This window comes from Coffea eugenioides, chromosome 11 (assembly GCF_003713205.1).
Source record: "Coffea eugenioides isolate CCC68of chromosome 11, Ceug_1.0, whole genome shotgun sequence".
In the NCBI taxonomy this organism is placed as follows: Eukaryota; Viridiplantae; Streptophyta; class Magnoliopsida; order Gentianales; family Rubiaceae; genus Coffea; species Coffea eugenioides.
In genome coordinates this window covers 33,087,139-33,159,227 of record NC_040045.1, presented here as the reverse complement: position 1 = coordinate 33,159,227, position 72,089 = coordinate 33,087,139, and the positions used below count along the sequence as shown (strand labels likewise).

Here is a 72,089-nt window from a genome sequence, read left to right as displayed (position 1 = left end):
TTGTGAAGCTTTGCACAATTAGTCCAGTGCAAACCAACATCCTATGAAGAAGAATGGAATTGCATTTGGCTAGACAATCAAAATTGGCGGGGATCACGTATGGATTGATTTAGAAAGTTTGTCCTGCTTTTGGAAGATATATTCATTGGCCATGATGGACATGTGATAATTGGATGTAACTTTCCAATTTCTTCCTACGTAGCTAGTCCCTTAAGAGACTAGTGCTCCATAAAATAAGAAGGCACTAGATTAGTGGGCCCATGGAAAAAAAGCTATGGAGACTAAATGCTTGCATTATTTTTAGACTAGTTTTCTCTCCGAGGGGAGAATTAGACTAGTGCTTCATAGGACATTAGGGGAGTTTTTCTCTCTACGTGTGAGAATAGAAAAGTTCTTCCTTTCCTTGTTTGTAGTGTGCAGCTTTGGTTCAAAGAGTCTACGGAGACTCAAGTTTCTTTCTAAATTCTTAGTTACTTATTTATGTTTTTGATTCCAACTAAATTACGTGGGAATTTTCTTATGAGGCATGCTAATTTTTTCCCTAGTCAGATCAACGCCGAAGACGCAGTCCGAAATATTTGAGATCGTAATAGTTTTTAAGTGTTCCTTAATTTTGTTTAATATTGATGTTTTCTATTTGAATTTCTTTGGAATTATTTTTAATTGGATATCAAGGGCCCATGTGCAATTTGACTTTTTAATCTCTTATCAAATTAATCAATTAAATCCGTAATTATTTAATTGGTTAATATTAGTGGCAACTAGTGTTTTCTTACACTAGGAGAACATGCAATCTAATTTAAATAATCCTCGTAGCGTGTTATTAATTTGGGATTAGGCTTTTCTAGTTTTTAAGGCAATTAGGAAATTAATTCCTACGGTCGTACCTAGGAGTATTTCCTGGTTAGGGGTAATCAACGGTCGTACCTTGGTTATCAATAAATTAAGGAAAAACTAATCGTTAGAGTTTATCGGTGACTATAACTAACCTGTTAATAAAATTAAGTGAACCTTCTTTGCATCAATGATCGGATTAATGGACTGTGTCTGCGTAGTTGTATCCTTGGTTAGAATTTATTTATTATTTATTTAATTGATATTTACATTCGTATTAATTAATTGATTATTTTTGGTTAAATTGTTTAATTATTTCTAGTTTATTTCTGATAAAAATCTCCCGTGTCCCGAACTTGAAAAGAATCAAATTTTTTCCAATCCCTGTGGATTCGACCCTGCTCACTACTATACACAGAAAATTTATTTTTCTCGAGTAAATATTTATTATTACACAGGTTCGACACCTGTCATATGCACTTATCTTGCATGTCAAACTCTGGCATGGTGGGAGTGGTATGCTGATCTGGCCCAATCTTTTTCTTAAGTAGGGACACATGAAATATTGGATGTATCCTGGCTCCTTCTGGTAACTTGAGTCTGTAAGAAACCTGTCCCACCTTCTCCAGAACTTCAAAGGGGCCATAATACTTGGCTACTAGTTTGAGACTTTTCCTGATAGCTAAGGACTGTTGTATGTAGGGTTGCAACTTAAGAAACACATAATCTCCAACTGCTAAAGTCCTTTCAGTTCTGTGCTGGTTGGCAAAATAGGTCATCATTTGCTGTGCCTTGTCCAGTTGTTCCCGAATGGACTGAGAGATTCTAATTCTTTCCTGTACCAAATCCTTTGCTCCTGGTATGATAGTGTCCTGGTAAGACCCCAATGGTACGTGTGTTGGCTTGTAACCATAGAGGGCTTCAAAAGGTGTGGCTTGTAATCCTAAGTGGAACGTAGTGTTGTACCATAGCTCTGCCAATGACAACCATTTATGCCAGTGAGTGGGATGTTCACTAGTCATACACCTCAAGAAGTTCTCCAGGCATTGATTAAGCCTCTTAGACTGCCCGTTTGTCTGGGGATGGTAGGAAGAGCTCAGATGTAATTCCACCCCTGTCGCGCCCCACTTTTCGGTAAAAAATAAAATCATTAGTCTTTTGTTGAATTTTATTGGTTTGGGAAAAATGATTTTTGTTGATAAAAACAAAAATGGGTCTAAATGGGACTTTTGAAAATGCGACGATTTGACCCAAGAAAAATAGTTCAAAAAGGGTTTTTATATGAAAAATGGAGTCGCCACTTGGTATAGAGTTAGGGTGTACCAAGTCACCCAAAAAATTGAATTGTTTAAAGTAAAATAGGAAAAAGTAAGAAACCCTTTTTTAAACGACTCCTAGTCCACGTAAAACAAAGAAAAAGGTTCGGGGGTCACATTTGTCGAAGGGGAAGGCAAGGATAAAAATCCAAGGCACCCCTTCGACCTAGCCAAGGCTAGTTGCGTGATTTAACCCTTATTTTCCTATATTTTCTACCCAAAGTATGTATTGCAAATTGGATATGACTAATGGATGAGAAATGCAATCTTAAGTCTAGAAATGTCTCTGATGAGGCTTTTGATCCCATTCACATTAATTGTGAAGGTCAATAAGGAAAGACCTCATAGAAAATCATGACTGATGCAAATGAGGACTCAAATGAGAGTGTAAGTGTGCAAAGTGTAGAAAAAAGGTGCATGTGCGCAATTTGAAAGTGTTTGTGTGCAAATGCATAAAAATATAAGTGCTCGTGTGCAAGTGAATGAAAATAATAAATATATAAGTAAAATAATTGCAATGTGTGAAGTGAAAAGTAAAGAAAGGGAATAAGTGTGGATTTAAAATATATAATTAGTGAGGAAAATAGTGAGAAAATGATATGAAAATGCATGAACTTAGAGGAATGCATCAGGTCGGGTACGGGAATGACCTCTAATTTTTGTGATTTTAATTTCCCCTTTGATTAGAAGGAAAAACTAGCGTGCTAAGGCTATTTTTGAAGCCACACTCGCTCGTTTCCCTTACCCAAGGGGGTACTCAAGCAAAATGAACCCTATAGCTAGCATGAAATGCAAAAATCCTAAAATGGAGGGAAAAGGGGGTCGAGGGGCATGCAAAATGATAAAACTAAAAGAATGCATGACATGAAATGAACATGCAAACATGTACTAACGAGGGGAAATCCCTAAGGGTCTAGCGTTGGACTAGCCCATTCTATGAATTCCGACTAGCGTTGGACTAGCGGAAACGTACATTCACCCATCACATTCATTCATGGCTACGGAAAGCGAGTAGACATGCCAAATACTCATAAACACATAGCACATAACATCTAGCATGCTCGACTAGATGCAAGGCCCTAACAAAGCAAATTAACACGTAGCAACTAAGCATGCAAGACACATAATACAATTAAAGCCTTAACTATTACATTTGCTAGCTAGGCACATGACTTCGATAGGTCTTCATTGAATGCCCCTCCAAGCCCTATCTATTACAAGCCAAGAGGTGTACACATACCCCATAATGAATAATTTAAATAAAAGTAAAAGTAAATGAAATAAATGCAAGGAATTAAGAAAGCAAAGTAGACATGCATATTCACGTAACACGTAGGAGCACGTAAGAGAGAAGTAAAGAAGATAAAAGAAAGTTATACCTTCCCCTAATGGTAAGCAAATGAAGGAAAATGGCTTCAAAACAATAAAGGGGTCAAAGCATCAATTTAAAAGTAAAGTATAAGCAAAAACATCAAAAACCACCTAATTGCAACTTGAATGAGCTCAAAAAATGCTTAAAGACCAAGAAAACGGAATAACCCGTTCAATTTCCAAATATAGCATCTACTAAAGACCCAAAACAAGCATTACTCAAACATTCAAGTCCAAATAGATCGTTTAAGCACTTCAAAGATCTTAAAAATAAAGGAAAAGTCAAACAATGATCGAAGTTGCAATGATTTTAGGACTTAATTACAAGATACTAGAACATGCTTGGGCTCTTGTGGAACAAAAAGAAACTTAGAAGGATCAAATTGATTAAATGTTCCAATTACTTGGGCCCTAGTGAAATGAGAAGGGACTTGGGGGGACAAAGTGCTAAATTTTTGAAAACCTTTTTCCATGCAAATCTCATGCAATCACCGAAAATACTCTCTGCAACAAAACCAGTATTGAAGAAAGCTTTTGGCCATTAATCACCTTTCAACAATGAGTTTTACATAACACTCTTTGAATTAAATCCAGCCAAGCATTGATTATCATTCCTTAACAATGCAATTTATGGAGAAATTTCATGCCAATAACAAGCACAAAACCAGTTTCTGCAATCGAAAATGAAACCTGTTGTGCGAAAAAGCTTTGCTAAAAAAAAAATTCATGTTTCAGATACAAACACATGGCTTTGCTCGAAACTTTTCCCAACCCAAATCATGATTTCTAACTAGACAATAAGACACATGATTCCGCCATCCAAATAAAACAGAAACATAGAAGAAACTGATACAGAAATTCTGGACAGAAATGTTCATGTGAGCAATTGCAGGAAGAAAAAGAAAAACAGCAAAAGCGTGAGGATGAAGTGCAGCTTTTGGACAAAATATGCAGCCTGGCTCGAAGATTTTTCAGATAAAATCATAGTTTGAAGCCATACAACAAGACACATCACTTCAACATCCAAACAAGCAACAACGTAGAGGGGACTGATGCAAAATTCTGGAAGCATACTCACACAAAAAAAATGGTTTGGCAATCTGAAATGCATTTTCCAGCAAGTGCTTGGGCATGAATCCGAATTTAACTCGGTTGAATAATTATGTTAAGAGCTTTCTATTTTCATTTCATTTTCTGGTTTGGACATGCTTATAAACTCTTAAATTCCTTATGCACGTATCAAGCTAGCATATGAATATTTCCAGCTCAGAAATCAAGTTCAAATAATATCCATAATCATCAAAAATCCAGAAATTTTCTGTTTGGTCCGGATGATCTTGCCTTAAGGCAGATTGCACTTTTGAATTTTTATTCCCCTGTTTTAAAACTTACTAGTCAACTACATGCAGGCCTAATTAACTTGTCATTACTAATTAATCAAGATTAAGGCTCCAAAACAGAAAAACTAAACCGAATGAGGCTACATTAGCAAGATAACCTCTCGGCAGTCACTTTCCATCAAAACAAAATTTCCTTAGCTTTTTATTTCTTCATCCGGCTTCATGAAATGATCATGCAAGGCCTTAATCCTAATAATCATCCAAAATCCAGTTAGTCCAGCTCCATTTCATGCTCAGATTATCACAGGGAATCAGAAATAAAATTGCATTTTCATCTCAGCTCTCGGCTGGAACATCAACATCCAAAACAGAAATTTCTAATGGCTTAATATCATCATCCGACTGCCTAACCTCACATGCATATTACTAGATGACTTAAACTTCTTGGTTTTGATTAGTTAGACACTTAATCCAACTCAGATTGTCGCATAAAGTCAGAAATAAAAACTACAATTCCAAGCAAGCTCCTCGGCAGAAATGTTTTTAACCAAAACAGAAATTTTCCACAGCTTTGGTTTCATCATCTAATTACCCAAATTAACACATGCAAGGTCACGGCTGGCTTAAACTACCTCTGATTATCCATTTTTAGTCCAGAAAATTTACCTCAAAGCAAGCTAAGACCACACACGAAAATCTGAAAAATTTCTGCTCCCTTTCGGCTCTCACGCACGCGACAGGTTTGCTGGTTCTGGTTTGGTGTAGCGGCTTCAACTGGTGGAGGTGGAATGTTGGAGTTGCTGGAAACGGTGTTGGTTGGAAGATGATTGCAGCTGGTGAAGGTTGAAGAGAAACGAAGGGAACTCACGCACGGCTTCTCCCTCTCTTCCTTCGAGCTCACGGACTGAAACCAGAAATGGTTGCAGCTCACGGACAGAACCAGAAATCTTCCTCTCGGCTGCAGAGTGCAGCTAGGCCTCTCAACCTCTTTCTCTCGCTCGGTCGATGATCACGAGGTGAAGAGAAATGTTGTAGTAGTCTGCGGTTTGAGGTGAGATGGTGGAGAGAAATGGTGCACGGTTGGTGGAGTGTGCGGTGGGGAAATGAAATGTGATCCGGCAGAAAAATGGAATTGTGATGATTTTTCTTTTTTTTTCTTTTCTCTTTTCTCAACTTAATAATTTAACAAAAATAATAGTAAAACTAAATAATAATAAAAACAACAATTTTAATTACAAACACATCAAAATAAACAAACTAAAAATAACAAAATTACCATTTTCGATCTTTTCTTTCATTTTTCATCATTTTTCATCATTTTTTTTCTTCTTTTCTTTTTTTTTCAAAATAAATTAACAAAAATAAACCAAAATGCCAAAAATTAAATTTGAACGTATTTTTGTGAACAATTTTCCTTTTTTTCTCTTTTTTCATGATTTTTCTACGCTAAAACTTAAAAATAAAAATAAAAATAAAAACTAGAAACTAAAAAAAACTAAAAGCAACCACGACAAATGAGAATAAAAAGTAAAAGAAATTACACCAAAAATTTGGTGTCTACAGTTTGCCCCTCTTTGTCTGAGTTTTGGAAAAACTTGAGACAAAGAAGTAGATACCAAATGCTCCCCTGCATTATTTGGCTGCAAAAATGATTCCAACGAACAAGAATTCTAAAATGGGGCTGACCCAAACATAAAATTAAAAACGGGACTGACCCGAACAGAAAATGTAAAATGGGATAGACCCGAACAGAAACGTAAATGGGATAGACTCGAACAGAAAATGAAAAATGGGATAGACCCACGGGATAGACCCGAACAGAAAATGTAAAATGGGATAGACCCACGGGATCTTTGGAATGTTGGCGGCACGAGACTTAGGCCCAACTTGATATTTGAAATGTTGGCGGCACGAAACTCAGGCCCAACTTGACATTTGAACTGTTGGCGGCACGAAACTCAGGCCCAACTTGACATTTGAACTGTTGGCGGCACGAAACTCAGGCCCAACTTGATATTTGAACTGTTGGCGGCACGAAACTCAGGCCCAACTTGATATTTGAACTGTTGGCGGCACGAAAACCAAGCCCAACGTGACATTTGAACTGTTGGCGGCACGAAACTCAGGCCCAACTTGACATTTGAACTGTTGACGAAACTCAGGCCCAACTTGATTTGAACTGTTGGCGGCACAAAACTCAGGCCAACTTGATATTTGAACTGTTGGCGGCACGAAAACCAAGCCCAACTACATTGAACTGTTGGCGCCACGAAACCAGGCCCAACTTGATATTTGAACTGTTGGCGGCACGAAACTCAGGCCCAACTTGATATTTGAACTGTTGGCGGCACGAAAACCAAGCCCAACGTGACATTTGAACTGTTGGCGGCACGAAACTCAGGCCCAACTTGACATTTGAACTGTTGGCGGCACGAAACTCAGGCCCAACTTGATATTTGAACTGTTGGCGGCACGAAACTCAAGCCCAACGTGATAAAGTGAAGTTGGTGGCACGAAAACCAAGCCCAACGTGATAAAGTGAAGTTGGTGGCACGAAAACCAAGCCCAACGTGATAAAGTGAAGTTGGTGGCACGAAAACCAAGCCCAACGTGATAAAGTGAAGTTGGTGGGATAAGACCCAGTCCTGCCATCCAATTGGTCAAGAAATTGAATTTGATTTGTCAAGAAACAAGAAATTAAATTTGACTTTCCAAGAGACAAGAATTTGAACTTGATTTTCGATTTTTGACTTTTGAATTTTTCGGATCTTTGAAAATTTTCCGAATTTTTCGAAAAAATGATTTGCCCAAAATTCAAGTATTGTGTCGCCGATCCTTCGATCTGCTTTATGATATTATTGTTTTTTCCTCAAAACTTTGACTCAGCCCCTTTTCCTCAGTTCAAATCATGAATATGCAGTTCTTGGACGACATCTCACAGTTCAAAATTTGCCCCAGTTGCGGTATTTGAAATGAGCATGGACCTGCAAAAGAAGTAAGCAAGTAACGCCACCACCATCCGATCAATTCCTCCTTCAAGAAATGTGTAAACATGAGTACTTCGATGTTTTTATCAACTTTTGTTGCGGCAGCCGACTGAGTTGGATTCTTCACCCTAAGGCTTTTCCGATTTACAAACTGATCAGATATGTGCTTTGCCATATTGTGAAGTCTGCGTAACTGACTTTGTTGAACCTTAACCCTTTTCAGGGGATGACTGAACCCAAGTATGTTTCGAATAAACCACGGGGATTGTTATTCACCAAAATTCAAAGATAAAGAATGAAGTATGCAAGAAAATTCACATGTCATACAAGAATGCACACATAACCATTTGTGCTTAAATTCTACAAAAATGCCATGAATACAAGTAATTTGGAAAAATGAGCTTTGCAAAAGAGTGTTTTACAAAATGACACAGTTTTGGCCAACAAATGTCATATTCAATTCTCTGGATATCTTTGTTCTGAAATTCAAAATTGACAGAAGTATGACAAAATGAGGAGAAATCCAAATGAACCAAATCACCAGCTGTTCTTCCTCGTGCTCGCTTGCTGCAAAATCCTACCTTGGCGCCCTTTCGGGTTTTCACCAAGGTTGCCCCCACTCCTTTTCTTTTGTTTTGTTTTTGTTTTTGTTTTTCTTTTTTTCTCTTTTTTCCTTTTTTCCTTTTTTTTTGGCGCCCTTTCGGGTTTTTACCTAAGGAAGCAATGGAAGCGCTCAACCTTAATCGCCTCGGGAATATGAGTTAAAGATTTCTGACATCAGTAAAATGCACTTCCCCTTGTAAGATTAAGCGAAGGCATTATGGACATCACTTGTCAGTTGATTAGCAAACTTTTCAATAGAAATACAGCAAGTGACGAAAGCCAGGACTTTGGGCTTTTGTAATGGGGTCAGGTGGGGTATTTCAAGAAAAGTTGAGGCTTGAAAGCAAATTTGATGAGAGGTGTGAAATAACCTGAGATTGCATCATTTTGAGATCATTTCCAATTTTGAATGAAACTGAGGAAAATTTTTCCCCAGTTTGATTGGATTTTTTTTCTTTGCATTTTCTTCATCGCATTCTTCTTACTTTTTGCATTTTTTCTTCAAAACTAAATTTGCCCCAGTGTGGGGTTCTTTCTTCCTTTTCTTTTCCTTTCTCTTTTTTTTTTGCATTTTCAAAAATAAATTTGCCCCAGTGTAGGGCTTTCCCCTTCTAATCATCTCTTTTCAAAATGAATTTGCCCCAGTGTGGGGTTTGCAATCTTCAGGGGCTGCCAAACGAAAAAAATTATTGTTCTGATAGCTCAAAAGGGACGACTAGGGATGAAATGTTTTGATTGGAAAGGAAGATGGCCTGACTTTTGCCTCGTCTCTTGCATGATTTCCTAGAAGGAATTTGCATAATCAAATAAAGAATTTCTTACACGTGTCCGAGTTGATAGGTTGAGGGAATGTCTGTCCTTCCATCTCTCCTTTGAACACCCAATAAGCTTTGTCAATTTGAAGCAAATTTGCCTTCGACTTCGTCTTTCATCGCTTTAACACTTTCTTTCCTTTTCCAGAAGGTCGGTGGCGGATCCTTTTGTTATGAACATAGGTCATGCGTTTTGACAACGTTGGTCATGGCACATAGCATTCAACTGCTTCTCATTAATCAGAATCAATCGTTAAGGACACTGCTTTAACAATTCAGCTTCCAACTTGGTCGAAAAGGGATTTTCTCAAATGAAAGGATTTTTCAATGAAGGGATTTCGCAAATGAAGGGATTTTCCAAGGAAGGAATTTCTGAATGAGGGATTTTCCAAGGAAGGAATTTCTGAATGAGGGCTTTTAATGGAGGAATTTTCAATGAAAGGCTTTATCAAATTCCAGAACAGTGATATTCAAAGAGTCAAATAACTTCACCTTTGGCCATTTCAAAGAATTAACAAAAACCAGAACAAATAACAAATAAACAAATAATCGAATTGTGCATTTGATGAAACTCCAAATCAAAGCGGAAACAAAACAAACTCAATTGCAAAAGACGCTTTCATTAAGCTATGCACATATGCAAGAAAAAGTTTTCATGAATTTTAGCAAACGACAAACCCCTAGACTTATCAAAATTCCCTTCGAGAGGGAAGAAACTCGGCCATCCAAATTGTGCAAAGCTCCTTCAGGATTTTCAAATTTCGTCGTTAGAAATGAATGCCTCGAAGGTGTCCTGGTGTTCAGGAAAAGGATTCGTACTTATAATCGGCCCTTGTTCACCTCTTTTCCTTAGCACTATTTCTCCTGCCTCGATCATGTCTTGGACTTTGTGCTTAAGTGCCCTGCAATCGGCGGTTGAGTGGCCAGGTACCCCCGAATGATAGGCACAAATAGCATGTGGATTGTACCCAGTAGGCATGCCATGAAGGTAAGTTGGAGGGGGAATTACGCCGATTTTACCAGCGGCCTTTAATTGTTCATACAATTGGTCCATAGGCCTGCCAAGATTAGTAAAAGTGCGATAGCGATTTTGCCTTTGAGGGTCAGTGGGTTGAGGGTAATTGTAGGTGAGTCCATTTGGTGGAGGAAGTTGTTGATTGTAAGGGGGCCGAGGTCGAATTTGTTGAAAATTAGGTTGAGTTATTTGAAAAGGGACTACAGGTGGATTAGGATAGCTTGGGCGAGGTCGATGGTGGTGGATATTGGCGTGATAAACAGGATGAGGGTTTGGATAATAAGGGTAGGAGTTTGAGTAGGTAGGGTGTTGTCTAGGCCTGGAGCTTGGGACACGGTTTCGATCACAAACAAAAACAATTTCCCCCTCTTCCTTTTGGAATTGTTGCTCTTTCCCACTGCTCCCTTGTCCTTGCAAAGCATCCAACTGCGATTTGAGGGCAGAGACATTACCCGTCCTGTCATACTTGTTCAATTTAGGGGTTTTGAACCTCTCAGTCAATTGCACATTCGAAAAAAGGCAAGGCTCATCGTAATCCAAAACTCCTTGCTTGTTCAACCCCTGACTTTTCCCCATAAACTCATCAAAGCGGTCAAGGCGCTTGAGCAGCTTCATATCAATGGGAGTGGAAGATTCCCCCATTTCTGGTTTGGTTTGAACAGTGTGGTCTGGTAGGAAAGGTTCAGCAGCAGGGTAATAAAAGGTATGTAGCTCAGGTGATATATTTGAAGTAGCCTGGGGTTGTGGGCCTTGCCTGCGAGTAAGAAAAGATGAAGGATTAGGAGGGTGAGCGTATGGCAAATGTATGGTGGGATAGGCGAAAGTTCCTTCAGGTGGAATAGGAAATGATGGAGTATCAGTGGCTTGAGTTGAAGGGATGACAAATGGCTCTGGCTCTGGCTGCCTGTCAGGTACAGGTTCAGGTTGAACTCCGCTGCTGATTAGCTCATCAATCAACTTCCTTTGGGTTGCCATTTCAGATGCCATTTCCTCAAATTTGGCGAGTAATTCAGTCAACTGAATCCCGGGACTTGTAGTCTCGGGTTGAGCGGTAGTAGCAGACCTATCTGACTGTTCCGGTTGTGAACTCATGTTTACACGACTCCTCTGGGCTTGACTACGGGATCGCGTTATGATGGGGCTTCGACGAGAAGCGATGTTTAAATATTGCCTGAAAATTTTGAAAGATTGCCTTTAGATTCAACTCTCGCTCAATTATTCCAATGAAAATAAAGAAAAGGAAAAGAAAAAGGCAAGAGTTAGTAGATATCCAGAAAAATCGGATGCATGTCCTATGGGGGAACCCTTTTATGCCAAGGGTAGGCCTAGCATGAAAATGCAATCCTCCAGAGCAGGCACTATACAATACCTGATGGATCCAATCAGCTTATGGAGTGAAAATAATTTTGAAAAATTTGGCCCATTGGAATAAGAAGAGACGTTTGTCAAAATGAGGACCTCGTCCGAAGGGATTGATTACCTTTGATTTGCAAAACGCATGGGTTTGACCTTGACGAACTTCCTATTCAAAGAGATTGGAATTCGTTGATAAAATTTCTCAGTGAAGCACGGGTCCAAAAATCCCAACTAATCAAATGCAATGGATGATTTTTCCAAAATCGACTAGATTTCCCAATTTGGAATTTGACAATGAAACCCTAATAGGGCAAATGGGTTGAACGAAATTGACAATTTATTTAAAATCGACCGAATTACCCTAAAAGGGAAACAGGTCAAATGAATTGAATGAAATTTATCCAAAATTAATCAGATTACCCTAAAAAGGGTAAATTGATCCACTAGATTGAACGAAACTTGATTTATTCAAAATCGGCTCGGTTGCCCTAAAAATGGGTAAATTGGTCAAATGAATGAAATTGAATTAGGGATTTATTCAAAAATAGCCCGAATGACCCTAAAAAGGGTAAATTGGTCAAAAGACCCTAAAAAGGGTAATTTGGTCAATGGAGTTGATAATTTATTCAAAAGCGACCGAATGACCCTAAAAAGGGTAAATTGGTCAAATGAATTGGATGAAATGAATTTATTCAAAAATGATTAGATTGTACTAAAATTGAATGAATTGAAAAAAATGGATTGGATAAGATGGATGATTTGTTCAAAAATCGATTGAATTATTCGCCCACTGGGTGGTTTCAAGAAATCATTACAATGCCTTGGTCTATGAGCCTCTAAAATCAAAATTTGGTCTCTATATTTATCGTCTCAACAATGAGGAATCATTTGTGAATTTTCTTCGAATTAATGTCCTTTACGCAAAGGATTTTTACCAATTTTGATAAAAATGGCCAAAAAGTGATTATTAGATGCTCATATTCCAAAAATTGCTTCATGAAAATGATCGGATCTTTACCTTACCTTGTGCACTACCCCTTCGGATGGTACGAGAAAGGTAAACGTGCAAGTCTTATTTGGATTATATATCCGAGACATGGGGTGGTTTATTCCTAACACGGGATCCCCTAAATGGCATTCCCTTTCTAGGGTTTATGCGTGATGCCAGTTTATTAAAGCGATATAAATATGTGACAAATATGGCCTAAAGGATATAAATAATGCAACGGGGGAAAAGGTCTAAACATGAAATGTATTTACTGAAAGGTAAGTGCAAAGACTGAAATTTAGACATGTGAGCTATCTAGTGGATGAGTCACTAAAAGAGTGCCAAAGAGGCCCCTTATTGCTATGGCACATGAATGCAGGCCAAGAAAACAAAAAAAATGGTTAGTGCAGTTGATAGTACACATAACACATTGTAACAACAAGATAAAGCAATCAAGGCAATAAAAAGGACAAAAGGGTTGGACCCCTCCCCTCGTGAATAGTGTCCCTAGCTTAGGATAAGGCCGACTCTACCCTAGGCAAGCTATCATGGATGCATGAGGTTGGGGTTCACTAATGCATCTAGACTCGATGAGCTCAGGTCCCCGAGCCTTCAGACTTAGAAACCAAGGGTCACCAATCCCAAGGTTCTTTGTCGGTGGCTCGAGCGATTCCCCAAACACCGCTACGCACACATCGTGTCACGGCTACGTGTTTGAGTGAATCTATCAAAACCTCAATCTTCGACCAAAAGCTAAAGGCTATCAACCAATAGCTTTAAGCGGAAGATTGAGTGACCCATTGGAACATGCTACACACACATCGTGTCGTGATCGCATGTCCAAGTGAGTCACCTAATCCTAATAGGGTAGAGTGGCGTGACAAGCCACTAAAAAGAAAAATAAAGGGATAAAAGAAGTAAAGCGTATGCTCGTATGTTAGTGCTCGTTTGGAGGGGAAGGATCAAGAACCAACGCAAGGCTCTAGGGTGACCCATACCTCCCAAAATGCAATGCAAGCGCGAGATAACAAGTAAACATTCATTCAAACATACATTCGTGAGTCGAGAGATTGATTTGATTACGTACATAAGACAAAAGGTCCTAAAAATGAAAAATGCAATCCTAATATCCAAGTGCAATGCATAAAAAGGGTAGAAAAAGGAAACGAATGGCTAAGTCAAATGCTCGGACCCACTTAGGAAGCTCCCCAGTGGAGTCGCCAACTGTCGCGCCCCACTTTTCGGTAAAAAATAAAATCATTAGTCTTTTGTTGAATTTTATTGGTTTGGGAAAAATGATTTTTGTTGATAAAAACAAAAATGGGTCTAAATGGGACTTTTGAAAATGCGACGATTTGACCCAAGAAAAATAGTTCAAAAAGGGTTTTTATATGAAAAATGGAGTCGCCACTTGGTATAGAGTTAGGGTGTACCAAGTCACCCAAAAAATTGAATTGTTTAAAGTAAAATAGGAAAAAGTAAGAAACCCTTTTTTAAACGACTCCTAGTCCACGTAAAACAAAGAAAAAGGTTCGGGGGTCACATTTGTCGAAGGGGAAGGCAAGGATAAAAATCCAAGGCACCCCTTCGACCTAGCCAAGGCTAGTTGCGTGATTTAACCCTTATTTTCCTATATTTTCTACCCAAAGTATGTATTGCAAATTGGATATGACTAATGGATGAGAAATGCAATCTTAAGTCTAGAAATGTCTCTGATGAGGCTTTTGATCCCATTCACATTAATTGTGAAGGTCAATAAGGAAAGACCTCATAGAAAATCATGACTGATGCAAATGAGGACTCAAATGAGAGTGTAAGTGTGCAAAGTGTAGAAAAAAGGTGCATGTGCGCAATTTGAAAGTGTTTGTGTGCAAATGCATAAAAATATAAGTGCTCGTGTGCAAGTGAATGAAAATAATAAATATATAAGTAAAATAATTGCAATGTGTGAAGTGAAAAGTAAAGAAAGGGAATAAGTGTGGATTTAAAATATATAATTAGTGAGGAAAATAGTGAGAAAATGATATGAAAATGCATGAACTTAGAGGAATGCATCAGGTCGGGTACGGGAATGACCTCTAATTTTTGTGATTTTAATTTCCCCTTTGATTAGAAGGAAAAACTAGCGTGCTAAGGCTATTTTTGAAGCCACACTCGCTCGTTTCCCTTACCCAAGGGGGTACTCAAGCAAAATGAACCCTATAGCTAGCATGAAATGCAAAAATCCTAAAATGGAGGGAAAAGGGGGTCGAGGGGCATGCAAAATGATAAAACTAAAAGAATGCATGACATGAAATGAACATGCAAACATGTACTAACGAGGGGAAATCCCTAAGGGTCTAGCGTTGGACTAGCCCATTCTATGAATTCCGACTAGCGTTGGACTAGCGGAAACGTACATTCACCCATCACATTCATTCATGGCTACGGAAAGCGAGTAGACATGCCAAATACTCATAAACACATAGCACATAACATCTAGCATGCTCGACTAGATGCAAGGCCCTAACAAAGCAAATTAACACGTAGCAACTAAGCATGCAAGACACATAATACAATTAAAGCCTTAACTATTACATTTGCTAGCTAGGCACATGACTTCGATAGGTCTTCATTGAATGCCCCTCCAAGCCCTATCTATTACAAGCCAAGAGGTGTACACATACCCCATAATGAATAATTTAAATAAAAGTAAAAGTAAATGAAATAAATGCAAGGAATTAAGAAAGCAAAGTAGACATGCATATTCACGTAACACGTAGGAGCACGTAAGAGAGAAGTAAAGAAGATAAAAGAAAGTTATACCTTCCCCTAATGGTAAGCAAATGAAGGAAAATGGCTTCAAAACAATAAAGGGGTCAAAGCATCAATTTAAAAGTAAAGTATAAGCAAAAACATCAAAAACCACCTAATTGCAACTTGAATGAGCTCAAAAAATGCTTAAAGACCAAGAAAACGGAATAACCCGTTCAATTTCCAAATATAGCATCTACTAAAGACCCAAAACAAGCATTACTCAAACATTCAAGTCCAAATAAATCGTTTAAGCACTTCAAAGATCTTAAAAATAAAGGAAAAGTCAAACAATGATCGAAGTTGCAATGATTTTAGGACTTAATTACAAGATACTAGAACATGCTTGGGCTCTTGTGGAACAAAAAGAAACTTAGAAGGATCAAATTGATTAAATGTTCCAATTACTTGGGCCCTAGTGAAATGAGAAGGGACTTGGGGGGACAAAGTGCTAAATTTTTGAAAACCTTTTTCCATGCAAATCTCATGCAATCACCGAAAATACTCTCTGCAACAAAACCAGTATTGAAGAAAGCTTTTGGCCATTAATCACCTTTCAACAATGAGTTTTACATAACACTCTTTGAATTAAATCCAGCCAAGCATTGATTATCATTCCTTAACAATGCAATTTATGGAGAAATTTCATGCCAATAACAAGCACAAAACCAGTTTCTGCAATCGAAAATGAAACCTGTTGTGCGAAAAAGCTTTGCTAAAAAAAAAATTCATGTTTCAGATACAAACACATGGCTTTGCTCGAAACTTTTCCCAACCCAAATCATGATTTCTAACTAGACAATAAGACACATGATTCCGCCATCCAAATAAAACAGAAACATAGAAGAAACTGATACAGAAATTCTGGACAGAAATGTTCATGTGAGCAATTGCAGGAAGAAAAAGAAAAACAGCAAAAGCGTGAGGATGAAGTGCAGCTTTTGGACAAAATATGCAGCCTGGCTCGAAGATTTTTCAGATAAAATCATAGTTTGAAGCCATACAACAAGACACATCACTTCAACATCCAAACAAGCAACAACGTAGAGGGGACTGATGCAAAATTCTGGAAGCATACTCACACAAAAAAAATGGTTTGGCAATCTGAAATGCATTTTCCAGCAAGTGCTTGGGCATGAATCCGAATTTAACTCGGTTGAATAATTATGTTAAGAGCTTTCTATTTTCATTTCATTTTCTGGTTTGGACATGCTTATAAACTCTTAAATTCCTTATGCACGTATCAAGCTAGCATATGAATATTTCCAGCTCAGAAATCAAGTTCAAATAATATCCATAATCATCAAAAATCCAGAAATTTTCTGTTTGGTCCGGATGATCTTGCCTTAAGGCAGATTGCACTTTTGAATTTTTATTCCCCTGTTTTAAAACTTACTAGTCAACTACATGCAGGCCTAATTAACTTGTCATTACTAATTAATCAAGATTAAGGCTCCAAAACAGAAAAACTAAACCGAATGAGGCTACATTAGCAAGATAACCTCTCGGCAGTCACTTTCCATCAAAACAAAATTTCCTTAGCTTTTTATTTCTTCATCCGGCTTCATGAAATGATCATGCAAGGCCTTAATCCTAATAATCATCCAAAATCCAGTTAGTCCAGCTCCATTTCATGCTCAGATTATCACAGGGAATCAGAAATAAAATTGCATTTTCATCTCAGCTCTCGGCTGGAACATCAACATCCAAAACAGAAATTTCTAATGGCTTAATATCATCATCCGACTGCCTAACCTCACATGCATATTACTAGATGACTTAAACTTCTTGGTTTTGATTAGTTAGACACTTAATCCAACTCAGATTGTCGCATAAAGTCAGAAATAAAAACTACAATTCCAAGCAAGCTCCTCGGCAGAAATGTTTTTAACCAAAACAGAAATTTTCCACAGCTTTGGTTTCATCATCTAATTACCCAAATTAACACATGCAAGGTCACGGCTGGCTTAAACTACCTCTGATTATCCATTTTTAGTCCAGAAAATTTACCTCAAAGCAAGCTAAGACCACACACGAAAATCTGAAAAATTTCTGCTCCCTTTCGGCTCTCACGCACGCGACAGGTTTGCTGGTTCTGGTTTGGTGTAGCGGCTTCAACTGGTGGAGGTGGAATGTTGGAGTTGCTGGAAACGGTGTTGGTTGGAAGATGATTGCAGCTGGTGAAGGTTGAAGAGAAACGAAGGGAACTCACGCACGGCTTCTCCCTCTCTTCCTTCGAGCTCACGGACTGAAACCAGAAATGGTTGCAGCTCACGGACAGAACCAGAAATCTTCCTCTCGGCTGCAGAGTGCAGCTAGGCCTCTCAACCTCTTTCTCTCGCTCGGTCGATGATCACGAGGTGAAGAGAAATGTTGTAGTAGTCTGCGGTTTGAGGTGAGATGGTGGAGAGAAATGGTGCACGGTTGGTGGAGTGTGCGGTGGGGAAATGAAATGTGATCCGGCAGAAAAATGGAATTGTGATGATTTTTCTTTTTTTTTCTTTTCTCTTTTCTCAACTTAATAATTTAACAAAAATAATAGTAAAACTAAATAATAATAAAAACAACAATTTTAATTACAAACACATCAAAATAAACAAACTAAAAATAACAAAATTACCATTTTCGATCTTTTCTTTCATTTTTCATCATTTTTCATCATTTTTTTTCTTCTTTTCTTTTTTTTCAAAATAAATTAACAAAAATAAACCAAAATGCCAAAAATTAAATTTGAACGTATTTTTGTGAACAATTTTCCTTTTTTTCTCTTTTTTCATGATTTTTCTACGCTAAAACTTAAAAATAAAAATAAAAATAAAAACTAGAAACTAAAAAAAACTAAAAGCAACCACGACAAATGAGAATAAAAAGTAAAAGAAATTACACCAAAAATTTGGTGTCTACAACCCCCATTAGTCTAAAAAGTTCTTGCCAAAACTTGCTAGTGAAGACTTTATCTCTATCACTTACAATGGACACTGGTAGTCCATGCAACTTGTATATATTGTCCAGAAAAAGCTGTGCAACCTGTGTGGCTGAGAAAGGATGCTTGAGTGCCAAGAAATGAGCATATTTAGTGAACCGATTGATAACCACAAGGACAGTGTCAAACCTCTGAGAAATAGGCAACTTCTCGATGAAGTCTATAGTAAGATGAGACCATGCTTTATCAGGAATAGACAGGGCCTGCAATAGGCCTGGATAGGGCACATTTTCATGTTTGCATCTCTGGCATACCTCACAAGAGCTGACAAACTTGGCCACATCTTGCTTCATCCCCTCCCAATAAAATGAGCTCTTCAGTTTTTGATAAGTCCCTCTCTGACCAGAGTGCCATCCCAAAGCAATGTCATGTACTGCTTTCAGCAAGGAGTTCCTGATATTGTTGGCTGATCCCACAACCAGCTTCCCTTTATACTTAATTATACCGTCTATAACCTGATAGTCACTCTCAGCTTGTGAGTCCAGCAAACACTGAGCTATAACAGATTGCCATTTGTCATCCCCTGCATAGCTACTACATAGATCCTTCATCCACTTGGGTCTAACTGCAGAGAGTGCCAGTATAGAGTGGTCTTGTTGGTTTTCCTGGGCATAGCAGACCTTCCTGGATAGAGCATCCGCAATATTGTTATCACTTCCTTTCTTGTATTGTATCTCATAGTCCATACCCAGCAATTTAGTCAACCACTTATGTTGCAAGGGAGTGGTCAGTCGTTGTTCCAATAAGTCTTCAGTGACTGGTGATCAGTCTTAACAATGAAGTGATGTCCAACCAAATAGTGCCGCCACTTGGTCACAGCTAACACTAAGGCCATTAATTCTTTCTCATAGACAGATAAACCCAAATTTCTAGGTGAGAGAGCTCTGCTGAGATAAGCTATTGGGTGAGAATCCTGCTGTAAAACTGCACCGATACCTCCATTGCTGGCATCTGTTTCAATTATAAATGGTTTCTCAAAGTCTGGTAGCCTTAGGACTGGGGAAGAGCACATGATTTGCTTCAGTTTCCGAAAGGCAGCTTCTGCTTGCTCATTCCAGCAGAAACTATCTTTCTTGAGTAAGTCTGTCAATGGTCTGCATATGATGCCATAATGCTTGATGAATCGCCTGTAATAACCAGTAAGGCCTAGAAATCCTCTTAAGGCCTTAACTGAGTTGGGTGTAGGCCAATTCAGTACATCCTTTATTTTCTCATCTTCTATACTCACTCCTTCTGAGGAGATTATGTGCCCCAGGTATTCAATCCTTTGCTGGGCAAAAGAACATTTAGATAGCTTAGCATAGAGTTGGTTTTCCTTCAGTACTTTTAACACCACATCCAAATGTTGTACATGCTGGCCCAAGTCCTTGCTATAAACCAATATGTCATCAAAGAATATCAATACAAACTTGCGTAGGTAAGGCTGAAAAACCTGATTCATCAAAGCCTGAAAGGTGGCTGGTGCGTTGGTTAACCCAAAGGGCATCACCAGAAATTCATAATGTCCCTCATGGGTCTGAAAAGCAGTCTTGTGCACATCCTGGACTTTGACTCGCACCTGATGATAACCAGCTCGCAGGTCTATCTTGGAGTGGTACTTAGATCCTCCTAGCTCAGCTATTAGCTCCTCAATGTTAGGAATAAGGTATTTGTCTTTAATAGTTAGTTTGTTCAGGTGCCTGTAATCAACACAAAAACGCCAGGTTCTATCTTTTTTTTTAACAAGCAGCACAGGTGAGGCATAGGGACTATTGCTGTGTTTAATGATCCCACTGTCTAGCATTTCTATGACTTGTCTCTCTATCTCAGCCTTTTGTGGATACCTGTAGGGCTTGATTTTGAAGGCATGAGCATCAGCCTTAAGAGGTATGGAATGATCTAGATTCCTCTCAGGTGGTAACCCTGTAGGAGCAGCAAAGACCTCTCTGTATTTGTCCAATAGTTCCTTTACCTCTGCTGGTGTGTCAGTATCTGAACTTCTTTGCTGGAGCTCAGATGTTAGGTTGTAACAACTGTGCTTATAGTTGATGTAGTCTCGTAGGTCCTTATTCCTCAGTAGATTAAGTTCAGCCTCTACTACACATCCCTGCAGGATCACTTCTTCAGTTTCACTGTGAATAGCTACATGTAGCTTGTGGAAATCAAAGGTGATGGGGCTATAATGGGTCATCCAATCCACTCCTAAGATCAGGTCCCACCCTCCTAGCTCCATAATCCTCATGTCAAAACAGAATTTGTGATTGTTGGTGGACCATAGCACTTTTGGGCACTTGGTGCACCCCGTCACACTCAAACCATCTCCAATGACCACCGTGAAGGGATTAGTGACTACATATGGTAATTCTAGATTTCTGACCAGATGTTGGCTAATATAGGTTTCTGAACTACCTGTGTCTACTAAAATGTACACAGGAAATCCTTTGATTTCTTCTCGGAGAGTGATTGTCTTCCTTTTCAATGCTTCAGAAAATGCATGTAATGATACATCCATCAGTTCCCCAGGGTTGCCTGTTTTTTCATCTTGCTCCCCTACCGCATCTAGGAATTCCTCTTTGTCTTCCTCCTCAACTATCATCATATTTAGCTGTCTATTCTTACACTGATGTCCGGCACCATAATGCTCCCCACATTTAAAACACAGTCCATTGTTCCTCCGAAATTGAATCTCTTGTGGAGATATCTTCCTAGTTGGCGTGGTGTCATTATTCTCGTTTTTAAGCATACTAGATGGTGGAACCTTATAGGCATTAGAAACAGCCGCAGTGTTCTTAAACAGGCTAAACTTAGGATCAACAGGTGATTTTGTTATTAGCTTAGCAGACTTTTGCTACAGTTTCCAGGCTTCCTCCTGCAATCGAGCTAACTCCATCGCATCCGACACTTTGTTTGGTTTCAACATTTTTACCATGGTTTTAATTTCCTCTCGCAATCCACTAATAAAACTTGAAACGAAGTATGATTCAGAGAGGTGAGGATTCTTTACCAGCATTAGTGATTTCAATTCTTCAAACTTTTCTTGGTAATCTTCCACAGTTCCAGATTGTTGCATCTTATTGAAATCCTCCACCACATCGCGCGTACCTTTTTCTGCAAATCTCTCGCTGATCATGTCGGCAAATTGCTGCCATGACAAATCTGGAAATTCCACCTTGATGCCTTGGTACCATACATCTGCCTTATTGTCAAGGAACATTTCGACTACTTCCATCTGCTGCTCTGGTGGAATTTGGTAAGTTATGAAGTACTTCTGGCACTTGCGAAGCCAGATGCGTGGATTCTCTCCGATGAACAAAGGCAATTCGATCCTTGGTGAATTGGGTAAGAATACCTTGGGAGGTTTGACTCTTGAGCATTGATTGATGCCAAGCTCCGATTGGAGCTTCGTGTGTGGTGGCGGCGTGGGTAGAATGGGGGTTTTCTCTAGTTGAGTTGCTTTCTCTCTTTCCCCATTCCTTTCTCTGGCCATGATCTGAACCAAGGCATTGAGTTTTTGGTCCATGCCGGCGATCATTGTTCTCATCTCCTTGTTGGAGTTCTCCATTTCTTCTCGCAGCTGCTATTGAACTTCCTGCTGGTTTTGCTGAAGAGAAAGGATTGATTGCAGAGCTTCCTGCAATCGAACTTCTTGTTTCCGTAACTGATCTTCCATATTCTTGAATTGGGTGCCTTCTGCCATTGTGATGAGCTGCAATAATCCGAGGATTCGCAGCTCTGATACCAATTGTCAGGAATTCAAGTAGAATTCCTGAGACTGGGCTACCGTAGCACAGGGAAGAGGGGAAGGAATTTAGGGAGAATAAGAAATGAGGAAGAAGAGTAAAGTGAGAGAAAATGAGGAAAAAATAAGAATCAAGTTTGTTATTCTGCTCAAATAATCTTCATCTTGTGTACTGAGCTCCTTATAAGAAGATTAGCTAGCTAACCGTCTGCTAACTAACTGAGCTGCTGACATCACTACTTCTAACCACCTGAGTAACCGACCTAACAGAAACAGAAATAGGTATTTATTATTCACTAATTACAATTAAGTCCTTCCAGTCTTGACACAATGACGGACACAAAGGGGCCGTGGGATTGGACCATTAGGGGCCTTCCCAATTACTACGGCAAGGTCTACCATCAAAGGAGACAACGACGGGCACAAAGGGGTTGCACTCGGGCAACTGCCTCCAAAATTTTTCAAAAACTCTAACCTTCACTTGGATTGAGAGATTTGACGAAAATTTTGAAATTCATTTAAATTGCGCTAGTTGTTTGGATTATTTAAGAGATCTTTGAATTTATAATTCACCAATCATCAAAAAATATTTTAAATAATATAACAGTTTATAATTTACAAATTCAAATATCTCCTAAATAATCTAAACAATTAGAGGAAGTTTGAACTCTATCCTTTTACCCCATCATCAGTAAGTGTTTTTGATTATTTAATATGTTTATCTCTTTTAATTTCTCTCTGAAAACGACATCTTTTGTAATAATTCACTCTAATTTCCTTATAGATATAAATATATGAATAAATTTTATACACATAATGGTGTATACATTGTTACCATTGAATCCATAATATATGTGAAAAAGTTAAATTTTAAATTCAAATTTTGTATAGTGATCATTCATCTAATATTGAGAGTGTATATATTGTCTGTGTAAGAAAGATTAATCATATATATATATATGTATATGTGTGTTTTATATATATATATATATATATATATATATATATTTTAAATTTCATGATTATAATTTTAATGTATTTAGTATATCCTTACATTAGTTAAGGTAAGGAAATGGATAATTGATAAATAAAAGGAAATTTAATCATGTTTAGAATTATACTTATACGTGATTGACTTGATGAATTCGCCAAAAACCAACACCCGAACGAACAATCTAATCAAGCAAGTCAAAAACTAACTTACAAAGGAACAAGCAAGCATTGATATTTCCTCCAAGGCAAGTCTAATTTTTTTTCCTTTTACAATTTATTGTATTTTGATTCATAATCATTAATTATTTAGACACGTACATTATTTTCGATTTGTAATTTAGATATTTCTTTTATAATTATTAATTTATCAGTTGTTCTTATTCTAAATTTATCTCCTAGAATTTTTGTGTTAATTTGTATAGGGTTAATGTTTATTCATTGAATTTAATTAATGTTTATATGATTTTGGTTCCTGAGTTAATTTTCATGTTTTGCTCTATACTTTGTCTCTTATTACTAAAAATATTTAGTGATTTAATCATTTCTTCAAAAGACATATCTGACATGGATGATGGTTCTTGATACTCTTACTGTTGAAAATCCATTGGCTCTGTTGCATAATTAAAGTTAAAGTTATCCCACCGTCCTTGATCATACCCATTTGAATAAGGGTCACACCATGCTTGAGATAGGGGTGAAAAATCTCCACAAGTATTGATTGGGGCACTCAGATCATCTTGAAATTCGGGGCACATGTCTGTTAAATGATGCAAGACATAACAGATCCCACAGGTTGCAACAGCCACTTTCTCTACATGAGATGTTAGTGTATCTAAATATTGATTATTAGAAAAAATACGAGCCTCATTACCCCTTCTAGAAATAAAATCCAGTTTATCACCAAAATATTGAATATTAGCAGCCATAAACTAGTAAAATAATAATAATAATAACAATAATGATGATGATGATAATAATAAGAGGAAAATAAAAATAAAAATAAGATGAACTCAAAAAGAAACAATTTAATCAGGTACCAGTCCCCGGCAATGGCGCTAAAAATTGATAAGTACTGAGCATGTGCAATAATAAATACCTACTCAAAAAAAATACAATTTTTGCATATAAGGTGAATATGGTCGAATCCACAAAAACTAGAAAAAAATTCGTTTCTTCTAGAGTTCAGAGTCTTGGGGATGTCGCGCCCCATTTTTGAAAATAAATTTTATGTGTTAAAAATATGAATTTTTTGATTTTAGAAAATAAATAAAGAAAAATTTGTCCTTTGGTATTGAGTTCAGATGTACCAAGTCACTCAAGATAAATAATAAATAAAACCCTTTTTAGATGGCTCCAGGTCTTTAAAAACAACAGAAAAGAATTCGGGAGTCACGGTTGAAGAAAAGCAAGGCGGAGATTTGATAGGTTCAAACCTAAAGCACTTTTCAATTTAACCAAAACTAGTTACGAGATTTAGTCAAAAATTTTCCTAGTCTAACATATAAAACTTATCACATTTGGATACTTATATATGGATGCATTCTTAAACCTAGGGGGATCGAGAGGGTCGAGATGTCTATTGAAAGTCTAATTAATACCAATCATATTAATTGTGAGACCCAAAAAATGATCATTCGAAGAGGTCACGAATATGCTGAAGATGAGATTCAAAAAGAGGAAACTATAATATAGATGAATATACATGACTTAAAAGAGAGGATTGCAATAGAATGGGTATGGGAGACTAAGATTTGTGACTCAAATTTTCTTTTACAGAGGGGAATAGGAGCGTGCTAAGACTAAGAAGGCATACTCATTCATTTCTCATATTTGAAGGGTAACTCTTCAAGCAAATGGATTAGTCTATTTCTAATTTCTTAAAATAAAATGCAATTCTAAATGATATGGTCCAAACATATAGATGGTAAGGGAATAATAGTAGGGGAAATATCATGCAATATGAGAAAAAAAGATCCTAAAATGAAAACATGCATAAAATGCAATAAATGTCATGGAAAAATGTGATTCTAGCTCGTAGGCGGTCCTAAGGGTTTGGCACTAGATTAACTTATGCCTATAAATTCTTACTAGCATTGAGAAATAGGGGGAGAGACCACAACTAATATTAGACTAGTGTGGTGACATCATGCATTTATTATAAATAAATAAATCTTATAAAACATAGTCAAAGTAAATAAACACATAAAGCACATAGAGTACATAACACATAAGTATAATATTTAGATGCAAACGCCCTAGAGAAATCGAATAAATACATAAGCACCCAAGCATGCAAGCACACAAGAAAATAAACGCATATAAAGACCTAACTATTACAATTTTGGGGCCCTAACTACAATTTAAGGGGGAATTTAAAAAGGGAGAATTGTAATTTTGGTCCCTAATCTATAGACCATGTGCAGAACTAGTCCCTAATCAATTGTACAAATCAATTTTGGTCCCCAATCTATTCAATTTTGCGCGAAAGTGGACAATTGATGAAATTTCTTCAATTTTAGTTAGAACCAAGTCATGTGAGACCATGTGTCGGCACTTAAAACCCCTTTTTTCAACTTTTTAATTTTTGAAACACATTTTTTAATATTTTCAGCTTTTCTTGTCTTTTTTTTATTAAACAAAGACATAAAAGGCTAAAATTCGCTAATCAAGCAGTTAATAATGATTAGTGGAAAAAATACAAAATAAATAGGGGTATCGATGTCCTCTATTTCTTTCTTTTGTCATGTTCTCTTGTCCAACTCAAGAACATACCGTAGGAGCCTCAATCACTTTCTAATCAGAGAACAAAAATTGATAATTTTGGCATAAATTTGCAAGAATTAGGCAGAACTTTGTTCTTCTATTCTCAATTTAGGTCCTCATGGAACCAATGAAAAATTGTGACTGCAAGCAGCGAGCAATAATGGTTACATCCTGGATAGACAACAATTCTAGGAGAAGAAATTTCACTTGTGCCATCAAGAAGGAATGGTTCTCTGTTTTTATTTTGGTTGATGAATTTGACCTTTGCGCTAAAGCTTTATGATGTTGGTTGTGAAGGGTGACGGAGGAAAAGGTTGCAATTATTTTGAATGGCATGATCCGAAAATGTGTAGAAGATCTACTGCTCTAATTCCTAAATTGTTGCAAAGCCTGAACTCTAAGAATGCTATAATTGAGAGACTAACAGCGTGGGAAAGAAAATTATTGTTGGCAATTTTCTTGTTGGTATTTCTGCTGATTTCTTTATTATGTGATTTTTTCCACTAATCATTATTAACTGCTTGATTAGTAAATTTTTGCCTTTTATGTCTTTGTTTAATAAAACAAAAGTCAAGAGAAAGTTGAAAATATTAAAAAATGCATTTTAGAAATTAAAAAATTTGAAAAAAAGGGGTTTAAGTGCCGGCACATGATCTCACATGACTTGGTTTCAACTAAAATTGAAGAAATTTTATCAATTGTCCACTTTCGCACAAATTGAATAAATTGGGGACCAAAATTGATTTTTGAAATAGATTGGGGACTAATTCTGCGCATGGACTATAGATTGGGAACCAAAATTACAATTCTCCTTTTAAAAAATAATAACCTAACTATTACATTTATCTAACTAATTATATTTTTGGCAAAAATAAAATCCATCTATTACATAATCTAGCTACATACATTTCGTGAACATCTATCTATTATAATTTGGCATTAAATGCCCTCAAAATAATCATCAAAAATCAAATATAATAAATGAAAAGTTTGAAATGAATAAAATGAGTAAATACAATAAAAAGCACTCAAAACATGCAGTCATACATAAAAAACACATAGGAACACATAAAGGGATTTAAAATAATAATAGAAAGTACTTTCCTTGAAGTAGCGATTAAATCAGGTAGGATTTGCCCTATTTATACTCCAAAATCAACAAAATAGTCAAGGCACCAATTTAATTAATAATTTAAAAAAAGGTAAACATATGACAAATTCACTTCACTACTATAAAGGAATATAAATAACCATAAAATTCCTAAGATTTACTAATTAAATGCATTTAAATGAGGCATGATTAACAATTAAAGAAGATAAACCAATTATACTTAAGAAATCAAAGCTATCAGGGATCAAATTGCAAAAATTGAAAAGTTTTTGAGGTCAAATTATAATAAAGTTTGGGACCAAATCGCAATTAAATTAGGGACTTAATTGAAATAAATTCAACGTTTTAGGGCCACAGTGAATTTTCTCCAAAGACTAGTGACTAGATTTACAATTTTCGTATCAGATTCTTAAGAAACAAAAGCCTGGACCATTTTTATTTATTCCTTGGGTCAGAAACCCTTGCCCCAACTAAAAAATCCAAAGGGAAAGAGTGGACTAGCCTGGCTTCTAGTCCAATTCTGCCTTTGGGCTCAAAGCCCATGTGATAACCCAAGAAAATAAAATCAATCCATTTACCAAAACCCAATCAAAGTAACATTACCCAATTCCCAAAATAAATAAAACCCAACAAAATGTTTAGTCCCTCATTATATGCTAAAATTCTGAAATAATTTACTCAAAAGCCTACATAAAATATGAAAAAAAAAAAAAGATTAAGGCTTGAAATGGGAAATTTTGACTTATTTTTACAAAGTTTTGGACCTTAGTGTAATTATGTAAAGGTTGAGGGGTCAAGTTGAAATATTTCTAAACTTCCATGCAATCTGTTCGAAGCTTGCTGCAACTTTGGAGGCTTATCATCCACCGAGATATTGTGTCAGATGATTTCTAAGCACACAATATCTTATTACCCATACACTAACAATAGATCTAAACATTCGAACACAACATTATTGGGTGGAAATCTGGGCTAACAACTTGCAAAAAAGGAGAAAACCACAGAAGAAGAAAAGAAGAAAAGCTAGAAGAACAAGTGCAGCAGCAAAGTTTTAACATATTCGATGCAAATCTGAGGATATACGAAAGTAAAAAGATGCAAAAGATTACCAAACAAACGTGGGGAAATACAAAACGTGGGGAAATACAAAAAGAAAAAGAAACACGTCCCAAAGCTGAATCTGTCAATCCAACTTTGCTGCAAAAACCCTCAAAATTTGACAAACTCACTAATTTGGGCTTCGATTTGTCTGGCTTGGGGACGTTTTTCCTAGATTATTCTCAAACAAAAGTTTCTTTACTGCCTTCAGGGATAGTGCAGAAATCAAGACTTCGCACAAAAAACTAAAATCGCCACCGGAATTTGGTAAGGAATCTGGCCGGTTCATCAGCCTGGTTCCAATTTTTTTCCAGAAAAAGTTTTTTTTTTTCCTTTTCTCTCTCCTGCTCTCCTCTTTTCCTCCTTTCCTCTTTTTCCGCCGCTCTCCCCTCTCTTTCTTACCCTAATGGCTGCATTTTCAAGCCTTTCTCTTCCTTTTAAATGGAGCCAAATTGATCAAAACCCTCAGAGGAAAGGCTGAGATTGAGCTGGGTTTTTGTGGTTCTCTTTAGGTCCATTAGATCAATTTCCCAGCTGTTTTTTGGATAAGAATTGGAAGTTGAGGTGTCCTTGTATGAATTAAGCTTGGGAGGCAAGAAAGGGAAAACAAATTGCATCCAAATTGCCCCAAAATGCCAGCTGCAATGTACGGTTTCTGCTACAAAAATGCAGCTCGAGGGGAAGATCACGCGCGCGTGCTGTGGATCCCAGATTTTTTTTTTCTACAAACATCTGATATTTTATTTTTCCTTTTCTGTCTTTCCTTTTCTTTTCTTTCTAATTTTTTTTGCAAAACAATCAAATAAAAACCAAATGAGATGAAAAGATAAAAATATAAATAGAGGCAAATAAAATAAATAAAATAAAACAAAACGAATAAAAATAATTTTTTTTAAAATTTTTTTGGTGTCTACAGAGGGGATTTTTATAAAAATGAAAATAATTAAACAATTCAAATAAAATAAACAAGTAAAAAAAACTAAATGACAATTTATTAAAATTGAATCAATAATAAATAACTCTAGCTAAGAAATAACTTCGAAAATGGTTCACTCAATTGATCATTGACGCAATAGTAATTCCATTTATTAACTGATAAATAAGTTATAGCTGTCAAACAAACGATGACAGTCAACTCCTCCTCACTGGTGATTAAGGTACGACCGTTAATCACTGTCCTAATTAAGAAATAATTCTAGATATGATCTTAGAATTCAATTTTCTAATTGCCTTAAGAGTTAGAGGAGCCCTGTTCTAATCAAATAACGCTCTACGGGAGTTATTTTAAATTAGCTCATATATTTTCCTAACACAAACTCAATCATGCCAGTTACCACTATTTTACAGCAATTAAACAATTACAGATTTAGCTACTATAATTGGTTTTAAGTTATTAAATTAATTTAAATTCCGGGCCTTGGATATCCAATCAATGTAACAACCATAAGAAATAAATCAGAAAATATACAATTACTTGTAAATAAAAGAAATAAATATAATTAATTCGATCTCACAATTTTAGATGAATCAAATCCTCCGTTGTTTTTCGACTAGAATGAGAAGCTTAGTTCATATCCAAAGAAAAAGCCATGCGCCAAATATAGGAATTAATCGCCAAAATCATTTTCCAAGAATACGAGATGAAGTCTCGAAAGAAAAGAAGAGTTAGCCGTCTCTGTTGTTTCTTGCAAGGAATAAAAGATATCTACTGCCACTACTCGTGGTAGTCTCCTGTTCCCAGGAAAAGAAAAGATAAAAGGCAAACGATAATGCCTTTTTGGTCTTGTTTCCTACTGTTAGTAGACCACTATTACTTTTTCTTTTTTTTTGTCACTTGTCATCATCTACATCTACACCTACTCCTAGTCCTAATCCTAGCCTATACTAGGGGAGGAACCCAACAGGGTCACGAGGAACCGATGGGGGTTTAAACCACCATCGGACCATACGGGTGCCACAGCACCACATAGATCTTAAGCAAAACCACATTAGTAGACCACTATTACTTAGCCAAATCAAATTATAACAAAATCTCATCCTCTCAATAATCGACAAAGTAGCTAGCGTCCTAATAGAAATCAAATACTATCCATCATCCGAATCTTGTAACTTCAATTTGAATTTTTGGAGATCACGTGACAAATCTCGAGTCTCTAGACATGTAAAGTTAGATCTTGACGCGCCCACGCTAAACAACATAAAAGTCCAGTGAAAATCACGTTTTTTAATTCCTTTTTGCTCCAAATCCCTACAACCAATACCAATTATAAAAAATAAAGTAGAATCTATCAATTAATGCAATATTTGATAAAATAAGAGGGGAAACAATCATAAAATTAATGACAAAAAATGCAACCTATCACATGATTTGTCATACTACGTTCAATAGACTATTGATTTATTTAGGGTTAATTTCATTTGGCATCCTTAAATTATATCATGATTCTTCCTTTAGTTTTAAAATTTTTGTGGTGGATGCTTTACTCTCTAAATTCTTAAACTCGTCTCATTTTATCATGTACAAAATTAAAATTATCAAGAGGACAAAAATCATGTTTTCAATATATATTTATTTTTTATGATATTTTTATCTCATATAAAACACATTAAAAGTACTACGATAAAAAATATAAGCAAATAAATTTCGTTCAAATGCTTAATTTTATTTCATTTAAAATAAGTATTGATATAAGCATTAAGAAAAAACACATTGAGTTGCTTAGACTTCTTTTTTGTGGATTATCTAATTTATTTTAGTGCTAAAAGATCAAATTCATAGTGTAATTGTATTTAAATATATTTAGTAACTATTAAAGAAAAACGTGTTTAGTACTATGTTATAATTATTATGTGTATTTAAAAATTAGCCAATGATAGTTTGGTTATGAAAAATATAATTTCATCTTAATCTCGTCAAAAGGTTGATCACTAGTGGTAAAGTGTATATATTTGGAGTTTAGGGAGGCAAAGTGTTACAAGGGCTCAAATGTAGGGAGCAAAATGCAATTAAGCCTATAAATTATTCAGCAAATTTATGAACGGTTTTGGCTTGATACATCTCATTATCCAATGTAGTAGCTTACGATACTTGCCTAATCATGTTGACGAGCACAGAGTATACATATATCAATTAGCTCATCCATAATCAAATTTTACATTTATAAAATCCTAAATACCCTATACGTAATTTTTCGCAAGTATACGAGTAGAGATTGAATATAGGATATTAAGGGTTGAATCCACATAGAAGATTATCAATTACCGATGTTTTTTGAACTTTTTTATTATTTAAACTATCACAAGTGCAAGAAATTAATTCTACACTATAAACATAAGATAAAAGTAACAAAAATAACAATATAAGGCTCCTAGAGGTATGAAATTCTTTACTACTCTTACAAATGAAATTACCAGTTAAGTGAATGCTATTATCTTGGCTACTTACGGCATAATTTTCTAATGTATGTAAAACCTACTTTCGTAGTAAATCAACTATACTTGTAACTAAGATATACCTACTTTCGTGATTATGAAATTAGTTACAATTAATTACCTCTATAAAATTGCATGAAACAAGTCACCAAAACTACACAGGTGCTCCTATATCCTCGTGAGTGAACTCCCTAGGTTTATTAACGCCTTGAACCTAGTGTTAACTTCCAATTCTCATTGCAAACTTAACACTTTAATATTATCACAACTAATGGCCAGTTAATCATGATTAGATAAGCCCAAGTGATAAATAAGTTGCTCAAAATAATATCATTAAATAACCAAATAAATATCACTAACAAGATATAGCAAGTTCATCCATAACTCTAAGCATAAACTTTAATTAAACATGAAAACGATGAAAACAAGATCCAAGCTTGTATTATAGTTAAACATGAACTTAAACACAAAAGAGAAAGTGATAGAAGAGAAGTCACCCTTGTCACATAAGTTTCAAACTCTCCCTCTTTGCTCCTCAATTTTTCATCCAAATCTAACTACAAATACAAGAAGGATAAACTATTATAACTATACTATATTATTGAACTAAGAAAAACTAGTGAAGACTACATTTTTGTGGAGTTTCTTTAACCTTCCAAAGTTATCATAATGTTTTCCAAAGGCCTCTATTTATAAAGAGATTCAAGCAAAAGACAAAGTGTTAAATCATTTTAAGATTCTCCTTGAGCACATAAACAAGCTAGATTTGAGTTGTAAAGCTTCTTTGGCAGCTGTCCTGGTTTGTTTTCACCAAAATTCTTGCAGAAAAATGGGTCAAAAAGCTGGTGTGAACAAAACACAAGTTGCAGCTGAAATTGAAGAATGCGTGTGTAAGTCCCGGTGCAACCCAATGAGTACAAACAATTTCACAATGAGCCACAAAGATATATCACATATAAGCTCAATAAAGAAAACTTAATTAAAGAGAAAATATAAGAAATGCAAACCAAATATCAATCCAATAGCCTCTTCAATTGATGGCGATGCTAACCAAGATGTACAAGTGAAGGCTCACTTCTTCCTCACCCCAAACACTCTTTGGTTGAGCCAAGGAGTTTTACAACTATTCTAGTTAACCCTCAACAACCTACACTTGAAAGATCACTCACCCAATTAAGAACTATTTTATACAAATGAGGCAACCTTCACCAAGGTTTTACCACTCCAAGTGATTGGTTCACCTTCACCAAGGTTTTACTTCTTCTAGAGAGTAACCTTCACTTGAGCAACCTCACAACCCAACTTTCCCAACCCCTTATACAACCAACAAAGAATCTTTCTACTCAAAAATCTCACTTGTAAGCTTGTATTTTGTGTTGGCAAAAGTCCCTTGTCTTCTTGTGCTTTGGGGTGTTTATAGAAGGTGAGAAATGGCTCCAAAAGGCTCTCCAACGGTCAAATATTAAATGCTGTCAAAACTAGCCGTTGGCCTGTCGGACGTCCGAACCACCTGTCGAGCGTCCGAACCCTGCGTCCAAACCACCTGTCGGACGTCCGAACCCTGCGTCCGAACGTAGTCAGAGAATCATCAAATCTTTGTGAAATTTCTCGGACGTCCGATGCGATTGATGTGCGTCCGATGCGTGCGTCCGTTGATGTTCTTCATCCTTTCGGACGTCCGATAGCTTCCTTTCGGACGTCCCACATGAGTGCCCTGTTTTTGCTTCTTCTTTTGTGCCACAAGAATCTGTTCTAACAAATTGCTCACATAAAAACATTAGCCCAAATCTACATTTTGGTTTGTTAATCATCAAAACCAAGGACTGATCAACCAAGGTCAACAATCTCCCCCTTTTTGATGATGACAAACAAAATGAAGATTTCTTTGATCAAATAAGTTCAAATAAAACTCCCCCTTAGAAAATGCCAACATACAAAGAAATTTCAATAAATCCTACTCCCCCTTTTGGCATCAATCAAAAAGCAAACTCCCCCTTTATTTTTCAAATCAAGACCATATAGAATGTCAAAACTTTCAAAATACCAATTGTAATTTTTTATAGGGTCCTTGGGAGTTAGTACAACATGATCTAGCAATCCACATGGATTTCATACCTTTTCTCATATTTTTCTTTACATAGCAATCATTTTGCATATGTCCAAATTGGCAACAAAAGTGACACATGATAGAAGTATTTTGCACATAAGTGGATTTAATGCAACTAATTTTCTTACTTCTTATTATAGCAAACTTATTTGTGCCTTGAAAAGATTTGCTTTCTTTTGTTTGAGAAAACTTTTGTTTTTCATTTTGGAGAAACTCGTTCAAGTCATTAATTCTTTTCTTTAACAAATTTTGTTCCTCCAACATTTTTTCATAAAACTTTGTTTTCTCTTCCAACTTCCTTTTCAAATTATTTTTGCAATCAAAAACACTTTTTTTATTTTTTAAATCATCATTTTCCATTCTCAAACATTTGTTTTCTTGAAAAAGTTTGGAGTTTTCTTCCAACAAATCATTTATTTTTGTTTTCAAATCTTTATTTTTAGCATAAGATTTTCTCAAACTTTTATGCATTTTAATCATAAGAATTTTCATATCATCATCTTCATTATCTTCATCACAAGAAGAGTGATAAGAACTTACCTCATCTTCTCCAACGGCCATTAGTGCCATTTGGGCCAGCTCATCTTTTTCTCTTTTTGAATTGCATTCATCCCATGTAATTTTGCAATCTCCTCTTGAACTTCTCTTGTTGAAGATCTTCTTGAAACTTTTGATGTGAGGAGTTATATCATTGTCCACTTCCATGATTTCATTACCCATGAAAGATGGGTTATCCCCCACTTGAGATGCTTTAAAAGCTATGCCTCTCTTATACATTCTTGCATTTTCTTCCTCTTGCACTTTGAATTTCAGCTTTAATTCATAAGAGGTTAGGGAATCCACAAGAGATTCAATGGACATAGAATTTAAATCCTTTGCCTCTTCTATAGCATTTATTTTGTTTTCCCATTCTTTTGGCAAGGCATTCAAAATCTTTCTATTTTTCTCACCCAAAGAGTATTCTTTTCCAAACAATTTAAGATCTTGAATAATGTCACAAAATCTACTACACATGTTATCAACATTTTCAAGAGGATGCATTTTGAAAAATTCATATTGAGAAACAAGCAAGGATTTCTTTTGTTCTTTAATATCTTGATTACCTTCATGAAATTTACACAATATATCCCAAATATCTTTAGCTGATTTACAACCTTTAATCCTACTAGATTCATTTACATCTAATGCATTGTACAATATACACATGGCCTTGGCATTCAAAAAAAGGTATCTCTTGTCTTTTTCATTCAATTCTTGTCTAGTCTTTAATCTACTCAAATTAGTGGTAGAGTCAACTATTCTAGCTTCATAAGGACCATCTTCTACCACATACCATAATTCAATATAAACGGATTGTAAGAAAATCATCATTCTTTGTTTCCACATGCTAAAATGAGAACCATTAAACATATGTGGTCTATCAATAGATTGCCCTTCTAAAAAGGAAACTTTTATGGTTGCCATGATCTTTACTCCAAGCCGATTGAGCTTGATCAAAAGAGACCAAGCTCTGATACCAATTGTAAGTCCCGGTGCAACCCAATGAGTACAAACAATTTCACAATGAGCCACAAAGATATATCAAATATAAGCTCAATAAAGAAAACTTAATTAAAGAGAAAAGATAAGAAATGCAAACCAAATATCAATCCAATAGCCTCTTCAATTGATGGCGATGCTAACCAAGATGTACAAGTGAAGGCTCATTCCTTCCTCACCCCAAACACTCTTTGGTTGAGCCAAGGAGTTTTACAACTATTCTAGTTAACCCTCAACAACCTACACTTGAAAGATCACTCACCCAATTAAGAACTATTTTATACAAATGAGGCAACCTTCACCAAGGTTTTACCACTTCAAGTGATAGGTTCACCTTCACCAAGGTTTTACTCCTCCTAGAGAGTAACCTTCACTTGAGCAACCTCACAACCCAACTTCCCAACCCCTTATACAACCAACAAAGAATCTTTCTACTCAAAAATCTCACTTGTAAGCTTGTATTTTGTGTTGGCAAAAGTCCCTTGTCTTCTTGTGCTTTGGGGTGTTTATAGAAGGTGAGAAATGGCTCCAAAAGGCTCTCCAACGGTCAAATATTAAATGCTGTCAAAACTAGCAGTTGGCCTGTCGGACGTCCGAACCACTTGTCGAGCGTCCGAACCCTGCGTCCAAACCACCTGTCGGACGTCCGAACCCTGCGTCCGAACGTAGTCAGAGAATCATCAAATCTTTGCGAAATTTCTTGGACGTCCGATGCGATTGATGTGCGTCCGATGCGTGCGTCCGTTGATGTTCTTCATCCTTTCGGACGTCCGATAGCTTCCTTTCGGACGTCCCACATGAGTGCCCTGTTTTTGCTTCTTCTTTTGTGCCACAAGAATCTGTTCTAACAAATTGCTCACATAAAAACATTAGCCCAAATCTACATTTTGGTTTGTTAATCATCAAAACCAAGGATTGATCGACCAAGGTCAACAGCGTGACCTCGAAAACATGACCCGAGGCCACGTATTGTATTCACATTTTGCTCTTTTGCAGGTTTGCTCATTTTTTGTCAAGTCTTCTCTTTGCTCTACTTTTTGTCCAATTTCAACTGATATTTTTTTGCTGATGGAGGTTGAATTAGCTCTTGTACACGACATGAAAGTTGTACTCATTTGAGTTATCTTTCCAACGCACCAAGAATTATCCAAGTTAGAGTTGTGTGGATCAAGAAATGATCAAAATACCCTTGACTAGACAATCCCCTATTTCAGCTTTCAACAACAAAATTGAACTTCTATATTTTGACATTTTAACAATGAAAACGACTGAACCAGACTTCGAGGTCTTCACAAGAAATGTAGATCTATCTCTTAATTCAAAATGGTTTAAGAATCACCTCAATCCAATGTGTGTACCTCAAGATATAGTTGAAATACCATAAATTGTCAAAGCTGGAAAACTCCCATCCTTTGATTCTTGATTACATTTCATCTCTTGAACATTTTACACTTCATGTCTTCTTTAAATTATTTCAAATCATCAATAATCATCCAATTATCTTTTCAATTAACTTCATTTGATGATTGAATCATTAATCCTACAAAAACATGAAGTTTTCACCACTTTTATTCATAGAAATGCAATTTTCACACTTTAAATCACAAAATGCATAACTTCACTAGAAACTTAGTTAATTATCTATAAAAATAAATAAAACACACCAAAACTAAATAATAAAATACAGATAAAACACACAAAATACATACTTATCACATGTATTCACAAATATATGCTTAAATGTGAGAATTCTTTTTTACTTGTACAAAATATTCCTAAAATTAGTAATTTATTGTAACAAATTAGCCCAGATAAATATGCTTAATTACGTTAATTGTAAATATATTGCCACATATTTGCTTGTTTCATCTAAAAGTGACAAACAATGAGTTAGTTAGCACCTAAACTATCACACCCCGTACCCGGAACGTAACATCGGCACGCTCTAGATAAAGTTAAAGGCATAAGGCAGCAAATTTCCAAAGCAACTGCATTCACCTCAAGATCGAATCTTCTACAATATATACAATAGTCCACTCCTATCATAAAGTATCCTATATAGAGGTACAAAAGTCATTCTCTAACCAAAAGCCATCTCCATCTCCATTGCTTCCCTCACAAGCTATCAAGGTCCACCTCAATGAACTCATCATTAACTGCATAATAATAGCAAAGGAGTGAGCGAAATCTCACTCAATAAGTAGCGCATGCATCTTATTATTGGCAAGAGCATGTTACATACATAGTATATTTCAAACATCATTAACTCATTCATATAATTTTATACGAACATGGTCATTATAAACATTTCAATGGCATATCATACATCACAAATATAATGGAACTCAAACCATAAGACAACAAATGACCATAGATATCCAGTTGTTAACTTAACCGATTAACACGGTTCATAGTGATAACTACCACACGATTAGCCTATTTTATATTGCTAATTACAACACGGTTAGCCCGTTTCTTATACCAACTACATGTGAGGAACTAGTCCCATCAAAAGTCGCTTATACAAGAACTCAACAAATATAGCATTTCACCTCACAAATGACCATGGCAAGAGTAATAACAAATATCACAAATTATACATGCTCATGCCACTTTAGCAATTAAACAAGTAGCTTTCAAAAGATAAAGGATACATGCACCACTTACTTCGGTCCAACGGATCAATACCCAACTTAACTCAACCAATCCTTGTAGTACATGTCCTTCTCATCTATAAACAATTCCAAATTACTTAATTCGAGACCCGTGAAATGAGAAATATAGAAAACATTCATCCCACAACTATAAGAAGAGAACCTAGTTCAAAGCAGCATTATTACATACGATTTCCAGCTTTGGATGCGCTTAGTTAAACAAACATAACTTCACCTATACACATTGAAATGCTACAAAATTAGTACCATTTGAAACTAGACTCCTAATACTAATAATGCCCGGAAGACTACTCTGTGATTCGAAACACAAACTAACCTATCATCGTTCAAAAATGAGGACACTTGTAGTACTACTGTACAGTGCAGAACTAGAATTTCAGCCCACTTCCCAAATTTTCTGGTATCAATAGGGAAAGAATCAAAATATGAATTTCATACGACTGAAAAGGTTTGTGAATCTAGTTTCAAACGCAATAAAATCACTCAATTCTGAATTTCTACACAAAGTTATGACCAATTTCTCAAAGTCATGTAGGGCTGACTGTTATTGTAGAAATAATGAAATTCAAACTTTTCTTAACTATGTTTTACCTAATATCCACTCTATTTGTTATGTCTAATCCTTAATTATAAGTGCAATACCAAGATATACAAGAGATTATTCCAATCCAAAACCATTCAACCTTAATTTCCATTTCCCAACCAAGTTCCAAGTGCAAAATGAGTAAGCTTAATCCAAAATCAAACTAAACCACATAAGTTTCATAAATAGATTCAAGTTTTAGAACTACATTATCACACCCACACACAAACAATCAACTCATGATCTAATCATCATCAACTCAATAACCACACAATCCATAACTTAAACTCAATATTTGGCCATGAAAAATACAATATCTAACTAAATCAAGAAATCACAAGTTACATACATTCTTACCAAGATTCTTCCAAACTTGAGTCATGAATCTACTCTTCCAAACCAATTAACCCATAACTATAGCCAAGAACTAAACCTCACCTTGATAGTAGACAAAGAAGAGCACCCAAGCTTCACACCCTTCACATAGCTTTGATTCTCCTTGAATCCTTCTTTGTTGTAAGAATAGAGAAGAAGAGAATGTGGAAGACTTGAAGGAAGAAGAAGAAAAGAAATGAAATTGGTAAGGTGGTAAATAGGAATTCCCACTACCATAATATATTCTTCCAGCATAATGCTTAATTGCACACCAACCCTCAACTTCTTTAGTCTTAAAAATGAATTCAAAAACTTTATTGATATTCTCTTAAAATCTCCAAAATGAAGACTTGGGTATTACATAAACAAACAAGAAATTCTAAAAAAATTTTAAAAGCAACTATTGAATTACCTGCTAAAAAATGAAATGCAAAAGCATAAGTCAAAATCTTAAGGAAAAAATATACTAAATACTTTGATGTAGAGTGGAATCAATGCTAAATTGTATTGATAAGTGTCAGTCAAGCGTGCTCAGAGAACACATAGTTGTTCTAATCATCCTTAATCCACTTGACAAAGTTGTTGAAATTCTTGCCAGAACATCCGTCTTCTCTAAGACTATTCATAACCTTTGCTTTTAAATCCAAGGCCCTCTCCTTGTAGCCTTTAACAGTGACTAGCTGCTCAATTTTGTTCTTAACTTCTCCTTGTGCAATGATTCCATTTTCATCTTTTTCCAATCCTAATCCAACCTTCCAATCATCACATATGTAGCTTCTATTAGTGAACTGGTCTGCAAAGTAAGGCCAGCAGAGGAAAGGGACACCATTGCTTACACCTTCAACTGTAGAATTCCAACCACAATGGCCGAGGAAACAGGCAACTGAAGGATGACTCAGGACCTGTTGTTGAGGTGCCCAACTGGATAATCTTCCTCGTCCTTGTATTCGCTCTTTGAAACCTTTTGGATATGCATTATTTGTTTCTGCTGTTAAATTACGCCTCACAACCCACAGGAATGGCATAGTGGTGCGTTCAAGGCCTAGAGCCAGTTCCTGAAACCGTGTTTGGTCAAAAACTGTGATGCTCCCAAATGCAACATAAATGACTGATTGGACTGGTTGTTTATCCAGCCACACCAAGCAATCCAAGTCTTTAGGCCAGTAGGAACCAACTGATTTTCCAAGCCGGTTGCTAGATAGAAGAGGGCCTATAGGTAACATTTCTGGGTACGAGTTGAAGACCGATGTCTCTAACTCATTACTTGAGTTGCAGATAATCCAATCAGCCAATTTTAGTGTTCTGATATTTTTTAATATAACATCAAAAATAATTCCCTGTGTGGTCGGATCACCAATACAGGCCCAAACAAAGTGTGCAGAGTCCATAACTAATATGGTAGGTGATAACTAAACCATCTGGTTCTTCAAGACACTTCCTGCGACAAAATTTGCCACACCCAATGTCAAATTTGGCAATCACTGTTTTGGCAATACTTTCTTTTTTGGGCTGCTAAAATTTTCTTGTATTGGTAAAATCTAATTCATTTGGATATGCTTTCAACTTTCAACCTATTTTGCAGCAACCAAATTTCACCATTCTGTTTCCTATGAGTTTGCTACTTTGCTTGCATTATAATTTCTAGCTTCATAGCTTCCAATTCTGGTCAGCTTAATATTGTTTACTGTTCCATGATTATGAGGACTTTAAGACCTTACGCAGAAGTGTTGAAACTGTAATAGCATTATGCTGAAAGGAGTCTTACCAGAGCTGTCTATGATTCCATCGTGAATGAGCTTTGGAATATTGAGTTCCAGAACCAATACAGCTGCTGCTGCAGGCCAGAAGGCTACAGCCCTGACTCCCATTTTCTTCGCGATCTCCAGTGCCCAACCCGTGCTCTCATCAGTAATAAGGCATGTGATTTTGTCAGTTTCAGATTCATTTATCTTCTCCATTAGAGCCTCCAACTTTGCAGGCATAACACGAAAAATTGTCTTTGTTAACTTCCCCAGGTCATTTCTATCGTCGCAGGATTCCAGGCCATCTGGGATAGATACCAGATGCATCATATCTGGTACATTCCCTTCACCTGATAATGATTCAATGACTCGTTTGTGATTAAATTCCGTGTTCACAAATGTAACCTTGATACCACTCTTGACTAGGCACAAGGCAAGTTCCATTAGGAGAAGTACATGACCTTGTGCTGGATAAGGTATGGCTAGTACATGTGGAATGCCCATACTGTTTCTTCAACACTACACTGCCACTAATCTCCATATAGGTGTCCCTATTTATATGTTAAATTCATCTTTTTCTAATTAGGTAAAGCACCCATGGCACATCAAATGTCTAATGACCAATATGTGGTCAAGTTTTCCTGAGCCTGAAGGAGGCAATCTACTCCTCTCATTTATATGGTGTCCTTTGTCTTGAGTGCATCCTTCTTTGTCCTGATTTTGGTATCTGTCAAGGTTTTTCACAATCTTGGAATTGTTGCTAATCAATAATTTTAGATTGAAATAAAAACTGAAGATGGATTGCAAGGGACAGATTGAGATTGAAGACTGTTTTATTATTTTAATTTTCTCCATAATTGAAAGGTAGGTTTCAGTTTTGTAACTTCGTTACCATGATTGATATTTTGAGTTAAAGATTGTGCCTCAAGAGAATCTGAGACCAAATTCTGCTGAAACTCTTAAAAAAAACTCATGATATTTTTAAAAAGTGAATAAATTTTCTTTCTTTGAAATGTTTGGATGCATATACTTTTAATTTGAAGGGGCAAGCTTTATACCAATTTGAATGTTGTAATTAATGGAAAATCTTTAAAAAATTTGTGTGGTCGAAACTTTTGATAGGAATGAAGACTCATATTGTACGGGGAGTTGCCATTTTTGTAAGACTTGATTGCCCCTCACTGCCTTCTAAAAATTTTGTGAGATCAAAAGTATTTTATATCTAAAGAGTGAATTCGAATAAAGAAATCTTAAAAAAAAATCTTATAAGATCAAAACTTTTTATATTTAAAGAATCAATTCTCATATTTTACGGGGAATAAACAATTTTCTAGAACTTGTCTGCTCTTTCACTGTTCTCTAGATCCGTCTATGGTCCTTAATATATTATGTGATTTTTATGATTTTCGTAAAAATATTATTTTCATCTCTCATTTTTAAAATGAAACAAATTCATCTTTAACATTTAAAATTGAATAGATAACATCTCTCAATCCAAATTTCAATATGAATCAAACCATCTAATAATCTAGTAATAAATTTCGGGGATAGAATTGATAGATTATTCGGTCAACTCTATCACATTCACATAACATTTATTGAACCAAAAAAGGAAAAAATTAAAAAATTATAACATAAAAGGCCGTTCTTTATTTTGGAATAGTAGGGTTTCTTTTTTTAAAAAAAAAAATCTTTTTATATACTATTAGAGTATACACTTACGAGTTTAGATGTTATCACACATACAAAGTTTGGTGTTTAAATTTAAATTGAAATGATGTGGCAAGTATTTAGACCCATCAGTGTATAAAATGACAATGTAGGAAAAATTAATCCTTCTTTTTATGTAATAATTTTTTATTTTTCCTTTTTGGGTTCATTAAATTTCATGTAAATATCAAGTTGAGTTAACCAAATAATCTATTATACCTCCGAAATTTGTAATTGGATTGTTGGTGGTTGGATTCATATTAAAAGTTGACTTTAGGAATGTGATAGTTTCAGTTTTTAAATGTGAAAGATGAATTTGTTTTATTTTAACAGTGAGAAACAAAAAGGATATTTTTGTAAAAAGTAAGGGATGAAAATGATCATTTTCCTATTTAGTTTTGTCCTATTACTTTGTAATTGTGCCCCCACTGACATTTTAGGTGTCGGGTACTAGAAACTTTATATACTTAACCAGTTAACTTGTACAATGTCCACGTGGACGTATCTATAAACGACTTGATAGCAATTCTTTATTAAGAAAGCAAAATAACAGATATAATTTATTAGTTAATGATTCCTACCAGTGCAAGCCCAATACTTTAAGGAGTACAATTCGCTAATGAGTTTTTCTATACACAAAAATTCTTCGTAAAACGAATTCCTTATACAATATTTGAATGAGTTGTGGTCAAAGGAGTTCGAATTTTAACCGCATAGATAGAGGCATTCTGGAAATGTGGAATATTTTGTAGTTTTTTTAAAACTTTAGGTACAATTAAGAGTAGCATCTGTTTAGGTATATTTATTGAAATGCCCTCATTTTGATACATTTAAAGTTTTGATTTATGAAGACATCTAGCTATTTCTGGAATGTAAAATTATTTTGCAATCGTTTTTGCATGGAGTACAACTCATATAAGATTATGTATTAGTATAATTATTGAAATGGTGTTATAGACATATTTAATTAAAGTATGGCTTTTGTTGTGCAATTAGCACATAGATATATTAATACGTTGTGTAATTAACACGTTGTTATAATTAGCCATTGGAGGATATTCCTTTGTTTGAAACAACTTATATCACGTTGTTATAATTAGCCATTGGAGGATATTCCTTTGTTTGAAACAACTTATATCTGCTCTTGGACGATTTTCAACTGACATTTGTAGGGACCTTTTGGGAATGGTAAAATTGTAAAAGTATTGATAAAATAAAGTGTACAAGCATATGCTACAATTAGAATGTACTATTATTAGTTTTGTCATATTTGATGATTATTGTTTTCCAAAATGTACTATTATTTGTCCAATGAAAAATTTTCTCTAACGACAAGCACTAAACACCCGCACGATGCACGGGCACTCCGCCTAATATAGGATATTAATAGGGGAATTATAGGATTTTAATAGGGTCCTCCCATTCTCTTATGATAGTTATTAAAAATATATATTGCTACTTGCTAGCTACTACTTGCTATAAATAAATTTATGCACCCACTGAATATACTATCCTAGCTCAGCCCCTGGTAACACCACCTTTAATCTTTTAATCAGCACCTTCTAATATAACACTCTGAGTAATATATTGAACAAGCCGTAGGACTAAAATATCCTTCACACTTGCAGGATTTAAGACCAAAGTAATATCCTTCACACTCTGGACTTGGAGTCATAATTTCTTCCAAAGTAAAGTGTAAGGTCCGCTACTATGCTACCATCTTTTCTTTAATTCTTGGTCCCCACAACCTGCGCTCCAATTTTGATGACTTTGCACTTCATTTCAATTTGCACAGCCCAAATTGACCGAAACAGAGCATTAAAGCTCTACTTGCGAACAGGTCAAAGGATCAAATTTTTTGACCTACGTTCCAGGATCTATTCTCCCGATCATGTAGAGTAGGAGTAGTTATAATATAGAATCTATTATATTGACAAATAAAAAAAAATTGACCAAAATAGAAATTTCTTATAAAAAAAACACGAAAAACAGCAACAACTATAAATGCACTCAAAATAATAACGCAATATAAGGACCACGATAATAAATGAGTTAATCCGTGGCGTTGCTTTCATGAATGTGAAAGAACCTCTATAGCTAATTCTGGACTTTGTTGGCACATTTCCAACCATGAACATGGGAGTATCATTGGTCAAGTTGTAACTTGTAAGACCCCCAAACGGGTCCCCATTCCAAGAAAAGTAATATAGCATGAATTAGTCAAATAAGACTTTTTTTTAAGCCAAATAAGACTTATTCAACCAGTTTTAGGTTTATTTAGATACAAATAATATTTCGCTTGCATTATAAACATATTTTCTAACTCATCTTTTTATATTTTGAATCATCTTTTTATTTCACATACATCACATCACAAAAAATACTACAGTAATTATTTCAAATAATATTTCAAATAACACTTTATCCAAACAAAATGTTTTTCTTCTTTTGGTAAAAACTAGTGAATTATGTAATATTTCTGTGGGACATAGCATTTGTTACATCACTGATTGTGACTCTAAAGAAAAATCGACGAAATGTCATATTTTATCACAAGGGGTGGATAATTCTATGTGTCCAATATCTCTTCTAAGTTTAGTCCATGAGAAAGTAATGGATTATTCATTTTGCTTATGTTAATTTTTCAATTAGAAAAATTACGTGTTTATTTTTATTAATCTCTTATTTTCGCAACGATACAATTGGAGTGTCTTCCATTCAAAATAAACTTTCTTTTATCCCAAAATCCATCTCGCGTCACATTTTTGCGTCATTTGCATGCTAATTTCAAAGGACAACAAAGGCATCACATTTCATTCCTGCTGAAATTTCAGCATAAAAATTCTAGTCAATAAAATATAATAGAAGAATCCCTTAATGAATCAAAATCATGCACATTAACTTGATAGATGAAAATAATGAATCAAATACTAGGAAGTAGCCACCAAGAAAACACAAATGCACTTACCAGTAATCGCCTCATTCAGTTTCGCTAGCCAAAACATTTGCCCGAGTTACACGCTCAATATTTGTCTACTGCCCCTTGACCAATACGAGTAGTCATATTTTCTTTAAGTGTACTGAATTTCGACTGAATATCTCCAGGAAATGTCAATGTCTACTCCACTAAAGCGGGCCAAATTAACCAGGCTTTTTTGCTTCTTTAAAGACTTTTTTTTTTTTTTTGGGAGCATGCAACTTTAAAGACTTAAACCTGCCCTCCATTTTCATTACAACACTTTCCTTCACTAATTCTCCATACTGAAATCATGCGCGGTCATTCCATTCTGATTGCCTCATGGGCTCTTGCTGTATCAATAATACTCAATGGAAGGCAACTTTGCTCAGGTTGCTTTTCAGAAGAAAAACATGCTCTCTTGGACTTCAAAGCTTCCTTAAATGTGACTACAAATGCTCATCTTATCCTTTCTTCGTGGACTGGAAAAGAAGGTGATGGAGCAAATGATGATTGCTGCACCTGGGAACGGGTCAAGTGCAGTAATATTACTGGGAGAATTGTTGAACTCCACCTTCGTAATTTACTGGATGAGGATTGGTATGTAAATATAAACATTAGCACTTTCATACCTCTGAAGGACCTGCGAGCTCTAGACCTGAGTGGTAATGACTTCAATAGTGAAGTGACAGGTAACTATCTTTTTCTCAAATCGTTGGTTTTCTTTAGTGTTGTAGTCGTTTATATTGTATAATTTGAAGTTTCTTGTTCTTGGTATCTACTATTTTGATTTTTTTGAAGGTTGATATATTTAAACTTGACGTGGTACAAATGTTAGATACAGTAATGTAGTTAGTGATGTATTTAGTTTGTACCATATAGTGATGTAGTTAGTTTGTACCAATCTTTATATTCCTAATGATTAGATTGACTTTGTTAATCTTGGAGGAAAGTGGTATTTATTTTACCCGACAGCAACATACTGGGAGCATAATTTCCTGAATTATTAGCATCAAAACCTAATTATGAATGCTCAATCTATTGAAATTATTGTAATAGGGATGGGTAGTTGTCCTATTTATTATAAGGAAAGTTACCAGTAGTGACGATATTTGTAATTTATAACACAGGTTCAATTCTCATGGCTTTTTTCCCTCAGAAAAAGAAAAACCAGCTTCAATTTTCAAGATCCGTTTGTCTAACGGGTGCTCTGTGAGCATCTGTTAAGATATATTTCATGTGTTATATAAATTTTTCCTACAGCACAAGGAGGCAAACTTTTTGAGTTTTGAGATGTTAGTATGAACAATGAAGGGTTTGGCTCGACGAGTGGACCATTGAACTGGACCAATTTTGATTAAAGGGTTCAGTTCTTTGTATTAGTCAAAGTTGGTCAACCCTAGACTTCCAAGAAAGCCTCCGTCATCTTAAACTTCTTTCGTTGTTAATTCATTCTTTGAATCAGCTCTCAACCAATCATCCCATTCTTCATCACCGCAAGAAAATCCTTTAATTTTCCCCAGCAATAATTGAATCTTGGCCTAAACCACATACACCATGTTGAATCTTTTCCTTCTTTGTACTTTGCAATTTACTAATTTTCCAGAGTAAAATATAAAATTTAATCTTGTATATGTTTTGATTTTGCTAAGATATTGCATTACAAAGTATACTTTTTATTTTTTGAATTTGAATTACTCTCGCTTCTTACCATCATTTTCTTTTAGTCAATTAGCAACTAAGTGTTACTTCCACGTTTTTTGATAGTGTGTCTTATTTATTTATCAAATAGTTTTCAATTCAATGGGTGACCGGTTACAAATTAGTTTGTGCGATGTACAAACATTTATATCTTTGCCGACGTGGAAAGTATAAAAGTCTTAAAAAGTTTAAATCTTACATCATTTTATTTAGAGTCAAATATCGAAAACCTCTTTTGGTGGACCGCTGCAAAGCTCTAATAAGTGTTTCTTTTGCCAGAAATCAGTAGGGAAGAAGAAGCCATTTTGGAATGATGCCATTTTGGAATTATATTTTGAAACCAAATTTTGTCTATAATTTATTTATGACATGGTTCAAAGGTCGATTTGATTATTTCATCATTGTTTTTTATTAAAAAACTTTAATTATGCTCGATTATTAAATTTAATAAAAAAAAGCTAACAGTTTCACTATAATCCAAAATCATGCAGGTTAAATTGTACTTTTTCAAATTATAAGGAGGATATGTGTATATTGGATTAGCCAAAGGTGTTTCTTTGGTATTTAGTCCGTTTATTAGAATGCAAAATCTCAAGTCCCTATACCTTGATTTAAACAAATTCAACAACAATTTAATTCCCTGTATAACTGCAATTACTGAACTTAAAAGGCTGTCTCTCAGTGGCTTGGATTTAGAGGGATCGTTTCCTATAGAAGGTATATTCAATTACTATCTATAATTCTTATATGAGACTTTTTTGAACCTTTTTACACAATTTTCTTTGACTTTACGTTTGTTCTATTTTTTGCTTTTCTACTTCGTTTGTTTTGGGTCCTGTTCAGCACATAAAAATTAATGAATATCTAAACTTAGAGTGATTCAGCATTATTTATTTGTAATCTATTTCAATTAATAGCTCTTAAATGTGAACTTTATTGGTGTGGAGCAAATTAGAGGGTAACTTAATTTACATATCCAAAGTTTGTTCACATTAATAATTGGCTATGGACTTAAGAAAGAAAAAAAAGGGCAAATTATATTTTACATTTTATATTTTACATATTTTACATTTTTGTACATAACCTCCTTATGGTTTCAAAAACTATACATAACCCCCTCATGGTTTGGATTAAAATGTCAAAGTTACGGAAAGAATCATACGTAACAGAATCTTTAAAAATGTCGAAATTACATTTGTTTAAAATTTAAAATGACTGAAGTGATGAAAATATATAAACATAATATACATGATGCACTAATCCCATATGATTTTATATTTTATCATATAACCTCCTTATGGTTTAATGTTTTACCATATAACCCCCTTATGATTTTCAAATATACACATAACCCCCATTGTGGTTAATAAATAATTTTCAACTTTACATAGAAGCATTTTTGACATTTTAGGTGATTCCATTATGAATTGCAGATTCCGTTATTTTGACACTTTAATTCAAACCATGAAAGAATTGTATAAAGTTTTTAAAATTATAGGGGGATTATGTATAAAAATACCAAACTATAGGGGGGATAAAGTGTAATTTGCCCAAAACAAATCGCCTGTAGACTAACATGTGAGCAGTTGTTTGAAAGATGCTAATTAGTTAATCTATGCCAAAATTATAAAGCATAGATATACAAGAAAAGATAAAATTGTAGAATCCATTAGCATGAGAGCTGTTGGACCGCAGTCTGCCCATTCTAGGACCGCAGTCTGCAGATTTCAAGCGTCTGGAAAAATTGGAGTTTCTTGACTTGAGCAATAATCAATTTTCTGGTTCCATGTCCTTTAAAGGTACGCATATCCAATTTGAGATAAAGGTGTATATAGTTGAACTGGGATACTATTTTTTTTTTTTTTTACAAAAAAAAAAAAAAACAGTCCTAGAATAAGCTAGATGCGAAATAATTTTCTTTGGATCCTGCCACATGATTTGGAGTATAACCATTATTTTCTCTTTCTATTTCAAGATTATAAGGATAGGACAGAACTATCTGTATACTTTTCCCTATTTCTATAATTTGATGTTATATTATATCCAAATTCCAATAAGAAAATAAATTCCTAAAAATTAACAAATTTGCCTAAATTTCTAGATTAGCTGTACATTAGAATTATCCATTCAATTGCAAAATGATCAGTAATTTGATTTTTCTTTTCATTTTAATTTAGAAATCCATTCACTAACTACCAAAGAAAAATCAAGTACATTTTTGTCCTATTCTGATCTTATGTTAGAGAAAAATCAACTACATTTTTGTCCTACTCAGGATAAAGTGAATCACCAATCACCAAACCTTTCTAAAATCTAATTTAGCTTACTGTAGTGTTTCCTATGTCAACTTAATTGCTAAACTCCTAAAAATAATTAATTGGTCGTTCTATTTATTTTTTCAATTAAAAAGAGACAAAATTTACGGCATGTGAATTGCACGTTACATTTGGAACATTTTCCTCATTGCATATATGAAAATAATAAAATGGACTAAATGAGAATTTAGAAAAGTTTACTGATTGTTGACGTGCTTTATTGGAAAACATTTTGGAAATTAAATAAAAAAGTAAAAAACTATATTAGCAAAACATTACGAAACAGGTGGTCCTTGCACTCCAAAATCTTTCGAGAAATAATGGAAGTACTTTAGTAAGAAAATAACTTGATTCATAAAATAATAGAGAAATAAAATTTACAAAAAAAAAATGTCGCTGCAAATTTTTAAGAAAATATTATATTGGCCAACAAGTAAAGAAGAATATAAAGCAGAATTTCTTCGAAAAGAAAGAAATTTAGCATTTCCTAATTCTTATATGAGACTTTCTTTGACCTTAGGTAAATTTCTTTGACTTTCTGTTTGTCTATTTTTTCTTTTCCGCTTCATTATTGTAGGTCATGTTTCGCACATAGAAGCAAATGAGGATCTTTACTTATAATGACTTAGTATTATTTATTTGTACTCTATTCCAATTAAAAGCTCTTAAATGTGAACTTTAATTGTAAAGTGTCTTATTCTTTTCAATTTTACCTTCACAAATATGGGATTAGAGATGAGAGGGGTGGCTTAATTTACAGATTCAAAGTTGTTTACATTTTAATAACTATCTGTGGACTAACATGCGAGCAGTAGTCTGAAAGATGTTAATTAGTTAATTTTATTTTTAATGTGGTGATATACCAAAATTATAAAGTATAGATATACCAGAAAAGATAAAAAAAAGCCCAATCTATAGGCATTAGGGATGTGGGCGTGGAATCTGCCCATTGTAAGAGTTCTTGGATCATCTTTTTGCGGCAGAATGCAATTGTCTGAAAAAATTGGAGCTTCTTAACTTATATGATGCTGGATTTTCTGGTTCCTTATCCTTTACCTAGAATAAGTTAGAATCGAAATTATTTTCTTTGGATCCTATCGCATGCTTTGAAGTATTAAGTGTCATTTTCTCTTTCCATTTCAAGATTAGATAAAAGTAGGAGGACTCGAATATGATACCTCTCACTTATACTCCACCACCCAACCCATCCCCAAGATTATAAGGATAGGATGGAAATATCTATACAACTAATTTGATGTTAAAATATGTCTAAATTCCAAAATAAATTCACAAAATTAACAAAATCTGCCTTAGGTTAGCTGTATCTTAGAAATACTCCATTCGTTTTAGTAGGTTTAATACGATTGAAAAGTGGAACATAAACAAAAGGTGGGAGGATTATTTGTAAATCTAAAAGGATTAGTTATGAATTTAGTAAATTTAGGTTTCAATTAAGTTTCAGTTTTCAGATTTCAAGTTTTAGTTTTTAGTTTTATCAAAGGTACCCTTTGTCTACCGTACAACTTTTTACTACCAAATGACAAAGCTGCCCCTGCAGAGTGTGCAGCTCACATGCAATGAATTTTGTCTATTTTAATCGAGCAAATGGATAGAATAGCCCAATTTGATCCTTTTTAGCTGTTCAATGCATCATTGACGTGAAAAAATAGTATAGTGGATTAAATAAGACTTTGAAAATTTCGTTGACCTGTGGCATAATTTACCTTATAGAAATATACAAATTCTTATAGAATAGGGGATGGAGATGCAACAATAGTTATGTAATTTTGATATATCCAAAACTATAATACTAACATAAAGTTTTGAACTGCAGAATTGAAGCTGGAGAACTTGAAGGTACTCAATCTTGAAAATACAAATGTTAACAAACTCTCAGGCATTGAGGCTTTAACTTCTCTCAAAACCTTATCTTTGCGCCGTATTGGTATTAATGATTCCTCCGTCCTTCAAGGTAATAAGATAGGCTATGAAAGGCTCGGTTGCTTGCATGAAGTAATAAGATAGGCTATGAAAGGCTCGGTTGCTTGCATGAAGTTGCTATTTGCTTTTCAAATGTTGAGCTAGAACGGATGAAATTTGAAAACCAACATTTCAATTTTTTTGCGTGTAACATATGATTTCACGGTTTCTGAATTGGCTATGTATTGACAATTCATACCTAGCATCACCTATTACTGTATGAAAAGCTTACAATGAACTTGTTTTTTGGACAGGAATTTGCAGTTTGAAGAATCTCAATGAACTTGACCTGAGTCGGAATAATTTTTACGGGCCTATTCCTATGTGCTTCAGAAACTTGACGTCTCTTCGAGTTCTTGATCTCTCCAACAATATTCTCATCGGAAACATCCCTGCAGCTCTCATTACTCCTCTCGTACACCTTGAGTATCTATCTCTCTCTGGCAACCTTTTTGGAGGTTCTTTTTCTTTCAATTCTTTGGGCAACCATTCAAAGCTTCAGTGGTTCGAACTTGGACCTTTGAACAATGATTCACATGTCGACACTGAGGATCTTGCTCTGCCCCCACCATTTCAGCTAAAGGTTCTCTATTTATCTGGCTGCAACTTGAATAATCAGACTCGAAAAATCCCAAGTTTCCTGCTCTATCAGAAAGAAATGCAAATTCTTGATCTGTCTTCCAATAAGTTAGCCGGCCAGATTCCTACTTGGCTTCTGCAGAATAATACAAACTTTGAAGTTCTTGTTCTAAAGGATAACTCTTTTACGGGTCCGTTTCTTGTGGATGATTCTCTGGAAATAGGTCTAAGGCGATTAGACATCTCAAACAATGACGTCAGTGGTAAGGTTCCTCAAAATATCGGTTTATCTTTTCCATATCTGTGGTACTTGAATTTGTCACGAAATTCATTGGAAGCCAATATTCCCCAGTCATTGGGAAACTTGACAGAGGCACTATCAATTGATTTGTCCCACAACAAGTTTTCAGGGGAGGTGCCAGGTCAAATTGGAACTGGATGTTTAGCTCTTTATATGTTGGTATTGTCTTATAATAATTTGCATGGCAATTTTCCTTCTGGGTCCACGAACTTAACAAGCCTAGCATTCCTTCACTTGGATAATAACCATTTTATTGGGAGCATTTCACATGGATTATCTCGCTCTCCAAGTTTATATTGGCTGGATATTTCAAACAATTCTTTTCAAGGCAAAATTCCAAGTTGGATTGGAAATTTTTCATATTTGAAGGGTCTTGACATGTCAGCCAACTTGCTAGAAGGTAGCTTACCAGATGCTATATGCAAACTTTCACATCTTGAATTTTTAGACCTCTCCAAAAATCAGTTGATCGGACCTTTACCAGCCTGCTCCGAGCTTACGTCATTGAAGTTCATCCACCTGCATCACAACATGATCTCAGGGCCCATCTCAAACATGCTGTCTGGGAGCTTCAATTTGATGACACTCGATTTGGGTTACAACAAGCTGTCTGGCGGTATACCACGCTATATTGGTAAACTTAAAGAGCTCAGGGTTCTTCTACTGGGGGGAAATGAATTGCTTGGTCATATTCCTTTGCACTTATGTCAGCTGCAGAATGTGACAATTATGGATCTTTCTCAGAATAAGTTTTCTGGGCCACTGCCTACATGCTTCAACAACATTTCTTTTGGCAGCGGGCAGTTCTCCACAGATGCATTTTTTAAATATGACCAGCCTTTTGCATTCCCCATAAACCTTCCTTTTTTGGCCAACAGTGAGTATTCTTAACTTTTTCCGAGCAAGAAATAGTGATATTCACAACAAAAAGTAGAAGCGAACACTATGCAGGGAATATATTGAATTTCATGTCTGGACTTGATCTGTCATGTAACCAATTGATTGGAGCGATTCCTCCTGAATTTGGTGATCTCAGACATATCCGGGCATTAAATTTATCCCACAACTACTTGCAAGGATCTATTCCCTCAAGACTTTCCATGTTGAACCAAATAGAGAGCTTGGATCTTTCTTACAACGATTTGAGTGGTGAAATACCTTCAGAGCTAGCATCATTGACTACCTTGTCCATCTTCAATGTGTCATTCAATAACTTGTCTGGCAGGGTGCCTGATACATGGCAGTTTGCAAACTTTGACGAAAGCAATTATAGAGGAAATCCAGGTCTATGTGGACCATTGCTCAAGAGTTGTAACCCCTTTGCTCCACACCCTGAAAATGTTGGTGATCAAGACATAGAAGTTGATGGTGCAATTGATGTGGCAGCATTCGCTTGGAGCTTTTTTGCTTCATATATGGTGATCGTGATTTCATTAGTGGTAATTCTTTGTGTTAGCCCTTATTATAGAAGAGCATGGTCTTTTTATATTGATTATTGGATCCTATCGAGATTCTACGAGTATTACAGGTCTCGTTCCTCAGAGAAAAAACAAACATGAAAAGTGTTCAATTGGAACATGAGAAGGAGATGAATTGGTTTTAGTTACTCTATTGGGATTCTTCATTTTGGAAAAAGGTCCAATGTATCTGCAAGTATTGAAAGAGGAACTATATGAGCTGAAATTCTGGTGTCCAATATATTTTGCACTACAGTTTTTTTTTCTCACATTTGTGGTTTTATTTTCTTTATTTGCACAATTACCATTTATTTTCTGAATAGCCATAATTTTTTTGCCTAATTAATGTATGAAGATGAAGATTAGAGCGGCTTTGGATAATTTTTAATTGGTCAAAAGAAAATGAATGATCAAGTTGCGATTTTGCAATACAGTCGCTCAACTTGTTGTTTTCCTTTTTCTAGCAGCGTAGGGAGAGGAGAGGAGAGGAGAGGAGAGGAGGATTAAAACTCAAAATCTTTATATTTTGAGGTTTTAAACTTAGCCACTAGATGATTAACGAAAATGTGGCACAGCCATTTTTTATTTCTTGATTTATTAGTTTAATTAACTTGTAAAATTTGTGTATGTTTCACTAATTATTTTTTTTTACAAAAAAAAATCGTATTAATATGAAAATTAGAGCAGTTCAAACTATTTCTACCCATTCCCCTGACAATGATACAATTTAGACCCACATATTCTCTTGGTCCCAAAACCCATCTCATTTGGCTAACATTGGGCCGCAAAATGGCATCACAACTAAGTTCGTGCCCAAAAGAAATAGCAGAAAATTCTAGTAACATGTCCACTCGAAATTGTACAAGCAAAACTCTAAATGAAAGCCAGAAAGAAGAAAAATCACAGTGGGTAAGCAAGTTTACAATCAATCAAATACTGCTTAGAAGCTATCCAAAGAAGCAAGTTTACTCAGCAACAACCGCCTCATTCAGCACCGAAGTCGCCTGGCCAGGCAAAACATTCAATCTTTCTTTGCTGCCTCTTGACCATACATTTTTTTTTCCCCCTAGAATTATACTGAAATTCAATCCATAATATACCCTGACGAAAATCAACCACCCGAATCTTGAAATAATTTTTTTAATTTGACTCACAAATATGCTTCCCATAAATTGCCCTGAAGAAAATGATTATTTCTAGTCTTGAAACTTCTTTTTTAGTAGGTTAGGTTCTGATCACCTTCAGAACCATGACAGCGGAATTTGAACACACGATTTTTTGTAAAAAAGTTACACGTTCTTGTCAACTGAGCCGACTTACTATTCTTGAAACTAAAACGTTGAGTTTGAGCTTTAAAGTTAGGCTCGTTGATGTATTAAGAGATGGTTTTGAATTAACGGGTGTACAAATTTTGTTTGAAACGGTTGTGCAATTTCCACTTTTTGATGAGAATTTTTCTTCCCAACTGAAATGATCCTTATAATGGTTGTGGCTTAGCTCAACTCAAGTTTGAGTAGCTTGATAAAAGGCTCTAATAGAGCTCGGGCCAAAGTTATTTGTGAATGTAGTTTTGTACCTTTGTTAATCATTATCCCCAAGTGCTACTAAATTCATTTTCAAAAAAGATCATAGTTATGCACCCAAGGTCAATTAGAGAACATGAGATGTACGATAGGTGCTCAATTGACTTTTAATTTAACTTCGAGCCAAAAATATAAGTCTAGCTTCACTTGATCAAGTCTAAGCTCGACTCGCCGATTTGCAACCTTACATTTGAGTTGACTTGTACAGTAGTCTTCTTTTTTTTTTTTTGGTAATAAAAGGGACTATATATTAAAACAAACTTAAGTTATAGGTACAAAACGAGGGAAACAAATTCCCTTAAGATCTGCATCTACTAGACTTCTCAAAGTATACGGAATACTTTCATAGCATACAAAATTCACGTCTTGTTGAGCACCCAGTTTTGCCAATCTGTCAGCACACTGGTTTGCTTCTCGATAAGCATGTCTAAATATGACTTTCGGCAGGGCAGAGATCAGGAACCTGCAATCAGAGATAATTGAAGCATACTCATGAGTTGAGGTATCTGCCGATTTAAGCAAGTCTAGAGCAGTTTTAGCATCAACTTCTAATTCAACATTTTGCAAGTTTAGAGAGGAAGCTAAGGATAGTCCATCCCTTATCCCCCACAACTCAGCAAGAATATTGGTAGCATGTCCCAATTTTCTGCTAAACCCAGCTATCCAGTGTCCTAGGTGATTTCTGATCAAGCCACCTGATCCAGCTGGACCCGAATTCCCTATCACTACATCATTTGGTACGCAACTGGGATCGGGTTTGTCCTAATACTTGCCTTCCAAAAGGGAAGGCAACATCTTTGTCCAGTTCGTTTGTCTTTGCACTCCAATTTGGCCTTTTTTGACTCATAATTAATTCCAAAGTAAAGTGGAAGGCACGGCACTATGCTACCATCTTTCTTTTAATTCTTGGTCTCCATAATCTGCACTCCAAATTTTACGACTTAGCACTTTTTCTGTTGGCCGGATAGATTGACCGAAGTAGAAATTTCTTGTCAAGAACAAGAAAAACAGCAGCAACAATAAATGCCCTCCAACTAATAAGTGAATGTAAGGACTTTGATAATATAATGAGTCAATCTATGGCGTTGCTTCCAACAATGTAAAAACCTCTATCGCTAATTCTGGACACAGCAAAAATTGCACCTATGAAAAGGAAATACTGCCCATGTAATGAAATAATGGTTAGAAAATACAGAAGTAGGAGAAGACGAGCATTTTCCATGTACATATGCAATAATCCACATTTTGGCGCATGGAGAATTCTTTGTCTCCGGCCAATATCTCTTCTAAGTTTAGTCCATGAGGATAATGGATTATTCTCAGTCATTTACTTATCTTAATCTTTTAATTGTAAAAAAATTATAAGATAAATTCTCATGAGTCTTTATTTATCTCTTACTCTCGTAACAATACAATTTAGTCTCTAATATTTAAAATCAACTTACTTTTATCTCAAAATGTATGTCACATCAACTTTTGGTGTCATGTGCTCGTGATACTAATTTCAAGGGACAGAAAAGGTATCGCATCTCATTCTTGCTGATTTGACTCATTAAACTTACCGAATTTGGTATTTGAAAATTAATTTTTTTTCTTAGCATGTATTGGCCTGATGAAAATCAGTAGATCTCTAGCCTCGAAACGTACTTATGTTTGAGATCATAAAGCTACCAACTTTTGTACCCAAAAAAAAAAAAAAGGCTGCCGATTTGAGCCTATAAATCAGAATCACTGCTCTATGAACAGATGCTAGAGGATTTGAACAAAAGTTTTGTTTGAACAAAAAGGGTAATTTCCATTTTAGAATGAGGATTTCTCTTCCCAACTTAATATTGAGCCTATTTTTAGTAGTAACTTAGCTCGACCAAGCTCAAGCAACTTGAAAACACTCCAACCAAGGATGTTCCAAGAAATTCGATCCTGGACTCGTCCAAGATAATAATATATACACATTTTTGTTTACCATATTCACAATAGGGAAATGACAATTAAATTAATTTTTCTGAAACCTTATAGGAGTAGATATTATCTCTCTTTATTCGAGAATGATTGCGCTCCTACTCTTTTTTTTTTTTTTTTGCTTTATTTGTAGTTATGGTTGAAAGATTAACTAAATTAGTTGATATTTGAATCGAGTTCGATTTGGTAAAAATTTATTCGAGTTTGGTTCGCCAACTAATTAAGTTAAACTTGAACAGCATTTTATATTTGATAACTTTCAAACTCGATATAAAACTTGTTCAAATTTAATTCGATAAATAAACAAACCAAACTTAAATAAAATTTCAAACTTATCAAAATAATCAAACAAGTTTGAATAATGTGATGTTCAACTTGATTAATCTCGTTTACATCCCTATTTGTGATACACTAGGTGGGGTTTGAACTCTATTGACCTAGTATATAGGACCAAGTCCCAACGATTGGTTAGGCTTCTACTCTTTTTTTTTACCGCAACAATAACATTCCTATATCCTAATCTATTATATTCTACAGGGAGGGGAAGTTAAAGAGACTATATAATGAGTTAGCATATATACCGGCCTGACTAGATTAAATAGATATTCTATCATCTCATTTGAATTTTTTTTCACTACATATGGAGTTAGGCTCCTACTCAAGTTCTACGAAAAGATATGAGGTAGGGGCACGTAACATTTAAGTCAATGTCTACTCCATTAAAGCGGGCCAAAGCTCCATTGACTTGTCTTGTTTGCAACCTAACAGACTTACACCTGCATTGACTTGTGGAGTCCTCTCCGGTCTCCGTCTCCGCTCCATCACTTTGATACCCAACTGGAATAGGGGAATTACAAACTCATGCTGCCTTCCATTTTCGTTACAATTAACACTTTCCTCCATTAGTTCTCCATACTGAAATCATGCACGGTCATTTCATTCTCATTGTCTTGTGGGCTCTTGTTGTATCGATGATACATGATGGAACACAACTTTGTTCAGGTTGCTTTCCAGAAGAAAAACTTGCTCTCTTAGACTTCAAAGCTTCCTTGAATATGACAGAACATGCTCATCTTATCCTTCCTTCATGGACTGGAAAAGAAGGTGATGGAGCAAACACTGATTGCTGCACCTGGGAACGGGTCAAGTGCAGTAATATTACTGGCAGAATTGTTGAACTCCAACTTAGTAAATTGAGAAAGCATGGGGAATCCTATGATTCTTATTATCAGGATTGGTATCTAAATACTAGCACCTTCATACCCCTGAAGGACCTCCGAGCTCTAGATTTGAGTTGGAATGACTTCAATAGTGAAGTGACAAGTACAGTATGATGCCATCTTTCTTCAAATAATTGGTTTGCTTGAATATTGTTGTCGTTTTTGTTGTATAATTTTGTTTCTTGTTCTTGGTTTCTTTCTATATACTTGCACTTTTAGTTAGCATTCTCAACATCTCAAAGAGTTTGGCATAGTTGGGTTTTGGCACACAATTTAAGAAAAATTTTTGGGGGCAAACACATTTAACTTGGCGTGGTACAAATGGTAGATATAGTAAGTGAAGTTAGTGATGTATTGCTTGAAAATCAATTTTGAAAATTTACAAATAGATAAAAGTGCATATATCAAATTTTACATCTACCCAATTGAATTTAAATGGTGGCAAGTTCCTAAATTTCATATGAATTTTCGTTATATTGACCATTAAATTAATATCACGTTTGATGGGCACTTCAAAATTAATTTGTGAATTTTGCAATAGTTATTTTAACAATTAGTAGTTATCGTTAGCTGTTAATTCTAAAAATATGTCTTGAAGAGATACTTGTCATTACTGAAGTGCCTATTACTGTACTTAATTCGAAGACATGCAAACTTATTAATAAGAGGGACTAGGCATTGGTTTACTCACTTTTTATTTTTCTTCTCTTCTTAATTAAGTCAAAATATTCTAAAATCGTTCACTTTTTATTTTTCTTCTCTTCTTAATTAAATCAGAATATTCTAAAATCATTCGAGGGAAACTTGTCATTACATTGGTATCAGAACTTCTAGTTCGGCATTGCTTTTTTTTTTTTTTTTTTAGAAAAAAAAGAAGAAAAGTTTGGCTTTGTTAATCATGGAAAAAGTGTATATTTACACACCAACAATATGGAGGAAAAATGTCCTTAAAGATAGTTGTCTTCGTATCAAAGCCCAGTTTTTACGTTTTGCCTTTTTGTAAGTTTTTTTTTGTTTTTTTAACAGCTAAGGGTTCATGGGGTTTGGAGATGTTAGTTACAAGAATCAAAGTTGAAACAATTGAGATATTAAGATAACGAACGCTTTGACAGGTCATAATCAAGATTAGTGAAGCATATAGCAGAGTTGAACCACTGTCGTGAATCTATAGCAGTCAAATTTGGTGTTATCAACTAAGTCGAGGTCTTCAAATTTGGTCACCCAATTACCAATTTATAACTAAACACATACCTAACCTCATTAATTAGTGGACGTTTTGGATGGGCCAACTTAGTTGGGGTGAAATTTAAAACTCCCCACTTGAAGAAAAGTCATATGGTGTAATTAGTCAAAAACCCACTTATTCAACTGGTAAATTTTACAATATTTTTATCAGATATGACATTTATTACATCCATGGTTGTGACTGTTATCAAAATATTCTGACAAAAAACCATACATCTTTCACTATATATAAAGGGGGCAATTTTATCTGTCTGTCCATGAGAATGTTTTCGAGGATGACATTTATGTTCAAAACCGGAGGGGAACTAATTAACTTAAATTGTCATAAACTTTAGGAGAGGATTGTGAAACTACACATTTTAGAATTAATTTCCAAAAATTCCATACTTGTGAAGATAAACTGATAGCTAGTTTGGATTCTTTTTCAGGATATCTGATCATTTAGACAGAGAATGATTGACGAGTGGATGAAACTAAATAATTCTCATTTCCTTTCTATAGTTTTGGCTTATGTTATAAACGTATAGGTACTATAACTATGACATCCTTTGTTTCTCACCCATATAGACAATGAGATTGCCTATTAGACGATTACATTTTTTTGCCTGCACAGATGTTGAAATGGGCATTGAACCTAATTCTGATTTATGTAAAGATTTATGCCTTTGCTTCATCGGATGCTGAGAATTGGCTGCTTCAGTTTTTCTTGCTTCAACCTATCATCAAGTTTTATGCATAGTTGTTAGCTTTAAAAAAAAAAAAAGCAAACATTTATACTAAATCTTTGTCGACATAGAAAATATAAAAGTGTGAAATTTTACCACTTACATCCTTTTATTTGGGGCCGAATATCGAAAGCTTCTTATTGTTAAGGGCCCTTTGCTTGATATATGCTGCAGGCAAGAACCGTGGTGGACCGCTGCAAAGTTCCAATAAGTGTTTCTTTTGCCAGAAATTAGTAGGGAAGAAGAAGAAGCTTCCATATGAAATTTAACTTTTGCAATGAAGTCATTTTGGATTTATATTTGACCCCAAATTTTATGTATATTTTCTTTGTGGCATAGTTTAAAGGTGAATTTGATTACATCATCATTGTTTTTTTATTATTATTAAAAACATTGATTACACACTCATTTGACTATAAAATTTAATTAAAAAAAAACCGACAGTTTCACTTTAATATAAAGCCAAACGTGTTGAAATATAGGTTTTCAAATTATAAGGAGGAAATGTGTACATTTGGTTAGTGTTATGGAGCTAGAAAGAAAGAAAGAGAAGAGGGGAAAAAGACTTGAGAAAGAAGAGACTGAGATTTTATTCAAATGCCAAAAGTTCCCTTCTCTTCCGGATCCTCATGCTTATATACAGCTCAGATGATATCTAGCTGCATGCAAATGATGTCTTGGCTGCTTGCTGACTAGGCAATAACAGACTAACAAACTAACTACAAGAATATTCCCTTCTAACTAACTCAACGGCATGCATGGACTGCATTTCAATCTTTTCTGATGGCTGAGCTAGTCATTACATTAATCCCCCCTTAACCAAATCCTAGTCTCTAGGATTGAAGGGAAAAATCTGGAAACTGAGACCTGATGACCGCTGCATCTTCCCAAGTAGCATCATCCTGGTTCAGGTTTTCCCACAAGATCAACACCTGCTCCGTCGCCTGACCTCCCCTCCTTTTGGTCCTCCTCTCCAGCACGGCTTGGGGTGCTACTCGTACCTCTCCTTGTTCATCCAGTGTGGGTAGAGAATACTGGACTGGTTCCCCCTTAGTAGAGGGCTTCAATTGAGAGACATGGAACACAGGATGGATGGCTGAACCTGTTGGCAGCTCCAGTTTGTAGGCCACTGGTCCTATCTTCTGCAACACCCTGAAGGGTCCATAGTACTTAGCAGACAGCTTCAGGTTCCTCCTCAGGGCCACAGTAGTCTGTCTATATGGTTGTAACTTGAGATAGGCTAAATCTCCCACCCCAAAGATTCTATCAGACCTGAGCTTATCAGCATTCTGTTTCATCCTATTCTGTGCCTTCAGCAAATTATCCCTGAGCATCAAATTCCAGTTTACCCTTTCTGCCATCCAATCATCCACTGCTGCTACCATCGATGCTCCTGGGATGATGTTGAGTTGTGTAGGAGTGTAGCCATACAGAGCTTGAAATGGAGACATCTTCAATGCAGTGTGGAAGTTGGTGTTGTACCACCACTCTGCTGCTGCTAGAAATCTTTTCCATTTGCGAGGTTGTTCAGAGCACATGCACCTTAAGTATGTCTCTACACACCTATTCACTCTCTCTGTCTGACCATCAGATTGGGGGTGATAGGCAGTAGAGAAATTTAACTGAGTCCCTAGCCGTGAGAATAGCTCCTGCCAAAATATGCTAGTAAATGTCCTGTCTCTATCTGACACAATGCTAGAGGGTAAGCCATGCAGTCTGAATATCTGATCAAAGAACATTTGTGATACACTCTTAGCAGTATAGTGGCTAGTTAAAGGGATGAAATGTGCAAACTTTGTGAATCTGTCAACCACTACAAGCAGTGTATCACACCCCTCAGATTTAGGAAACCCTTCAATGAAGTCCATAGATATGTGCTGCCACGCTTGCTCTGGTACGGTAGGGGCTGTAACAGCCCAGGAGGCTTACAATTCTCTCCCTTATTCCTCTTACATATGTCACAGCTCTGTACAAAGTCCTCTATCTCTCTTTTCATGCCAGACCAGAAGAAATATGCTTTAGCTCTCTTGTAGGTACCCAGATTTCCTGAGTGTCCTCCAACTGCTGACATGTGCATACAGGCAATGAGTTGTTGCCTGAGTGAAGTAGAGGCCCCTACATATATCCTTCCCTTGTACCTGATGACCCCTCCATTGTAGGAATATTCAGGCATTTCTGTGCCATTGATGGCTAATGCAGTGAGCAACTCCTTAGCTTTAGGATCCTGCTCATAACTTCCAGCTAAGTCAGTGATCCATGCAGGCTTTACCATGGATATGGCACTGAGCTCGTGAGAGTCCTTCCCTCTCCTGGAAAGTGCATCTGCCACTACATTCTCCCTTCCTTTCTTGAACTGAATCTCATAATCATACCCCATCAGTTTAGTTAACCATTTCTGCTGCAATGGAGTCCAGATCTTCTGCTCCAGCAAGTATTTTAGGCTATGATGATCAGTCCTAATGATGAAGTGAGACCCCAGTAAGTAATGCCTCCACCTGTTAACAGCAGCAATTAAGGCTAGTAACTCCTTTTCATAGATGGATAAAGCCTGATTTCTTGCACCTAAAGCCTGACTCATATAAGCAATGGGCTGTCCTTGCTGCATAATGACAGCTCCAATAGCTTGATTGCTGGCATCTGTCTCCAACACAAAAGGCTTGGAGAAGTCTGGCAATGCTAGAACAGGTGTGTTACTCATAGCCTGTTTGAGTTCAAGAAACGCAGCACTGGCTTCCTTGTTCCAGACAAAACCATCCTTCTTTAAAAGATCAGTGAGGGGTTTGGCTATGGAGCCATAATTCTTGACAAACCTCCTGTAATATCCAGTCAAGCCCAAGAACCCCCTTAAGGCCTTGATATTAGTAGGTTCTGGCCAGTTCACCATGCACTCTACCTTGGAAGGGTCAGCACTCACCCCTCACCAGTAACCACATGCCCCAAATATTCTATTTGATTTTGTCCAAAAGAGCACTTAGTGAGCTTAGCAAAAAGGGTATGAGATCTTAAGGTCTCTAAGACCTGTCTAAGGTGGCGGGTATGAGAGTCCATGTCTGGACTATATACAAGAATGTCGTCAAAGAAGACCAAGACAAATTGTCTGAGGAAAGGTTCAAACACTGAGATTCATGAGGGCCTGGAATGTAGCTGGAGCATTGGTAAGGCCAAATGGCATAACTAAAAATTCGTAGAGCCCACAGTGAGTTTTGAAAGCTGTCTTTGGAATGTCTGAGAGGTTCATGCAAATCTGGTGGTAGCCAGATCGCAGATCAATTTTGGAGAATACTTTAGCTCCATGAAGTTCATCTAAAATATCATCTATAATGGGGATTGGGAATTTATCTTTAATGGTTAAGGAGTTAAGTTGCCTGTAGTCTATACAAAATCTCCAGCTTCCATCTTTCTTTTTGACCAATAGGACAGGTGAAGCAAAGGGGCTGTGACTAGGTTGGATGATGCCACCGTGCAGCATCTCCTTGACTTGTTTTTCTATCTCAGTTTTCTGGACATGGGGATATCTATAAGGAGCTAATTTGAAAGGTTTTGCATCAGCTTTCAAGGGAATTTGATGGTCAAATGATCTTTTAGGGGGTAATTGTTTAGGCTCACTAAACATATCCTGGAACTCAATCAACATAGGTTCTAGAATATTTGGAGTGGTGTTTACCTGTGACTGAGCTGTACTGACCGTGTAAGCCTGCACAACTTGCTTGAGTTTCTTCCTCATGTATCTTTTGGCCACCTCTCCCTGAGTCATCCTAGTGTTTGCAGTACCTTCGTCCCCCCGCAGTGTCACCATGTCACCATCCTTACTGAAGGAGACCTGCAGTTGCTTAAAATCAAATGTTAGTGGGCTGTAGGCTTTCATCCAGTCCACCCCTATGATCAGATCATAGGGCTCCAAATCTAACAGGTACACACTGTGGCAAAATTTTTGTCCCTGCATATTCCATTGGAAATTGGGTATCCACTGACTGCAAAGAAGTTCCTGACCATCAGCAATTTTGACTTTGAAAGGTTTGTGTTGCTGAATAAGCTCCTGCCACCTTCGTGCAACTGTCTTCTTAAGGAAACAATTCGAACTGCCTCCATCCAATAGAATAGAAATTGCAGAGTCTCTGACCTCCCCTAGCAACCTAATGGTGCTAGAGAGCAGATTCCCTGTGAGTGAATGCAAGGATAGTTCGACCTCCTGTTTGGTCCCACTACCCATGTATTCTATCACCTCCTCCTCATCTACCCTGTCCTCTAAATTAGTAGCAACAATCATGTGTATCCCCTGGTCCTTACACATATGACCTGGTCCAAACTTTGCTCCACATTTAAAGCACAAATGGTTTTCCTTCCTGTATTGGAACTCGGTGGGAGTGATTCTCTTGTATGGTTGAGAAACAGTACCTTGCTTCGTGGAATCTCCTTCGCTGACTATTGCTGCATTGGCCACGGGTGGTCTGTGTGTAGACATTCCTCCACTGGAACTCATCTGTGAAGGAGGAAAGAGCCTGTTAGATGCCTTGCTCTTCTTGAAAATTACCTCCAGTGCCTTTTCCTGCCATCTTGCGACCTCGAAGGCTTCTTGTAGGGTCTGAGGTTTGTGCATTTTGACCAGTGCCTTGAGCTCCTCCTGTAACCCACTCAAATAGCTGGAGACGAAATAACTCTCACTCAACCCCTGATTTCTGAGTAGTACTATGGCTCTCAATTCCTCAAACCTCTCTTGATAAGCCATTACTGTGGAGGATTGCTGCAATTTGTTGAATTCCTCAACTCCATCCTCATCCCCAAGGTCTCCAAATCTGCGACTCACTCCTTCCTTGAACTCCTCCCATCCAAATGTCCTCTTATCCTGTTTGAAACTTTGGAACCAGACATTTGCCCTTCCTTCCAAGTGCATTCCTACAATCAGCATCTTCTGCGAATCCAATATGCCATACAGATGGAAGAAAGTCTCGCATTTCTGAATCCAATCCCGTACCTGCTCTCCAGTAAATCTGGGAAACTCTAGCTTGGGCACCCCTGGGATGAAGGCAGTGCGTTCTCCTCTTTCCTGATGCACCTGCCCGGGCCTGGAAGTGCCTTGCAAGGAACTTGTAGGGGTGGCTAGGAGTCCCCTTTCTTGTTGTGGATTCCTGTTAATCCCTCCAATCTGTGCCGAAATGCCGGCTACTAGAGCCTTAAACTCTGTGGAATTGGCCAGCATCTTCTCCTCCATGGATTTTAGTGCCTCGCTGGTAGATTCCATGAATGTCTGCAATTTAGCTTCCTGCTTTCGAACCTGCTCCTCGATTGTTTTAAGGCGTGTACCTTCTGCCATGGCTGTTGATAAGAGTTTATTTTACGTATTTTTAAGTGCATTTTATTAGTTAATTTTGAGTTGATTATTTAGTTTTATAATTAAAATAAAGAGGTTTTTGGTAAAATTATATATTTTTGGTAAAAGTGGATAATATTGCATTTCTATTGATTTTAATGGTAAAAACTTCATTTTTATGCAGGAATGATGATTCAATCACCAAAAGGATGTCAAATGAGGTAAAAAATAGAGATTTGGTGATAAATTCAAGTGGCAACAAGAAGAATGAAGTGAAAAACGTTCAAGTGAGGAAATGCAATACAAGTCAGTTTTGACACTTTTCAGTATTTTGACCATATCTGGAGCTACACTTATCGGATTGAGGTGATTTTTATACCATTTTAAAGCTAAGAAAGAGACCTACAATTCGTATGAAGACATCGAAATCCATTTCTGCCATCTTCATGGCAAAACGTTGGAATACATAAGCTGCAACCCTGTGGTCGGAAGTTAAAACAGAGGTTTGAACAGGTGACAGTATTTCGATCATATCTCAGGCTACAAAGCTCCGATTTGGATGATTCTTGAAGCATTGGAAAGCTAACTCAAAGGGCTACAACTTTTGTGTTTTACACAAAAGCTAGTTCGGCCTTTATGATAGATAAAATCGCAGATGAAGTAAGGCCAAATTGAATACGCGAGTACACAAAACGTGACTTGTAACCGCGTTTTGTGTAGGCGCGTTTTATAGCCGAAATTCTGCAATTTGACTCAGCCAATTCTCTTGTGTTCATACCACTTTCCAGCTATAAGATGCAAGGAAATTCGGTGCACATGCTTCAGAAGACAAAAGGGCAAGAAAAGTGGCTTATTTTCAAGTCAAAAATATTGGTTTTTGACTATGCTAACAAAGTGGAGATTTGGGAATCAAAGGATAGAATTTGACTTGGAAAAATGGAGCATTTGAGTGTTTTTTATGCAGAGATATGGGGAGAGATCTGGGAGCCATTCGTAGCTTAGTTTCTGACAGAAAAACATAGTCTCTCTAGCTAGGTACTTGCAAGGGACAATTGAGGTTTCATCTTGTAATCATCTAAGTTCAAGACAAGGAGATTTTTGGAAGGCTTCACCATATCTTGGCTAAGACTTTCTTTACTCTTTTTGTATTTGTAAATTCATGATGATTTGCATTAATGAAGTTATGAGTGTTTCATCATTCATGAGTAGCTAATTTCCTTTATCTAGGGAGTAGATGAAGCTTATGGCCAAATGATATGAAGTGATTGTTATTCATTCTTGTTATGTTTTGTATTAACTTATCTACTTGTGTATGTTGGATTACTTGTTGTTGCTTGATCACCAATAGCAGGTTTATAGTTATTTTTATTCATTGAGAAATGGTAAAAATAATGGAATGACACAAGTAGAACTTGAGTTGTATATTCATGAGAATAGAAATACATTCAAGTGGATGAAATCTGCATTTCATGTGTGAATAAGAACAGATTTAGTATTTACCAAGAGATTAGGAAAAACTAATCTGTTTTAACCCATTATTATCATGAGAATGTGATTTTGGTATTTCTGGAAATGAATCCTTGGTTAAACAAGAGCAGTAACAAGTGTTGAATTAATTCATTTTAGATCTTTTGTGTCATAAGTGGAATCTACATCCCTAGATCTTAATATTTAGTGAATTCTACTCCTATTGTGAAATTGCATTTATCTAGTTAAGAACTCTTGTAGTTGAATTAAAATCTGAAGTTTCTGCTCAAATTAATTGTGAGTCTAAATAATAGAGTAAATTAGTATCTAATAATTGTTTTAAATTGCTCCTCGTGGGATCGACCCGATACACATCTCGTACTACAATTGCGACCTGTATACTTGCAGTCCAACGGGTGTAAATTCGGAATTAAACTTGCATTGATAAAAAAAATCCCGTCAAGTTTTTGGCGCCGTTGCCGGGGAGCGGCAATATTAGAGCCTAATCATCTTTATTAATTTAGACAGCTTTATTTTTTAGATTATATTTAATCTTATATTGTAATCAGTTTTTTTTACCATTGAAGTTGCATAATATCCCTTATTTCTGTTTGTAGTGTATGCACCGGGAGTCTCGAGAAGTCGCACCTTTCGATTCAGAAATTGAGAGGACACTACGTAGACAAAGGAGGCACACACAACAGCAAGAGGAACAAGAGATTTGGCAACCGATAGAGGAAATTTTGATAGAACTACCATTTGCGGAAGAGATGGCCGAAAATGACCAAAATAAGCGAGTTCTACGAGATTATACTCTACCGGGAACACAAGGATCTCAAACAAGCATAGTAAGGCCTACGGTAAATGCTAACAATTTTGAGATTAAACCATCACTTATCCAAATGGTTCAACAATCTCAATTTGGAGGTAATGCAGTAGAAGATCCTAATACACACTTAGCTACATTCTTGGAAATTTGTGATACAATTAAAATGAATGGAGTTAGTGATGATGCTATAAGGCTAAGATTGTTCCCATTTTCATTGAGAGATAAGGCCAAACTTTGGCTACACTCTCATGCTCCTAATACTTTCACTGGATGTGATGAACTATCAAGAGCATTCTTAAATAAGTATTTTCCACCAGGTAAGACTGCTAAGTTTAGAATGGATATCACTAGTTTTAGCCAATTGGAAGGTGAATCATTATATGAGGCATGGGAAAGATTTAGAGATTTGCTTCGGAAATGTCCACATCATGGACTGCCGGAATGGTTAATCATACAAACCTTCTATAATGGTTTAGTTTTTTCTACTAAAACTATGATCGATGCAGCTGCAGGTGGAGCTTTAATGGGTAAATCACCCCAAGAGGCTCATAATTTGATAGAAGAAATGGCAGCAAATAACTACCAATGGGCCAATGAAAGAGGTAATACGAGACGTCACGCAGGTATGATAGAAATGGACACTCTCAATATGCTGAGTGCTCAAATGAATAATGTGATGAAATTGCTAAGTAGACAAGGTGGAGATGGTCCAAGTTCATCTAATGCACACGTAGCTTGTTGCTCTTTCTGTGGAGGTGAACATGATATTAATGAGTGTGTTGATTCTGAGCAGGTACAATTTGTCAATAATTACTGATAAGAGTATATTTTACGTATTTTTAGTGTGCTTTATTAATTAGTTTTGGTGTGTTTTATTTAGTTTTATAAATAATTAACTAAGATTCTAGTGAAAATATGCATTTTGTGGTTAAAGTATGAAAATTGCATTTCTATTGATTTTTATGGTAAAAACTTCATATTTTGTAGGTTTAATGATTCAATCATCAAATGAAGTGCATTGAGAAAATATTTGGATGATTGAAGATGGATTAAAGTGGTGAAAATAAAATATGAAGTGTAAAAGGAAAAATGCAATTTGAATCAAGAAAAGTCAGCTTTGGCATCTGTTGGTATTTTGGCTATATCTTGGGCTACATACATTGGATTGAGATGCTTCTTGAACCATTTTCGAAGCTAAGAGACAGATCTACATTTGGTATGAAGACATCAAAGTCCAATTCGGCTGTTTTCATGGTCAAAATGTCAAAATACAGAAGTAAAAGTCTACTGCTGAGAGCTGAAAACGCGGAATTGACCAGTCAGTGGTATTTTTATCCTATCTCGGTCTAGACAGCTCCAAATTGGATGATTCTTGAGGCATTGGACAGCTATTTCAATGGACTACAACTTCTATGTTTTGTACAAGAGCTAATTCAGCCGTCATCATAGAGAAAATAGCAGTTGAAGTAGCCAGATTCTGGTCAAAAATAGCTGCTGGTACAACCTGTTTTCTCCTTCAACAATTTACAGCTATGGATGAACGTATGACAACCAATTAGCAGCTGTAAAAGGGATGTTTCAAGCCTCATTTCCTGATGGCATTCATCTATATATAGCCATGGACTTACAGGATTCAAAATAACTTGGGAGAAGGCTAGAGAAACTCACCAGAAATGTAGTTTTCACTAGAGTTTCCTTGGTTCATTAGTATAGTATAGGTAGAGTAGTTTATCCATCTTGTATTTGTAGTTAGATTTGGATGAAGATTGGAGGAGCAAAGATGAAGAGGTTGATCTCATGTGACAAGGGTGATATCTTTTCTACTACTTTCTCTCTTGTATTGGATTTCATGTTTAATTATAATACAAGTTGGCTTTGTGTTTTTATTATGTTTAGTTAAAGTTTATGCCTAGAGTTATGGTTGAACTTGCTATATTTTGTTTGTGAGGTTTACTTGGCTATTTGATGATATTATTTTGAGTACATTATTTATCACTTTTGGTTATCTAATCATGATTAACTGGCCATTAATTATGATAATCATAAGGTGTTAAGTTTGCAATGAAAATTGGAATTTAACACTAGTTCAAAGAAGTGATAAGCCTAGGGAGTACACTCACGAAAGTAGAGGTGCACCTATGTGGCTTAAGTGACTTGTTTCATGTAATTTCATAGAAGAAATGAACTTGTAGTTAATTTCATAACCACGAGAGTAGGTATGGCTTAATTACAAGTATAGTTGATTCACTACGAAAGTAGGTTTCACATACATTACGAAATTACGCCATAACTAATCAAGATAATAGCATTCACTTAACCGATAATCTCATTTGCAAGAGTAGTAAGGAATTCCATATCTCTAGGAGCTTTCTAGTGTTATTTTCTTAAATTTGATATTTATGGTAGTCTAAATAATAAAGGAGTTCGAAAATCACCGGTAATTGCAATCTTCCCTGTGGGATCGACCCTTAATACCCTATACTCGCTCACGATTCGTATACTTGCGATAAATCGCGTGTGGGGTATTTAGGAATTTATAAATGTAAAACTTGATTGGGATGAGCTTAATATTATATGTATACCCCGCGCACGTCAAGTTTTTGGCGCCGTTGCCGGGGAAGATTTGGCAATATCGGTGTGAAGAGCAACTTTATTAGTTTAGACATAATATTAGTTATAGTATGAATGTTATTTTCTGTTATTTTAGTGTTTTTATGTGTATGTGTTTTATAACCTATTCTTCTTACTAATTTTGCTCTTAAGTTGTTTAAAAGCAATTTTAGGTGATGAGAAGAGTAGGTCAATTTGGAGGACAATGCTTGAGAAGTGGAAGATTGGCAACGGATGGTTACCAAGTGCAAAGCTCCTTCAATAGAGGTAACCAAGAATTTACTGAATGTATATCTTTTGAAGATGGTTTAAGGTGCTTAAAGGCAAAATTTGATGTAATTAAGTTACAAGTTCAAATGGACACCATGATACATGAAATTGAGCAAGGGAGGAATGTTAATGTTTTTAATTCTTATCATGTGATTTGTGACTTGTGTGGAGGTTATCATGATACTAATACATGTATGCAAGCACAAAATGTGGATTATTATGATGAATTAGAGCATTACAATCCTTGTTTTGATCGATATAGTGCTAATGCTTATGGTTGGGATAATCATGGTACTTATAGTGATTCTTCATATTTTTATAATTACCAACCTGAATGTGTCCAATATGAATCAAAACCATCTTGGGAGTTGGCAATTGAAATGGTAGCTAATGATTCTAAGCCATCTTGGGAGTTAGCTATAGAAAAATTAGCTAATGTGACTTCCGACCGTTTTGATAGGATTGAGGAAAGGATAGATGAATTGGCTTCTCACTTTGATAGAATACAAGATCAATTACATGTATTGTGTGAAGTTATTTCCTCTAATAATTTGCAAAATGATCCTAGCATGAATGGTGGGAATGTTGTATGTGAAAATGGGTTGCAGTTTGATGAAAATGATGAATTTCAAGTGTGTTTTAATGAGCAAATATCCATTTCACAAGATAATATCTTTGGAACTAACTTTGAGCCTCAAGAGATGAGTTTTAATGACTCATTTTTCACCCCTCTTGAGGAGTGCATTGAAAGTATAGGTTCTAAGGGTATTGCTGCCCAAGATACTCTCATGGCATCCCTGTTGGTAAGTTCTCAAGTGGTGTATTTTCAAGGTAATATTCATGAAACACTTGAAATAGGTAAGTCACTTCCATCTCTCACATCATTAGAACATGTGACTTTTGCTATAAAGTCACCTTTTAATGATCCACCACGACCTAAAATGGTGGATTATTCTTTAACCAAGCCTCCTTGAAAAATAAGGTGAACTAGTCAAGCTATTGACTATAAAGAAGCGCTTATTGGGAGGCAACCCAATGTTTGTTTAAGTTTATGTTATTTTGGGGTGATTTTATGTTTAAAGTATATGTTTGAGTTATTTTGTTATTTTTCATTTGTAGGTATTGGAAATGGAAGCAAAAGTGACCAAATGAGGTGAAAAAGGCGAAATTTGATCAAGGAACTCAACCCCTCAATTTGAGTAATTGTTGTTTTTGATTTGTTAGAAGGGGTTAAAATGCATATTTTGATCATTTTACATGTGCATGCATTGAGAATTTTAGCAAACAAATGATCTATGATGCATTTTGAGTGATTGGGGTACAAATGGTAATTTTTCAAA

General features: G+C 35.8%; 4 protein-coding genes and 1 non-coding gene across 6 annotated transcripts; 3 read left to right on the top strand and 2 right to left on the bottom strand.

The window, feature by feature from the left end:
• Positions 1 to 38,678: 38,678 nt before the first annotated feature.
• Positions 38,679 to 41,051, bottom strand: LOC113753837 (UDP-glycosyltransferase 83A1-like). Of its 2 annotated transcripts, none has more exons than XM_027298101.1 (2): positions 40,558 to 41,051; positions 38,679 to 38,964 (listed from the first exon to the last, which is right to left on the bottom strand). In XM_027298101.1, the coding sequence occupies exons 1-2, from the start codon at positions 41,036 to 41,038 to the stop codon at positions 38,897 to 38,899; spliced, it is 549 nt and encodes a 182-aa protein (XP_027153902.1). In that variant the 5' UTR covers positions 41,039 to 41,051; the 3' UTR covers positions 38,679 to 38,896. The 2 variants fall into 2 exon arrangements, with proteins under 2 accessions (XP_027153902.1, XP_027153901.1); XM_027298100.1 differs by lacking the exon at positions 40,558 to 41,051 and adding an exon at positions 39,631 to 40,496.
• A 4,462-nt stretch (positions 41,052 to 45,513) lies between these two features.
• Positions 45,514 to 52,967, top strand: LOC113752318 (receptor-like protein 15). Its single transcript, XM_027296434.1, has 3 exons — positions 45,514 to 45,892; positions 51,051 to 51,188; positions 51,451 to 52,967. The coding sequence occupies exons 1-3, from the start codon at positions 45,514 to 45,516 to the stop codon at positions 52,965 to 52,967; spliced, it is 2,034 nt and encodes a 677-aa protein (XP_027152235.1).
• Positions 52,968 to 52,973: 6 nt separating this feature from the next.
• On the top strand, positions 52,974 to 53,635 carry LOC113752317 (receptor-like protein 56). Its single transcript, XM_027296433.1, has one exon. The coding sequence runs from the start codon at positions 53,045 to 53,047 to the stop codon at positions 53,633 to 53,635; it is 591 nt and encodes a 196-aa protein (XP_027152234.1). The 5' UTR covers positions 52,974 to 53,044.
• A 4,363-nt stretch (positions 53,636 to 57,998) lies between these two features.
• Positions 57,999 to 60,279, top strand: LOC113752316 (receptor-like protein 9b). The gene is made up of 2 exons (XM_027296432.1): positions 57,999 to 58,403; positions 60,154 to 60,279. Exons 1-2 carry the CDS (start codon positions 57,999 to 58,001, stop codon positions 60,277 to 60,279), a joined length of 531 nt encoding a protein of 176 aa, XP_027152233.1.
• Positions 60,280 to 68,197: 7,918 nt separating this feature from the next.
• LOC113754653 lies at positions 68,198 to 68,304 on the bottom strand. Its single transcript, XR_003465331.1, has one exon. It is a non-coding gene; the product is annotated as a small nucleolar RNA R71 (small nucleolar RNA).
• Between the last annotated feature and the right edge of the window lie 3,785 nt (positions 68,305 to 72,089).

What these genes read in the sequence shown, in the direction of transcription:
- LOC113753837 (XM_027298100.1), bottom strand. Translation starts at nt 40,180, where the DNA reads ATGGACTCTGCACACTTTGTTTGGGCCTGTATTGGTGATCCGACCACA. An exon ending in TTGGAATTCTACAGTTGAAG is followed by an intron (nt 38,965 to 39,630) that starts GTGTAAGCAATG and finishes TCTTCCTTCAAG; the next exon opens with TCTTCCACATTCTCTTCTTC.
- LOC113752318 (XM_027296434.1), top strand. Translation starts at nt 45,514, where the DNA reads ATGCGCGGTCATTCCATTCTGATTGCCTCATGGGCTCTTGCTGTATCA. An exon ending in CTTCAATAGTGAAGTGACAG is followed by an intron (nt 45,893 to 51,050) that starts GTAACTATCTTT and finishes TTTGAACTGCAG; the next exon opens with AATTGAAGCTGGAGAACTTG. An exon ending in TGATTCCTCCGTCCTTCAAG is followed by an intron (nt 51,189 to 51,450) that starts GTAATAAGATAG and finishes TTTTTTGGACAG; the next exon opens with GAATTTGCAGTTTGAAGAAT.
- LOC113752317 (XM_027296433.1), top strand. Translation starts at nt 53,045, where the DNA reads ATGTCTGGACTTGATCTGTCATGTAACCAATTGATTGGAGCGATTCCT.
- LOC113752316 (XM_027296432.1), top strand. Translation starts at nt 57,999, where the DNA reads ATGCACGGTCATTTCATTCTCATTGTCTTGTGGGCTCTTGTTGTATCG. An exon ending in ATAGTGAAGTGACAAGTACA is followed by an intron (nt 58,404 to 60,153) that starts GTATGATGCCAT and finishes TTGCCTGCACAG; the next exon opens with ATGTTGAAATGGGCATTGAA.